The 72,089-nt window shown below is 41.3% G+C and overlaps 1 protein-coding gene across 1 annotated transcript; it reads right to left on the bottom strand.

The window, feature by feature from the left end:
- Positions 1–37,774: 37,774 nt before the first annotated feature.
- sys1 (SYS1 golgi trafficking protein) lies at positions 37,775–59,692 on the bottom strand. The gene is made up of 4 exons (XM_039735520.1): positions 59,511–59,692; positions 54,736–54,997; positions 41,133–41,200; positions 37,775–38,813 (listed from the first exon to the last, which is right to left on the bottom strand). Exons 2-4 carry the CDS (start codon positions 54,895–54,897, stop codon positions 38,573–38,575), a joined length of 471 nt encoding a protein of 156 aa, XP_039591454.1. The 5' UTR covers positions 54,898–54,997; positions 59,511–59,692; the 3' UTR covers positions 37,775–38,572.
- Between the last annotated feature and the right edge of the window lie 12,397 nt (positions 59,693–72,089).

The raw sequence follows: 72,089 nt of genomic DNA, 5'->3' as shown, positions 1-72,089 counted from the left end.
GAAGAGACTGGCTTCAATCTGGAATGAGAGATGCTGGGTGCCAGGAGGGATGGAATGGCAGTGGGCCTTGTTAAAGTCAACAGGACAAAGCGCACTGTGCAGTAGGACATGCCCTCACAGAAATAAAGTTCTGTTTAAGGCTTACTCATCTTGTTTCATTTCCCTCTAAGTTTGATCATACAGTCATATTAGGTGTAGAATGTTAAGCACGATCAGAAATCTATATGCCAATCTCTTGTTTGCAAGCATATTTAACAGTCCATGCTAGCAATGAGACTGTTTCCTAACTGGCGTAATGTACACTCAGTTTTACAGGTATAGCAAAGAAAGTTCTATTTCATGTTAACTTCCATGGGATAAAAGACTATACCATATTCTAAGTAACTATGAGAAACTGATATTCTATTGAAATTAAACAGGCACACTTATGTGAATTTAATATTAACATTAATTTTCTAAGATTGGCTTTTACTATGTATGTTAGATGGGCAATGCTGCCTCATGGTTCCTGCATGCCCCTTCTCCCTGTGTTTTTACTTTTCTCCAGGTACACAGATTACCCCCAGCCCCCATGGGTTGGTTCGCATCTAATGTCTAACACTGCAGGGATAACCAGCAGCTCCTTGTGGTGGAAGAAATGTTTTCAGAAAGCAATGGATGGATGGGTGGATATATTTTGAAATGTTTAAACACTCTCAACAAGTCCTTCTATCTATCTATCTATCTATCTATCTATCTATCTATCTATCTATCTATCTATCTATCTATCTATCTATCTATCTATCTATCTACATTCTCACTCAATACTGGATCACAGATAACTGATGCCTATCTCAGCAGAATTGGAGTTGTGGTTTGGGGACATCCACAGTTACTCATCCATCAATTTATGATACTCCATATAATGGAGTCACTGCAAAATGACAAGTGCTACACAGAGACATAGCGTAGGTGCACATGAATATTGAGAAATGGGCTGATTAATTATGCATGTGTGATTGAGGGGTAAGCACAACCATCCCTAATTGGCAGCTCTGTGTATTAAGTAACACAGCACCTACACTGAGGGCATAAATGTCTGAGTCATGGGAAAAAGTGGAAGATAGAAAGAGAAAGAGAAGGAAAAGCATCACAAACCAGTGAAAGAACCTGAGAATGAGAGTGGACCAGTCGAGTAAAAATCCCTGAGCAGCGAGCGATGAGGGTCCATTCTGGTGAGGCAGATCAAGCCTGCTGAGCAGCAGTTAGGAGCAGTGGGGTTAACGGTGGATGGGGTGGGAAGCGTCAAGGGCACAAGATGACTCACAGCACGTACTGACAGAGGTGGCAGGGAGAAGAACTGGGCTCTCGTTGACTCTTGGCAGGTACCAAAGGAGGAGCCTGGGAATCATACAGGGGTCAAATTAGAATAACCACTTAATCTAATATGCTAGTCTTTAGGATGCTGGAGAAAAATCTACACAGAAATGGGAAAATGGGCAAACTCTATACAGGCAGTGCCATGCCAGGGATGTAAAGAAAGGATGCTGGAGCTACAAGACAGTAGTGCTAGCCACTGCACCATACTGTCAACTCAGTGAAAGATGGTGCAAAAAATAAAAATAAAACCAATTACTGTAAGCAAATTAACAAAGCAAGTAAAGTGTATTGTGTAAAATTCTCATTGACTGGTACTGCCCGCAACTTTCCACACCTAAAGGGTTCTAGTATGACATCCCTGTACGTGGCCTAGTCTATCTTTGATAGGATGTGCTTACAAGCCTTCCAATCCTAAACTACATCCTTACTCACTCTCAGTCATCAGTGTCTGACACACCCACTAGCATCCCAAAGACATGAGGATGGAACATCATTCTATGTGAAGAATGGGATGGCAGACAAACTTGTTCAAGGCAATATATTTCAAGTGTATTTCTCTGCCTGGGTATTCTAATTTAAGTTTACAATGCATTTCCCACTTAAACCTTTGGGGCCTTTTTCCATCAGTGAATATTAAAATACATGAATTAAATGTTAGATTTAAGTGTCTCTATTATAAAAATAAATCCTGGAAAGCAAAAGCAAGGTGACGATACGTGATCTTCTCGGAAGTTCTCAGTAGACATTTAAGAGACCCGCAAGACAAAAAAGACTTGGCACGGAGCGTCTCGCGGGGACTGTAAACATGAGACTTGGTACCAAGAGATTGTCCCAGGGCTGTCTCGTGGGGACGTGGAACATGAGATTCTTGAAATACACTACTTACAAAAGATATCATATAAGAGCACACCCATCAAGAAACAGTCAGTCACAGTAAAAGCACGTAGTGCACACAGATCCTGTGCTCTCAACACATATAAAGCGTATAAGGACAATACGGAGAATAGAGACCCAAAGGCGTTGGAGAGAAAAAAAGGCAGATAAGAGATTATGGAAGCAGTGCAATTCGAAAGGCTCAAACAAACGATAGCGCAATACACATGCTGGGAAAGGTACAGAATATGAAAGCAGTAAAATTAGAAAGTATTGCAGCGTCCCAGCCAGCTTGAGGCCTTTTTGGTTTTAAGTGTCTGTTCAGTCCGATTGAGGGACAGTGGAGTACAGCACGGAAGACTGATAGTGGGGTATTGATTGATGCGGTAAGGGAGGGGGGGCGAGACGCGAGGGATGAGGGATTGGAGAGGGTGCTAGAAAGTTGTGTTTGGGGTTACAAAGTCAGCGATTGTTCATGTAAAACTTTTGTGACACTTTATCATGTCAAGTCGCTACAGTATCAAAGAAAAGACAGAAAAGATCTCATTACCGCAAAACAAAAGGAAATTAATCATCAGGACCAGGTGTAATTGAAAAAAGAGCAGGACAAATCGAGGCCAGAAATAAAAGACAAAGAGTAGACAACAAAGTCTTTTCGCATCATTCAATGCACAAAACGTAGATTTACACAATAATAGATTATACGGTATGAGAATCTGTGGTCCCGGAACAGTTAAAGCAACGACAAATTGAATTTCAAAGAAAACACAATTCCGTCAGGTGTATATTTATGATCACGGAGAAGCGATGCAAATTTTAACAGGCAAAAAGGAAGGTAATGCATATATTCCGCGAATAACATTACACACAAAGGAGATTGTGATATGCCATTCGTATTAAAATGTTTACAGTTTACAGTGAGAATGGCTTTTGATTTGACAATCAATAAATTACAGGGACAAACATTAGAAAAAGTCGGATTATTTATTAGAGAAACAGAAACAATATTCACTCACGGGCAGTTATACGTTGTTTTGTCACAATGTGTCTCCAAAAAATATTGTTTTTAATGAAGCTTTAAAGTAAAAGTGAAAATAATGAAATTGAAACAATTCCAAAGGAAAAAAAAAAAAAAAATTGTATATCCAATTAACCAAACACAGGGGTTGGTGAGCAAAGTGAGCAGGGGCGAACCCCTCTAGTAGTAAAAAAAAGAAAGCACAAAAAACTCTTACACTTTTTCCATTTTCCTTAGATTATGTTGGACTGTTAAAATGTACAGGTGTCTCAGATGCCTACAGAATACACCCCTTCCTGACTAAACCTTGATAGACCACTGTGCTTCACTGTCTATTCTCTGTCTTAGGCCACTATACTTTCCTGTCCCACCCACTGAAGGCCACATGATCTTTTTCCCTTTCTCCCACCACATATACTATGATGCTTCCATTTCTCTTCCATCATAAAACCATTTTTACTCACTGTTTTATCATGAAGGGATCTGGTGATGACTCCCTTCTTATTTTAGGACTCTTTCTTTCTGTAGACATGAATACCCCAAACTGTCTGATCCTAGTTTGTCCATAAACTTACCATCCTGTCGTGGAGATGGTGGTACAGTCTGCACCTCCTCATATGGTCACCGTCAGAGTGAATTAAACTTAACTGTACTGGTAACTTTTTCATTTAACACTCTAATTCCCAGGCAGAAAGATAGAGTACAAAGTAAGCAAAAGTATGGGTTCAAACCTTCACTTACTCATAACATTATATAGATTTTAATTTTAAATGTGTCCAGAGGAAAAGAGAAGTGAGAAGGCGATGACAAACCCCCATATGACCTGCATGGATTGTGGCTCTTCTTCCTAGAAGTCCAGACACAAAATATATGTAGATCTTAGGTGGCTCTGTTCAATCTTCTTTCAATTCCGAGGTGGCCAATCTTTGGTCCAGTGTATTCTCTAGGTGGTCTTAATGGATAGGACAGGGGCAGAGGTAGTGACCCCAAGGAGTTGGTGAATTGTATATTTATGTTGGCCTTGTTTGTGGTTACTATACTCCTTGTATCAATGGAGCATCATAGTTTAGGATCCAGCTTCCTGCCCATATTCATACTTAAAACATCTGAACCAATTCTCATCATGCAGAGCCTATGTTATCTAACATTCTAGAAATCAATGCTCTACTTATTTCTAGAAGCTAGAGAAAAATGTGCATTTTAGCCTTAGCAGACCCCTACTTGTGTTTAAGGTATATCAGGTATCAAGTTAGCCAATGTCAAAGTCCTCTTGTAACTGGTTCTGGATTGCCATGCAGTAAGCAAAGCAATTAGATTATCTATTAACTGAACAGGTACAGTGGAAACTTCCCCAGAATACAATAAAATTTTTATAACACGTTTTATCACTATAAAGATATATGAAAATTTCAAAAAGCATGTTAAACGCTTCTTCAGTCTGTTTCCATATCATTCACCACATGATCTGTTTGTTTCTCCGATTTCCTTTCACCATTACAGGGCACACAACTGCTGTCATTACCAGCCACAGAGCCCCTCAGTCTGTTCCCACTACATGCTTACTTGTAGCAGTCCAGTGCCACTCAGATTCACACCATCGATAGGACGGTGATTTATTTATTTTTTCGATGGGGGTTCCAGGAACACACCCAGCCTTGGCCTGACCTGCACACACTCACTGGCAGAGACAAGAATTGAAGAAATGTGTGAAATATATTAAATAAAAAATCAATTAATCTCGACAAAAATCAGACAACCCTCCCCTTTGATGATCCAAATATTAACACAACAATCAACCAAGACAATAAACACTCACAATGTCCTTATCACAGTTCCAATACGGCCCAAACGGATGAAATGGTATGGTGTAAAGATGATAATGATGAACAGCTTCCTTAATAAATTAATTAAACAGTCCTACCTGTAGTCCTGAGCAGCAAGGAGTGAAGATGCACTACAACTAATCCACCACTATTCACATGACAGGCAGGCATGAGACAGTCCATTCATACTTGCGAGAAACGATCCAGTGTACAAATGACTTCACAGTGCTTACGTTGGATAGGACACACGAGATACACAGAAACACAGACTTTTCTTTCTTGCTGCCTCGCCAGTTCCTATTTAAATTTCTCACTGGCCCATTTTGTCTCCAGCAGACCCTGCGCCCGTTTAAGACATCCAATGAGGACAATCCCCTATGGGGCTGCTGGGAAGTGGAATTCTTCCAGTGGGAGCACTGCTACATACGAGGTGTGATCAAAAAATACGGTGAATGTTTAAATTAAAAAAAAAATGATTACAGTAAACGATACATTGCCATTAATCCCCGTCAAAATACTCCCCCTCGCTTTGAACACTTATCCCATCATTCTTGCCATTTTCTGACGCAGTTCTAGATGTCCTCTTTTGTGAACGTCAGAAATTACTGTACCAGAAGCAATATTTGAAACAGAGCATTGTCACGATGGAGGATGAAACCGTTCACCCATTTCTCACATCATTTCCTAAACACTCTAATAAGACTTTATAATATTTAGAATTCACCTTAGTGTTCCTGGGTACAAACTCAGCTCAATCAATTCCATCAAAATCAAAAAACACCATCATCATCTTGATTGACGTCCAGGACATCAAGGCAGCCTCGAAAGCGGAACTAAAGACACTCAAGAAAGAGGACTTCAAGAACTGCTTCAGAAAGTGGCAAAACAATGGGATAAGCGTGTTTGAAGCAAGGGGGAGTATTTTGAGGAGGATTGATGGCAATGTGTCTTTTTTAATATAAACATTGTGAACTTGGCCCGGACACAGACAGGCGGACATGTTGTTGTCAAACCACCACACGCTTATTTACAGCATTTACAATAATAATGATGGTCACAAAGACCCCAGTCCATTGGTCACACAGACCTTAATCACGTGCACAAACCCCAAACAGTCACAATCCTGGCCACAATGCCTTGTCTTCGGGCCGCCTCCACAGCTCCTCTTGCCTCGTCCTCCTTCCACCCGACTCTAGCTTCGAATGAATGGAGACGGCCCCTTTTATAGAGGCCCGGATGAGCCCCAGGCGTTCCCGGCATTCCTCCTCTAGCCACGCCCCAGCGTGGCGGAAGTGCCGGCTGTCCTCCCGGCTGCTCATAAATCTTCCCCCCAGCACTTCCTGGTGTGGCGGAAGTGCTGGAGTAAAAGGTCCCCAAGGCACTGGGGCGCCTCCTGGCGGTGACCACGGGCCCCTACAGGGTAGGGCTTCCATGCCCTGTACCCGTGGCCCCCAAACCAACCCGGAAGGCAACCCCCACGTGATCCAGGATGGGTGCAGACCCACATCCGGTCCTTCCTGTCGTCCCGGCCGGGTCATGGCCCCTGGCATCCCTGACAACATTCACCATATTTTTTGATCACACCTCATACTTGTCAGTGGAAGACAAGTCTTTTCCACTAGGAGGTAACATCACTAATGAACATCCCTTTCACACCCACACATCAAACACAATGTATGTTATGATATTAGGGGTGAGTGTCTGAGTGTTTGGTGGAATTGCTTTCTTGAGTGTTAAACCTGAACAAGGGTGCTAAGTTAGCTTTCATCGCTGGATCGCTTTGCTATCTAACTTTGTTGCTTTGTTCTTCTTTGTGCATTTTGTCATTGGTGCTTCGACCAGATATAGTTGTCAGGTGGCTTGAAGCAAATAAGCATGTGTGCAGAATTAAAGCTGAAGTAAAAAGAGCTCTTTCTTGTTGTTTTGTGTGCTCCAATACATGATGCTTGCTTAAGCCATTTTCTTGGAAGCAACATGTGAGAGAATCCTCTTGTGGTTATATGATGTGGTTATTCAATTAACATGTGCTCCTTTTTTAAATAAAAATTACAATCTGTAATATATATTATTTATATGGGGCTTTATATTAGGATGTACCAGTATGTTTTTAAAGACTTTTTTTTGTCATATTTGTGACAAAAACGGGAGCAGGGATGTTCCTCTGCTGGCTTTACCAATGCTACTTGTCTGTTTTCCTTGACTCATCCCAGGCCACACTTCTTCAATCTGTCATTCTAGGGGACATAACCATCATGCTGTTCCCATTACATATCACATTGCTTCTCTCTCTTCACCATAGAGCTTTCACTTCTTTATTCACTTTCTCAACTCATATGGTCTGAATTATTTCCCTCTCTGTCTCTCCACTTCCCTACCATTCCCATGACAGCTGACATTGCTTCTTAATCTCAGCTATGCCAGACTGCATTGCCTTTCTCTCATTCATTCTCAAGCTCTAGCTTTCCCAGTTTTCACCAGATGCATTGCCCCCCCTACCCAGTCACACAAACCTATATTCCCAAAAATGGCAGTTTTCCATATACAGCAGCTTTTCCAGCATGCCTTCCTCCACTGGTCCTCCTCCTCCTGCCTCACTGCTCCATAGCATTGGCCCATAAGTAGGTCCCAAGTGTTTTAATAGCACAGAGACGCATTCAAGTCTTCAGAATTCATTAATTCAATCCCATCTGCTCCTGCCTCCCACCTCCTCAGAGCTGAGTAAATGGATTGGGGTGTTAGGGTTAGCTTCTTTTGTACTTCAAGTCTCACAGGAACTCATTCCATTTTGCCTTTGATTTAATTTTTATCGATTTTCTGAGCTCTAATATTGTATTTTTCCTTAACATCATTTGTTCTTCTAGCAGGACAAAATTGGATGTGTATTTCTGGTTTCACCTGTATTTTCGGAATAAAATGTTTTTTTCTTGTGGTTTTAGCACCTTTATTTGAACACATACACTGCTGTCCTGAGTTTAAATTTCAGCCTGGTCAGTATCTGTGTGGAGTCTGAATGCACTTCCATGTTCTTCTCTCAAAGATTCAGGTTGAATCCCAGTACAAATTATTATTAATTATTGTGGCAGTGATTATCACTACTTCATCACAGAACCAGTGTCTTGTGTTTAGTTCCTGTGCCCAGTTGCTGACTGTGTGGGCTGGTCACTGGGTACTCTAGACCTTCTCACATACTGTATTTTAAATGTGGGTGTTTGGTTTATTTGTGATTCGTTCTTTAATTGCACAGGTTTGTAAAGATTGTACAGATTTAGCTGGTTGTCCATGGGAGAGTCTTTGTTTGAATTAGAAGGTAAAACTGAGAACTCAATAACTGAGACCCCATCCATACTAATGCATTTTATTTTAAAAATAAATAAGTGTTTATATTTTCACCTTTCATGCACACTACTCCATCCTTTTTGACCCCTACAAACAAAAAAATTTTTAAAGCTCTTTCTGGGGATGGATTTTTCTGAAAGTAGCATTAGCGTTTCGGTGTGGATGAGCATAAACAAGTTTTTCCAAAAATAATACACCAACCGTGCTCTGATTGGTTCGAGCTTATTTTGTGGCCCTTCCCTGATTAGATCCTGCTCGTTACAGCGTCTAATAGGTCACTCTTTATAGAAGAAAAACATTTCCCAACACAGTGGGCATAACAGATTTGCTTTCCAAGATGATTGTTGTGCTGCTTAACTGTATGCATCTAAAGTTTTAATGTAATAAAATTTTAATTACTTGCCCACCAGTACAGTTTTGTAATTAATCCTACGGCTGGCGGTGTTACCGTTGTAATGAAAAATTCACACTCCTATCAGATTGTAAATAACTCAGTTAACAGCCTCCAATAAATGCTTATTACTTGAACATAATCTGTTTAGTATGGAGGAGCACATTCTGAAGCAATATTATTAACAAAGCATTTAATGAAGTGCTGGGGTATAGAATGTAGAAGAGCTCACAATGTTACAGGACAGAGAGACCTGAAAGCACAATGCAGTAAAGCAACCATTTAGATACACACATGTATTTATTTCCTGAACTGAGTTACTTTTATACATTGTCACACACATGCGCTTAGGAGGCAGTGGATCGTGGACTATCTTACAGACAGACCTCAATATGTGCGTCTTGGGAACTGCAGATCTGACATTGTGTGCAGCAACACAGGAGCGCCGCAGGGGACTGTACTTTCTCCGGTCCTGTTCAGCCTATATACATCAGACTTCCAATATGACTCGGAGTCCTGCCATGTGCAAAAGTTTGCTGATGACACTGCTATTGTGGGCTGCATCAGGAGTGGGCAGGAGGAGGAGTACAGAAAGTTAATCAAAGACTTTGTTAAATGGTGCGACTCAAACCACTTACACCTTAACACCAGCAAAACCAAGGAGCTGGTGGTGGATTTTAGGAGGCCTAGGCCCCTCATGGACCCTGTGATCATCAGAGGTGACTGTGTGCAGAGGGTGCAGACCTTTAAATATCTGGGAGTGCAGCTGGATGATAAATTGGACTGTACTGCCAATACTGATGCTCTATGTAAGAAAGCTCAGAGAAGACTATACTTTCTGAGAAGGTTGGCATCCTTCAACATCTGCAGTAAGATGCTGCAGATGTTCTACCAGACGGTTGTGGCGAGTGCCCTCTTCTACGCTATGGTGTGCTGGAGTGGCAGCATAAAGATGAAAGACGCCTCACGCCTTGACAAACTTGTTAAGAAGGCAGGCTCTATTGTAGGATTAAAGTTGGACAGTTTAACATCTGTAGCAGAGCGACAGGCACTAAGCAAACTCCTGTCAATCATGAAGAATCCACTGCATCCACTTAACAGGATCATCTCCAAGCAGAGGAGTAGCTTCAGTGACAGACTTTTGTCACTGTCCTGCTCCACTGACAGACTGAGGAGATCGTTCCTCCCCCACACTATGTGACTCTTCAATTCCACCCGGGGGAGTAAATGCGAACATTAATTTTATTTTAATTCTTTTCATTTTTATTACTATTTAATTTAATATTGTTTCTTTGTATCAGTATACTGCTGCTGGATTATGTGAATTTCCCCTTGGGATTAATAAAGTATCTATCTATCTATCTATCTATCTATCTATCTATCTATCTATCTATCTACAAGCCCTGAAGTGAGTGATATAACACAAGGGGTTGATTTGGTGTACTGATGCCTCTCTCTCTGTCTCTACAGAAAAGAAGACAAACCGTAAATACACACTTCCAGTCTCTGAAAATGGCTTCCTCCAGACAACTTTAGTGGATAATGCCACTTCTATTAAATCTGTGATGACGTTGCTTTCTGGTCCATCTGTGATGATATCACTTCCAGTCCATCTTTGATGGCATTACTTCCGGCTCCCCAAGATGATGTAACTTTTGGTCCATCTGTGACGACGTCACTTCCAGCTCCTCAGGATGATGACACTTCAGGCCCACCTATGATGACATCACTTCCGGTCCATCTGTGATGACCTCACTTCTGGTTTTATCATCATTTCCTCACAACTCATTTCCTGCAACCATCTCGGATATAAGCGATCATTCCACCTCTGCATTCTGTCAAATGCTTTGGTTTTCTTCATCAAATATTGACCGATTTTTCTGCTTTTTCAACAGATATTACATGGGGCAATACCTCAGCTCTTTTTGCAGTTTTCTGTGTGATTTATTCCTATTACAACATGTTGTTTGGTATAAGATTAGATTCAATTGTTGTGGACTGCTTTTAATCAATCATCATAATGCAAAGAAGATTTTGCTTGCAACTTGATCTATCTTTATTGTAATATTTGCCATAACTATACCCTCCGTTTCCCTTTTTGCCACTTTTTTTCAGTTACTAAATTGAAATTTAGTATATTAAATAATGTGTAAATTCTTATTTGGTGATGGTGATGGACAGGTTGACAGATGAGATTAGACAGGAGTCCCCGTGGACTATGATGTTTGCCAATGACATTGTGATCTGTAGTGATAGTAGGCAGCAGGTTGAGGAGACCCTGGCCAGGTGGAGATATGCTCTAGAGAGGAGAGGAATGAAGGTCAGTAGGAACAAGACAGAATACATGTGTGTAAATGAGAGGGAGGTCAGAGGAATGGTGAGGATTCAAGGAGTAGAGTTGGCGAAGGTGGATGAGTTTAAATACTTGACATCAACAGTACAGAGTAATGGGGATTGTGAAAGAGAGATGAAAAAGAGAGTGCAGGCAGGGTGGAATGGGTGGAGAAGAGTGTCAGGAGTAATTTGTGACAGACGGGTATCAGCAAGAGTGAAAGGGAAGGTCTACAGGATGGTAGAGAGACCAGCTATGTTATATGGGTTGGAGACAGTCGCACTGACCAGAAAGCAAGAGACAGAGCTGTAGGTGGCAGAGTTAAAGATGCTAAGATTTGCATTGGGTGTGATGAGGATGGATAGGATTATAAACGAGAACATCAGAAGGTCGGCTCAGGTTGGACGGTTGTGAGACAAAGTCAGAGAGGCGAGATTGCGTTGGTTTGGACATGTGCAGAGGAGAGATGCTGGGTACATTGGGAAAAGGATATTAAAGATAGAGCTGCCATTCAAGAGAAAAAAAGGAAGGCCTAAGAGGAGGTTTATGGATGTGGTGATTGAGGACATGCAGGTGAAGGGTGTAACAGAGCAAGATGTAGAACACAGGAAGATATGGAAAAAGGTGATCTACTATGGCGACCCCTAACGAAAGCAGCCGGAAGAAGAAGAAGAGATAAAGTGTAAATTTGGGTAATAATTAAGTAACTGAAAGTGTTATTAATTCCTCTTCATTTTTTTCTTTTTTCAAAGGACTGTTTAACACTGTATTATTGTGGAAATTTGCCTTAACAAAGCTGCTTTATAATGCCCCACGTGTACAGTCTTATCTGCATGTGGACAGCTACTTTAAGCAAAAAGACTTACTAGCCTGGCCTAAGCACACCAAATGGTTAAGCTACATCTGTGCTGCTACTATTCGAAAACATCTATTCTGCTGCTAACCCATGCTGGAATATGGCAACCACCTACACTGTAGTATTATATTATATTATATTATATTATATTATATTATATTATATTATATTATATTATAAGTTGTATAATTCCTCTATTTGTGGTGAACTGGGTTGAGGTAAAAGAGTGAAAATAAAAGACAATCCCAGTCAGCAGCCTACCATTAGAAATACCTACAGTTGAATATGCGGGGTACAGTACAGACAGTGAGACAGGTAAGAGGTTAAATGTAACAGGTAATATTTTCTTTTTGGTTTTTTTTGTGCTGCCTCCTCAGTGTTTGCCATTCCTCCAGTTTTTAAGTCATCTGCTAATTTCACAAGTTTTACTAACTATACAGGAACCAATGTCATTAATATAAACCGGAAAAAGTAACAGTCCAAAGACTGACATCTGAGGGACTCCACTGATAACCTCACTCCATGTAGAGCATTCTCCTTTTATCTTGTATTTTCTGATTCCCGTTGGTTAACCAAATAAAGATCCAGTTTTGTAAGTTACCTCTGATAAGAGTGTTCAAGACGAACATTAGTCCTACAGTACATTAAAACTAACAGTTAATTAAACTATTCTAACTATAAATATTGAGCTTATACTCTGGGTAACCATGCCAGATTTTCCTCTTAAAGGAATCAACAAGGCTGTGAATTGTGTTCTGCTGAAGTCTTCTGGAGTGGCTTTCACAGTGAAATATGCAGTCGAAAATAACACACAATGTTTTCCAATAAAGAAGAAATAAAAACAGAGCAAACCAATGAATTTAGTCATAAACGCAGTAGCACATTCATACTATAGTGACTGGTGTGATAAGAATGAGTCGGAGACATCATAAAGATTTGGGGCAGCCTTCCATATAATTGAATCGGCTGCGAAAGTAGTTGTAAATAGCACAATGTGCTTAGTTCAGAGTCCAGAACAGAACTGCCTGTACTGAGGCAAGATGACAGTTTTAAAGGGCTGGAAGGGAAGTGACGTCATCTATGCCGGAACTGGGAGTTGTGTCCTTGTGCCCGGAAGTGACATCATCCTTGGGGCCGGCGACAGGCGGGATTTCCCGGGAAAGGTCTGCAAGGGACTGAGAGAGAAAGTCAGTACACTCCGCCCCTCCCTGGCCTGGCGTAGAATTACTAGTGTTTAGGCCCTTCAGCTGGTTCCCATGCACATGTGTGTGACACTGGGTTTAGACGAATTTAAAAGCTCAAAGTCACAAAAGTATTGCTGGTGTAGAAATCACTTCCTTTATTGTGTATTCTTAAATAATGCCTAAAACAGATGAACCGTATGAGAAAAGAGTTCTTCCCTTATTTGTTCATATTTCACCACCATAGTAATTGCATCAAGTGTCCTCTTGCTAAAGACGTGTTTTTCAAAAGGTGCCTGGAGTGTCTCATCTATGTGTTGTCACACACGTGTGCATGGGAGGCAGCTTAAGGGTTCAAAAGAAGGTAATTCCCAGTGAGACCAGTGGGTGGCAGAGTGAACTAATCCTTTCTCTTATCTCCCCGCAGACCAAATACAGGAAATAAGGCCTGGCTCCCATGATGTCACTTCCAGACCAGCAGAAGAGTCCACCTCCTAATGAGGTCATTTTGTAGCCCGATGACCTAATTTCCAGTTCCAGTCCCAAGATCCCTCCTCTTTCTGTTTTTCAACTATATATCCGCCATGTTTCCTAACCTGTTTAGTTCTGTTTTGGACTCTTGTCTGTAAAGACCATTTCCTCAAACTTTTTGCGTCTGCAGCCAACTTTCAAATAACCGGGAGACTGACCCAAACCTTTTTGTTGTGTCAAGGCTTGATTATTTACTACAGTGTGCTCAGCCTTGCAAGTGCAGCATCCACCATTTGGTCAGCAGATTGCGGCACAGAAGGAGTGGGATTTTTTTGTCAGCATCTTGGTTTTGCTTTTGTGTGGTAGGAGGCATAATGACTGCTTATTTCAAAATGGTCATTGAGAGTAGCTTAATACATCCAAAGGATTTTTTAGTTGCTAAGGAACGATGTAGCACCTTGAAGAATCACTTTTGTGTCAATGTTGTATTCCTGGAAACACACCACAACTAAGGCCACAGAGTAAGATTCTAAAACACATTCTTTCAGACAAGAATGACATAGAGACAAAAACAGTGTACTTTTTTTAAGAAGTCTGTAGTACTTTTTGCAACATTCCCATTCTGCTCTTGAGCTGTAAATGTCCGTGTCTTCTGAATGATTCTGTTTTTAATGATCAGGTCGAAGAGCATTTCCCTTGATGTGAATGACACTGGTAAGTTTTAGTGCAGATGACATTATAATGGACTTGGTTCTTCACAAACAGAGTAAAGCTAGGCCATGTTCTTCTTGAAATGAATTAGCATTAGCATCTTTTTGAGCAGCAATATTAGCTCATTTACTGTTACTACACTCTAGACTTAAAGGTACGAGGAAAAGAAATGTAGCTTTTAATAAGTTTGCTATAGAGCTGTGCCTGGGTTGCTAATTATGAAATGTTAAAGATATTGGATTAATGTTTATTTTTTTTTATTTGATATACTTTGTTAAATCTTATCTTTTTACAAGACCTTTAGGAGTCTGAGTGCAGGGTCAGCCATTGTACAGTGTCCCGGGGTAATTTTCAGGTTAAGGATCTTGCTTAATGGCCCAACAGTGTAGGATCTCTTTTGGCAGTTAGAGGATTTGAAACGACAATTTCGTATAGCATTAAGTTCAGCCTCACTAAAAGCAAGCAGTCAACTTGTTTCTCCATGTTCTACCATTGATTTAGTATCTAAATGAAATTTCTGCTGTGAGGGGAGATGTCTGAGCAAGAAGAAGCTGTCTGGGGCAGGGATATCAAATTGTTATGTAATTGCCCGGCATTATCCATCTAGATAACAGGATTTGATTATGTAGCCTGGTTATATGAGAATGGGTCTGAACATCTAAAATAAGAATTTGACTGTTTATTCTGTGCCTCTAGTGAGACATGACTAAGTTAACTTAACTCATGTTATTGCTGGTGTGGTGGACAGCGGGGCCCTTACCCAGCTGGAATGCCTCTACATTGGAAGGACCTGGGAAAAGGAGTGTTTCCGGAGCATTGCCTCCACCAAAGCGCTACAGGGCAGCCCCCCTGAAGTGTGGTGGTACCACTGATTTAGAACATGGAAGCTGAACCCTGTTGAGGCCCGTGGCCACCACCAGGGGTGCCTGGAGAACTGTTGAGCCCTTTGATGCTGCAACATCCAGAATTGCTGCCGGAAGTAGGTTAACAAACACCTGAAGCACTTCCGGGTGCCTTACAAAAAAGGAGCAAGCAGCCAGGAGGTGAAGGACAAAGCTTGCTGGGAGAGGAGTGGAGGCGGCAGAGAAAGAAGAAAAAGAGAGAAGAAAGGACTGAGCATTACTGCTGGTGCGTTTGTACTATGCTCTGTAGAGGGGAGCGGGGAAAAGTGCTGCTCCACAAAAAAGAGGCGTGTGTTGCCTTGGACTTGTGTCTCTGTGCCTGTCTGTGTCTGGGTTTGGGGAGCTGTACACCCCCTGGTATTCCACACTGGTTACTTTCTTTCCAAATTAATACACAAATCTACAATAAGCATCTAGGAAAAGGGAATACCAAAACTGGAAAAATGAGATGGCAGTATAGTGGAGCAAGTGGCAGATCCTGTGTAGGTAATAATACAGATATTCAGCACGTCACTGTGGTTTGTATATATTATAAGCTTTGATTTAAAAACCTGCTTATTAAATACTATTCATATATGTATATATATTCATACATATATATATATATATATATATATATAGTCATACACATGAACATGGCAGGCAGCTAAAGGGCTGGAATAAGGGCAACTCCGAATCAGACTGGGATGTGGCAGAGTGCACTGATTCTTTTCTCACTTTCCTGTAGACTATTAATGGGAAAATCTACCTGGCCCAGTTGACGTCACTTCCGGGTCAGAACCAATGGATGAAGACCTTTCTGGTTTCGCCCCCTTTGATGACATGTCCAGGCCCGAGCCCATGGCTGAAGACCCTTCCGGTCCCGACCCCTTTGAAGTCAATTCCTATACTGACCTTTAAAAACCTCCACCTTTTCCTTATTCCATCAGTTCTGTTTTGGACTCCAATCTGTGCACACCAAAATCTGAGCTGTTGTGCGACTTTGCTGAGATCTCTGCTGAACCTCGGGGGGAGATACTGGTGAGAAAACTGGGGTATTATTTCCCAGAAGAAAACAAAAGAATATATCTCCATTTTATGTCTTTCTGATCTCATTGACGCCTAGGAGAAACCAAAAAGATATTAAGGAGATATTTTTATTGATTTTCCATGCATAGGGGTATTTTTTTTTTCTTTTCTGTGGCCCTAACATGCTTCAGTACATTTCAGAATATCCTGATTCAGTATATTGTTTGTAACAATTTGCACCCTCTGTCTTTTTTATCTACTCTCTATATATAAAATCCTAAGCCTAAAAGTGCAACCATTTTATATGACGTTTTGATGCCACACTTTAAATCAGGCTTATTTTAAAACCTACATATATATATATCTTTTATCATTCTTTTCAGAATTTATAGAACTTTAATGTGATGTTGTTAGATTTTCAGATTCTTATATCATTTTTAAATTATAAACTAAAAAATATCAAGAACTCACGTCCCGCGAGACGAGACTTTGTACCAAAAGATTTAACCACACCTGGGGCCGGAAATAAAAGACAAGGAGCAGGACAGCTGCTGTACAGGCTTTTAAATGTTCGAAGCAATGGGGAAGATACAGATCACGTGGCACGGCAGCAGCAGCAAGCCAGCAGCTGATCGAGCAAAGAGGAGGTAAAAAAAAAACAAAAACTGCATTTGTTTCCCATTGTATTACCATTTAAGAGGGGGTTTTGCATCTCCTTGGGGTACGTTCAGCCCTCCTCTTCACAACGCGGGTGGCAGAGATGCGAAGTGGCTGGCGCATGGCGCAGACACTTGGTTGGCGAGTGAAGCAAGCAGGGGGTGAACCCCCCTAGTAGATATATAATATCGATCCATTTTCCAACCCGCTGAATCCAAACACAGGGTCACAGGGGTCTGCTGGAGCCAATCCCAGCCAACACAGGGTACAAGGCAGGAACCAATCCTGGGCAGGGTGCCAACCCACCGCAGATATATATACTTTCTTATCATTATCTTTCATTGGAACCATTAACTAAATGCAATGTTTTATATATACCTTATTACTTTACTTGAGTATGTTTTGAGAATATTTGTGGCTTTGTTTGATTAGAAAATTCTTTTATCTACAATACTTTCATTTGTATTTCATTACAGTTTCAACTGCAGCTGGCTATTTTTACTGCTATGCTTATCTAAAGCTGCTAGACGCATTCATTACTGCAATATTAAACAAGAAAACAAAAGTGCTACACAAATACACACAAAGCTTTACTCAGTCAGTCATCTGAGATCCGCTGTGTGCTCCTCACTAAATCCAAAAATTACCGAGGTGTCCACTTGTGCTTGCATGCGACTACTTCAAGCTGCAGTTACTTTAATGATTATAGTATGACACATAAAGTTACACTGTCCTGTGTACAATACCTCACTTAGTATCTGCAAGTGAATCTGACACAACCCAGCTTTCTCTAAACTCAGTTGCAGATGACAAATAAAATTCCATCCATCCATCCATCCATTTCCTAACCCGCTGAATCCGAATAGGGTCACGGGGGTCTGCTGGAGCCAATCCCAGCCAACACAGGGCACAAGGCAGGAACCAATCCCGGGCAGGGTGCCAACCCACCGCAGGACACACACAAACACACCAAGCACACACTAGGGCCAATTTAGAATAACCAATCCACCTAACCTTCATGTCTTTGGATTGTGGGAGGAAACCGGAGCGCCCGGAGGAAACCCACGCAGACACGGGGAGAACATGCAAACTCCACGCAGGGAGGACCCGGGAAGTGAACCCGAGTCTCCTAACTGCGAGGCAGCAGCGCTACCACTGCGCCACCGTGCCGCCCTACAAATAAAATTTCCTTGGAAAAAAGAAACCATTGGCCATATTTAAAAGACCTGCTTAGTTTTCAACAAAATGTGTTTTGTCACATGAAATACTTTATTTTCAGGACTCTTCATCAAAAACGCCAAGATTGCTTTTGGAAGCTTTATGACACTGTTGAAAAATGTGTTTATTACTGTAAACGTGTTGTTTTCAGTTTTGCTGATTAAAAGTCAAATAGTTTGTCCATAATAAAAAAAGATAAATAACATGTTTTTCTGGTTTTCAATAACGTATCAAAAATTAAAATGAAAGAAGGCCTGTCCCCGTTTTTCAAGTGCAGACACAGACTTCTATAGTACTGTAAAGGTCACCAACAGGAATTAGTATTTTAGGACTGATATGCACAAACACATTAATGTTAAGAATTTTTTCTAATTACTACAATTTAGTAGTATACAGCTACATGTCCACTACCACATTTCAGTGTCCTGCTGTATGCACTCTTACTCAGCGATTGATGAGATCCTCTTCTGCGCGTTAATTGTTAAGTTGAGTCTCATTTACACCATCAGAGACTTAGCAAATCTGGGCTGGAACTTGGACTCGACAAAGGTGGACTTGACTACAACTCTACTCATCTGTGAGGTAAATTTATAGCAAGTTCATATAAGATGAGGTGCACTGGTGATCCTAAATAATCCCTAGTGTGTGCTTGATGTGTGGGTGTGTGTGCCCTGCAGTGGGCTGGCATCCTGCCTGGGGGTTTGTTCCTGCTTTGTGCCCTGTGTTGGCTGGAATCGGCTCCAGCAGACCCCCGTGACCCTGTGTTCGGATAAAGCAGGTTGGAAGATGACTGACATATAAGATGTGAAAATCTCCTACTTTGTTAGTGAAGTTCAGTATTGACCCGAGGATGAATTTATCACTTTAGGTGACACTGCAATTAAAGAAACATAGGATTTATAGATTTTGACATTTGGATGGACTTCTGTATATGTGATGACTTCCACGATGAGAGAATTCTGACATGTTGTAAAGTGTAACACGATTCACCTCAGAAGCAAAACAGTCTGCTTTCATCGCAAGGACAAAAACAATGGATAACTGTTTGAATCCTTGGCAATCATACTTGTCACTGAATCATATGAATTAAACTATTTGCAATATGTAAAAAAAAAAAATGAGAGTGAGAAAATGAGAAATGTGATTCTGTTGTGCACAAGTAACTTCATGTTACAGCGAAACTCATGTTGTTTTAAAGAGTCGTTAGAGAATTGGTCCGCTGCAATTCAGAAAAACTCTAAAATAGTCAATACTGTATTCCAGGAGAGAGATCCTGCTTCCTTAGCCACATGTTCCCATCTGTTCTACTCAGGGCCAGTTTACTGCCACCTACTTCGACGGCGTGACTTTACCAGCCTTCACCTGATCTTCTCTGAAGTTCCCCAAACAAAATGTATTATGATTATTATTATTATTATGATTATTATTATTATTACAGTCCATCTCTGTTTGAGAGCATTCATTGCCCTCTACTGGCCAGAATTTTCTTCGTTGGCCCTTCTGATTTCTTTAGTGAGAGGGTCTGGAATTCTCAGCTAAAGATATCACTGATTTCTTGCTTTCCATATTCTGTCTCTTGTCTCCTATCAGGAATCACTTTTTGGGATGCTCTGCACATCTACAGGGCCTTGGAGATGAGCAGCTTTCCATACTGATAAAAATTATCATTCTTCAGCCCTTCCTCATTTGGTGCCATCCTGGAGAGAATGGCTCCTCTGTCCATGCCTAACATACTGAATAACTCATCAGTCAAACAAAAACATCCTTTACTACCAACTGTTTACTTCAGCCCATTTAACCTCTAGCTCCGTGACTGGGTGGGGTTTTAAGACCTACACCGCATGTGCAATAATACATTTCTTTCTAAAAAACTTTGCATTGCATATTAAAACACGTTACATTAGTTATCTACAACTACCTTACTCTTTTTTTATCCATTTTTTCTCCTTTAAAGACCTGGTTAGTCAAAGTTAAGCCAACATAATGACCATAAAAATTACTTATCAATGCCTACTAATTGGCTCCGGCAGACCCCCGTGACCCTGTATTCGGATTCAGTGGGTTAGAAAATGGATGGATGGATGGATGCCTACTAATTTCAAGCACCGTCCGACTCACCAGTATGAGAAAACTCTAACATGTAATATACCATTTGATGTATCATTATGTCTAGTGTCACACCAACAAAGACAAGCAGAAGTTAAAAAAAGGTTTGGGGTAGCCACCTTGTATACTGTCACAGCAAAGAAAAACAAATCTTTTTGGAGTTCAAAACGGAACTGTCTTTCATAAGGCAAAAAGGCAGTTTTATGGAGAGGCAGAGGACGTGACATCATCGGGGCCCCAGAATTTCCTGTAATTGGTCTGCAGAGTAAAGAGGAAAAGGGCAATTACCGTCCTTCGGGCCCTTTCGCTGCCTCCCATGTGTTACACTAGTTATGCAAGATGTTTAGCTTTATGGGGTTCTCTCACAATTGTTGGCCCCAAGATTCTTAGGCCTTTCTTTGGCCATATTTTAAGCAGGGCCCTTATGAAAAAGAGTAAAGCAACAGGTGTCTTCAGCAAAAATGAACAGAACTGAAAAGTTGTGCATGCCAGCCACATCAGACAACCCCAGGGTTAATCCCCCCCAAATTGATATGAGGGGTCAAAGTGATTTATTTTAACAAAACTTTGAAAAAATTGGGGATTGCTAATAGAGGCGTTTGAAGTGTTGTTTTATGCTATTTTGTGCTTGCTGACCAGAAATAAGATCATGTTTTGGACACTTGATTCTTTATGAGTGAGTGGTCTTAGCTGTTTAAAATCCTCGCCTAGAAGATTATAAATGATAACTTTCAAACATAGGCATGTGGGGTAGTGCTTTAGACTATTTTGAGGTTATTGATTATGAATATGATGCTATCTTTGGTTCTTTAGTAGGGATCTAGTCCTCTATGGACCATTACCAGAGGGTGAAACAAATTCTATTAAAATTGAAACTAAACTGCTCAAAAAAATTAAAGGAACACTTTGAAAACACCTCAGATCTCAATGGGAAAAAGAAATCCTCCTGGATATCTATACTGATATAGACTGGGTAATGTGTTAGGAACGAAAGGATGCCACATCGTTTGATGGAAATGAAAATGATCAACCTACAGAGCCCTGAATTCAAAGACGCCCCAAAATCAGAGTGAAAAAATTATGTGGCAGGCTAGTCCATTTTGCCAAAATTTAATTGCAGCAACTCAAAATTGTACGCAGCACTTTGTATGGCCCCTGTGTTCTTGTATACATGCCTGACAACATCGGTGCATGCTTCTAATGAGATGACAGATGGTGTTGTGGGGGATCTCCTCCCAGATCTCGACCAGGGCATCACTGAGCTCCTGGACAGTCTGAGGTGCAACCTGGTGGCATTGGATGGACCAAAATATAATGTCCCAGAGGTGTTCTATTGGATTTAGGTCAGGAAAGTGTGGTGGCCAGTCAATGGTATCAATTCCTTCATCCTCCAGGAACTGCCTGCATACTCTCACCACATGAGGCCAGGAATTGTCGTGCACCAGGAGCCACTGTACCAGCATAGGGTCTGACAATGGGTCTAAGGATTTCATCCTGATACCTAATGGCAGCCAAGGTGCCTTTGTCAAGCCTGTAGAGGTCTGTGTGACCCTCCATGGATATGCCTCCCCAGACAATCATTAACCCACCACCAAACTGCTCATGCTGATTGATGTTACAGGCAGCATAATGTTCTCCATGGCTTCTCCAGACCCTTTCACTTCTGTCACGTGCTCAGGGTGAACCTGCTCTCATCTGTAAACAGCACAGGGCACCAGTGGTGCATCTGCCAATTCTGGTATTCTATGGTGAATGCCAATCGAGCTGCATGCTGCTGGGCAGTGAGCTCAGGGCCCATTAGAGGACATGGGGCCCTTGGGTCACCCTCATGAAGTCTTTCTGGTTGTTTGGTCAGAGACATTCACACCAGTGGCCTGCTGGAGGTCATTTTGTAGGGCTCTGGCAGTGCTCATCCTGTTCCTGCTTGCCCAAAGGAGCAGATACTGGTCCTGCTGATGGGTTATGGACCTTCTATGGCCCTCTCCAGCTCTCCTAGAGTAACTGCTTGTCTTCTAGAATCTCCTCCATGCCCTTGAGACTGTGCAGGGAGACACAGCAAACCTTCTGGAAATGACACGTATTGATGTGCCATCCTGGAGGAGTTGGACTACCTGTGCAACCTCTGTAGGGTCCAGGTATCGCCTCATGCTACCAGTAGTGACACTGACTGTAGCCAAATGCAAAACTAGTGAAGAAACAGTCAGAAAAGATGAGAAGGGAAAAATGTCAGTGGCCTCCACCTGTTAAACCATTCCTGTTTTGGGGGTCATCTCATTGTTGCCCCTCTAGTGCATCTGTTGTTAATTTCATGAACACCACAGCAGCTGAAACTGATTAACAACCCCCTCTGCTACTTAACTGACCAGATTAATATCCCATAAGTTTCATTGACTTTATGCTATACTCTGATTAAAAAGTGTTCCTTTAATTCTTTTGAGCAGCATATTTTGATTTAACATTAAAATGGAAGCCCACACATTTTAATATTTTGAATATCTACTACAACTGTTCTAGTTTATTATGCACTTCTACCTCATGAAGTAAAGCATTACTTCTTATGAACACCTCGAATTAGGGCAGCTGTCACTAATTCAGACTTTTTCTCTAATGAACTTACTAAGCCTTAGGGTTTTGGCTCCTCTTGACAGAAAAATCTTTCCACGGTTTTTGCAACGCATGAGTTTGCTGCCATCTTCTGTTTATTTAATATAATTATAGACATCTTTTTACATGCTTATCAACCTTTTAGCTAATTTCATTGTTAAACATTATATTTTCCCTTTAAAAATATTCTAGAATAAGCAATGATTTAAAAAATTTCATCCATTAATGGTTTTAACATTTTAAACGTTGTTTAGTATAATAAAATAAATATTTCCATTATAGGATTTTCTACACAAACAGTAATGAAATTAATTTTCCTAGTCAGCCTTCGATGGTATAAAAAATCAATCTTTAGTTCCACTCTCACTGCCCACCTGTAAGCAGTGTCATTGATGAAGTGGCCCTCACTTGATTTCTTCGCCTTGACATTGTTGGCTCTCTTACTTGCTGCTTAAATGTTTGCTTTTTGCATCCTACTAGCTACTTACATTTCCGGTGGTTAAAGCATTTGAGCTGTTTGCATCCAATTTTTTATGTACTGTATCTTTGTTTGTGGTTGTGGTTGCTGCTGCCCTTTAATTAACAAGTGTTTGATAGATATGATCTCACTGGCACTTTGCCACATTCACAGACAACCCCCCCAAATTAGATGTGAGGGGCAAAGTAATTTCTTTTAACAAAACATTCACATACTGAAATTGGGCGGCAGGGTGCCACAGTGGTAGTGTTGCTGCTGTCTTGCAGTAAGGAGACCTGTGTTTGCTTCCCGGGTCCTACCTGCGTGGAGTTTGCATGTTCTCCCCATGTCTGTGTGGGTTTCCTCCGGGTGCTCTGGTTTCCTCCCACAGACCAAAGACATGCAGGTTAGGTGCAATGGCGATCCTAAATTGTGCGTGGTGTGTGTTGTACCCTGTGGTGGATTGGCCCACCTGCCCAGGGTTTGTTCCTACCTTGCACCATGTGCTGGCTGGGATTGGCTCCAGCAGACCCCCGTGACCCTATGTTAGGATATAGCGGGTTGGACGATGACTGATTGACATAGTGAAATTATTTCCACAATGAAACTTAATAGTGAAATTATGCTCAATTTCTATCAGATTGGCACTGAAAGGTTCTTTAATTGCCCTTCCAGTTCAAGTTTTATGTTTTGATTTGCACTTAGGAAAAACTTATTTTCTAAACTCATACAATGCTCTTTCCAGGGCCTCATCTGAGAATTACAAGAACCACGCTGAGCCCTGTATACTTTCTGGTTTGTAGCAGTAGAGGAAGAATGGTCTCATAGAGTACAGTAATTTTCCTTAAGCAACCGTAACTTGACTTTTAAATACACAAGTAGTTGGTTTAACTAGGCAAGTTTGTTGTCCCTTGTTTGGATTTTATGAGGGGGAGTCAAGGTAAAGTTAGAAAATGGGACTTATCAGAAAATGCAACAAAGCGGATAATGTCATTTCTCAGTGCGGTCTCCACCCTTCTCAATGCACTTGCACCACCTACCTGGAAATGCCTGGATTCCAGCAGAATAGAAGGTTTTGTCTTGTCCTCTTCATGAGGGCGACCTGAGGGCCCAACCTCCTCTAGTGCACCCTGTGCTCACTGCCTGGCACCATGAAGCTTGATTGGTATTTGCCATAGAATACAAGAATTGGCAGGTACACCACTGACACCCTGTGCTTTTCACAGATGAGAGCAGGTTCACACTGAGTACATGTGACAGATGTGAAAGGGTCTGGAGAACCATGGAGAATGTTATACTACCTGTAACATCATTCAGCATGACCGGTTTGGTGGTGGGTCAGTGATGGTCTGGGAAGGCATATCCATGGAGGCACACACAGACCTCAACAGGCTAGACAACGGCACCTTGACTGCCATTAGGTATCGGGATGATATCCTTGGACCATTGTCAGACCCTATGCTGGTGCAGTGGGTCCTGGGTTCCTCCTGGTGCACGACAATGCCCGACCTCATGTGGCAAAAGTATGCAGGCAGTTCCTGGCAGATGAAGGAATTGATTCCACTGACTGGATCCCACGCTCGCCTGACCTAAATCCAAGAGAACACCTGTGGGACATTATGTTTCGGTCCATCTGGCGCTGCCAGGTTGCACCTCAGACTATCCAGGAGCTCAGTGATGCCCTGGTCTAGATCTTGGAGGAGATCCCACAGGACACCATCTGTTGTCTCATTAGGAGCATGACCTGACGTTGTCAAGAATGCATACAAACACGTGGGGGCCCTGCAAACTACTGAATACGATTTAGAGTTGCTGCAATGAAATTTCAGCAACATGGACTAGGCTGCTGCATCATTTTCTCACTTTGATTTTCAGGGTGTCTGAATCCAGCCCTCTGTAGGTCAATGTGGCATCCTTTCATTCCTAACACATTACCCAGTCCATATCAGTATAAATATCCAGCAGGATTTTTTTCCCATTGAGATCTGAGGTGTTTTCAAAGTGCTCCTTTAATTTTTTTAGACTTGGTTGATTGCATTTTGGGACGCTCTTCGGCATGTTGTCCCATTGGGGGGAGCCTCCTAAGCACACGTGTGTGAGAATATAAATCTCTCTATTATAAAAAAAAAAAAAATTAGGAAGGCTTGGAAGAAGATGATATGTGATTTTCACGGAGACACATTAACGTCCTGTGAGAAAAGACAGTGAGACAAAAGGACAGCTGCTGCTGTACAGGCTTTTAAATTATCGATGCGCAGCGCGACAAGATGAACACGCAGCTCAGTAGCAGCAAGCCTGCAGCTGATCCGACTGCTTCTCCTTAGCATGCGTTCGGCCCCATCCCCCCCACCAAAACCCCCCAGACCCACCTTCACAACGTGAGTGGCAGAGATGCAAAGTGGCTGGCTCGTAGCGTGCCCGGGAGGGGATGGGCGAGCAAAGCAAGCGGGGGCACAGCGCCCTAGTAAATATATAATGTATCTATACTAATAAAAGGCAAAGCCCTCACTGACTGACTGACTGACTGACTGACTCACTCATCACTAATTCTCCAACTTCTCATGTAGGTAGAAGGCCGAAATTTGGCAGGCTCATTCCTTACAGGTTATTTACAAAAGTTAAGCAGGTTTCATTTCGAAATTCTACGCATAACGGTCATAACGGTCGACAACGTCCACCATGTTAAACTTTCTTATTTATGGCCCCATCTTCACAAAATTTGGTAGGTGGCTTCCCTGTGCTAACCGAAACCGATGTACGTACTTATTTCGGTGGTACCGCCATATTGAACTTTCCAACGGTCTTTGTTACTTATGGGCCATCTTCAAGAAATTTGGTATGCGGGATCTCAACGCTAACTGAATCCTACTTACGTACATATATACGTCCATAGCCTACAGCTCGGTCACTGTGTGAGGCGGCGTTGGCTCCCCCATCCCAACGCCTCAAACGTTGTTGGCTGCCTGCCTATATAAGGCTGTCCGTCGCTCCGGTCTCTTCATTCCCTTCCTTGCTTCGCCACGGTATTCACGTCTCCCTGCTGATAACTGCAGCCTATTTATTTAATCCATGGCTTCTCCGCTGTTTTATTGTTCGTTTGTTACGATTATAGTTATTGTATAGATATTTTAGACCTACTTTACATTGTTCAGGTACCCTTTTCCTTTATCGTTCCAACTGTACCCCCATTAACATGTCTATCGAGGTGATCACCATCAATTAAAGAACTGTCACTTACCGAGTGGTTTCCATGCCCGGAGATGGCACCTGCCTTTTCCATTCTCTTTGTTACATATTGCACGGCCATATCACGCTCACTCTTGATAGCCGGAGGAACATTCTGTCTTATGTATTGAATGACTGGGACAGGTTCAAGGTGTGGACTGATGACGGTACAGGAGATAATTATACTACACAGGAGCACTATAAGAGTGAAATGCTTAACCCTTCACGTATGGTTCTGCATATGAGTTGATGGCTGCCGCTGAATTGTTCGGTTGTCGCTTTCAAGTGTACCGAAATGGCCAAACATTTTACACCTTTGGACAACCGCCAATGCCTCTTAAACATCTTAGATTCACAGGTGATGATTTGAGTAGTGGACACTTTGATGTTTATGAATGTTTAAACTCTCAAAAGCTGGATGCGAAGTTATTGATGAAACCGGTTTGTATGCTTACAACACTTGACAGATGCCAAATGTCTCTTCAACACAAGTCCTGCAAATACTGTCGCAATTGAAACAAACCATGAAACTCAAACCGATTATGACAGCAGCAATCCAAGCTGTGAGATTTGAGGCAAGATTGCTTTTCACATGGCCAAATGTACGTTGCATGCTCAAGAGTGAGCTCAGCGCACAGCTTGGTCATATTACGACCAGAGGGCGGAACTGATAACTTGGCATACAAAAAGATCCTTAACAAATAATTATTGGTAAATTTTCCCTCAGTTTAAAAAGGTTTACTTTTCTTCTTAATAAAAATTTTAAGGCAGTTCTTTGCCTCTGTGAAGCACGGGTATTTTGCTAGTATATAATATATAATGTATATATCTCTCTATTATACAAAAAAATCTTGGGAGGGAGAATAGACGTGATCTTCTCGGAAGACACTTTGATGTCATGTTAGACCTGGCAGGGAGACAAAAGGACAGCTGCTGTACAGGCTTTTAAATGATTGACGCGCAGCGTGACAAGCAGAACATGCAGCTCGTTAGCAGCAGCAGCAAGCCAGCAGATGATCCAACCGCATCTCCTTAGCTTGTGACAACATTGCGTTGTCACGATGTAAGTTCAAACACAGGATCAAAATTCAATGCGATCTTGAAGAAAAGTTAATTCTAAATATTTTTTTACAAAAGTTAAAAGTAAAAGTGTAAATAATGCACATGTAACAATTCCCATGAAAATAACAATCTTCTTAAATTGTATATCAGGTAAACCAAACCTGGGGGTGGGCAAGCAAAGCAAGTAGAGGACAGAGCCCCCAGTAATATATATATATATATATATATATATATATATATATATATATATATATATATATATATAGTGAGCACGGGTCCAAACACCACCAGACAAACACCACTTCTTTATAAAACAAACGTTTATTCTCAGAATAAAGTCCTCACAACACACAGTGCTCCCAGCACCAATCAACCTCACCACGGGCCTTTCTCTCAATGTCCGTGGGCCGCCTTTCTTCCTCCTGTCCCTGAAGCTTTGTCCTGCTCCAGCTCCCGACTCTAGCTGTCTAACTGTAAGAAGGCGGCCCCTTTTATTTCCACCCGGATATGCTCCAGGTCTTGATGTCATTTTTCCTCCAGCACTTCCTGGTGTGGCGGAAGTGCTGTCCTTGCACCTGGAAGCACTCCGAGCATGCCTGGAAGGTCCTTCCTCCACCTTCCGGGCTCCACGACGCTCGGGGCGCCCCCTGGCGATGGCCACAGGCCGCAGTGGGTTTGAGCTTCCTTGCTCCATCCCCATGGTCCCCTTATCACCCAGGGTGGTTGCCCCCTCATGGCCCAGGGGTCATATAGAACACCTCCCAGTCCTTCCAGGTGTCCCAGCTGGGTCTAACCCCCAGCCTCCTGCGACAGTGACCCATCGCCTGCGGAGACCCGTTGGGCGCAGTGGCCCATCCCGTGAGGGCAGGTCTCCCACAAAGCAGGTTCAAATCGCGCTTGTCCAGGGCCCGGTCCTGTAAAACATAAAGCGGAAACAGGGGCAGAGACGCTACCCTGACGCCACTCCCTAGCGTCTTCCGCTAGGCTAAAGGGCCAACACTTCCCCCTTTGACCGGCACCCTGGCAGTCGAAACATCGGCACACGCTCTGTGGCTTTCGTGTCCACGTCTTCGGGTTGTCTGATGGGACCGCTCGCACTTCCGTCTTCCTTGCTGACCTTAGGGCTCCCCTCTGCCACCACAGAGGGCAGTCCATCTCCGTATGTGAGCACACGGGCTCACGTCTCTGTTTGTGGGCAGATCCAGCCTCACAGCTCAGGTTCCTCCCTTTCCTCTGGAGCGCCCTGATGGTTTGAGTCTCCCTATGAGAAAGGAAGAGACCCCTGGCCGTCTGCACCCGTGGAGTGAATGGAGACTGACGGTGGCCTCCTTTGGCAGTAGGGCACTAGGACCCGCGACACTCATCAGCCGGCATCTCAACTCCACTCCCACCACGCGATCAGCTCTTTGCATCGCACTCACTATCGGAGATGCGACTACTTGGTCACCGGAATCTCACAATACTAGGACATATTCGCTCGCGTCTCCATTTCTTTTTACAGTACAGGCCTCACTTACCCGTACCACCACGATCCTCTGGCCAGAGATTCCAGCGCAGCTCCGCTCTGCCTACTGTCGCAGCGTCTTTCATGGCGCAATCGCCTTCCCCTCCAACTCGACTATCCAGTCTCAAAGGCCATGTAGCACCTGTGAAAGCGACTCGGGGGAACCAAAGGGAAACCTCCAGGTCGCGCCGAGCCGCAAGGACAAACAGAGCATCAGTCGGCGGAGGACTTACCTGTTGATCAGTCATACACGCCGGCTGTGCACCATGGAGCTTCCTTGCGCCCGGAAGCACTCCGGACATCCCTGGAAGGTCCTTCTTCCACCTTCCCAGGTGTGGCGGAAGTGTCGATCTCCAGGGCTCCACGATGCTTGGGGCACAACCCTGGCGGTTGCCACCGGCACCAGTGGGTTTGAGCCTCCTTGCTCCGTCGCCATGGTCCCCTCATCACCCAGGGCGGTTGCCCCCTCGTGGCCTGGGGGACATATACACCACCTCCCGGTCCTTCCAGGAGTCCCAGTTGGGTCTGACTACCAGCCTCCTGTAACAATATATATACATTGTGTGTGCATATATATCGGATGACAATATGAAAACGTCTATCGCTGCACATTACGCTATCGTTTGTTTCGTGGTGTCGCAAAATAAACTGTTTACGGCAATATTTTTTTCATTGTTTTGATGGCCACCACGTGGATGCAGACACACTAGCATGGCTGATGAAGACGAGGCAACACCAGGTAGCTCCACACAGAAGGACCTTGTTCCTAAACGAGGGGCTACCTCTGTAGTATGGAGATGGTTTGGATTTGAAGTGTCTGACATGGACCAGAAAACGGTACTGTGCAAATTATGCTGCAAACCGATCGCTACCACAGACTCCAACATGACAAACCTCTTCTACCACCTTCGCAAAAAGCACGTGAGCGAGCATGCAGAGAGTTTACAACTGAGAGGCAGGCCACGTAGGATATTACAGTTGTAAAGGTACTATTTAAACGAGCATGTTAAAAGCTTGGAAGATTAATTGCTACCAAAACAATTTGCTTAAGGCATAATTTTCCCTGCAGCGTTTGCTGTCAGCGTTAATCTTATTAAAATTACTGTAGCGTCTTCCAGACGTAATGACGATCCAAGACGGTCACTTGGTTAGTTCCCTCTTTATTAAACACAAACAAAAAATGGTTGCTGTTGGCCACAACCACCACGAACAGACAGCAATCCAAAAACAAACTCTCTTAGCTAGGGGCGACAAGATCGTCGTCCACTCCTCCTTTTTCACAGCGCCCCCATCCCTCCGAACCTCCTTTACCTTCCACTCTATTACAGTCCATCAGAAATAACAGGGACAACAGAATAAATAACTGAGAGGGATGTAAATCACAGAACACAAACTGCAGAACAGAACTCTACAATAAAGAACAGAACGCTACATTACGCTTACGCCACAACTGCATTAACACGGCAAATCTCCGTTAACGAGTTACCGCGGATCGCCCCGTGCTTGGGGCTGGACGGCATCAACACGTTAGCGCCGTCCAGTCCCGCGACGGGCGATCAGCTGTAACTCATTAACGGAGATTTGCCACACTACGATGTGCAAATTAACATTTTACTAGAATGTAGCCTAAAAATATTATATTTAATATTATATATTTAATATATTTTTGTCGTAAGCCTTATTGCTGCTACAGTTTGAAGTACAATGTTTACATTTGGTTTTGACAGTTAATGTTAGACTTGTATTTATTTTGTTTAAAGGGTTTATTGGCCTTATATAGTTTAGTTGTTAGTGCTTTGATCCTTTTATATTTAATATATGTTGTGAGAGTTATTGCTGCTACAGTTCACATTTTGTTTATGTCAGGCATTTTATATAGCAGTATTTTATATTGGGCCTTTAGTAATTTGTTTTTGAAAAGTGTTTTATATTTGATACATTAACATTTTATGTTTACATTCTAAGTCAAACATTTGCTCAAATGTTCTAAATAAAAGAACAGAAATAATTACAAGTTGAGTACTTCTCATTTTTGATTTTTTTAATTTAAATGAAAAAAAAAGGAGTGGTGATTATATAAACTATTCACTGAATACAAAGAAAATGTACTATATTGTGATATCGGGATATGAAATGAAATATCGGGATATAAGATTTTGGTCATATCGCACAGCCCTACTCCGCATGGGGCCGCGGATGGCAGCAGGAGTCAGGATTTGGGAAGTGGTGTCCTCCACGTGAGAGCCTTGGCCGTGAGAGGAATTCCCAAGTCGCGGTCTGGAGGGAGCGGAACGGAAGCCAGGGATCGGGACGACTCCAGATCGAAAGTGGAGAGAAGGGCAGCTGCAGAGAGAGTGGCTCCCCTGTTGTGAAGCCTCGACAGGGAGAAGCCGGGGAGTCACCAGTTAAAAGAAGGACCGAGCTTGGCATTGTTGTTGTTTTTAAAAAGTGCTTCCTAAGGAACGTTTTAACCTTGGGTTTTTTTAAAGGATTGTTTTTTTTTGTTTGCTATTTTTAACCTCCACGTGTTTGAATGGGTTATTTATTTAATGAAGAATTTTGAACTGCACAATTTATTATGAACACTGTATTGCTTTGATTGTTTCTTTAAAATAAAAGCACTATGCACCTTTTTATACCATCCCCTTGCTATGTTGCGGCCTTCACTGATTAGCTCACTCGGTAACATTATCGATGGTGTTGGGTTTAAGGGCTCCCAAATAGCGATGGGAGCGTGGAGCCTGAACTCGCATCGTCACATCAGAGGTCCCTAAAATGTCGAGATCCATCGAAAACCAGAGATGGCAATTTTGATGAATCTAAACTTTTTGCTCTTCCCCACATAGACGATAAGTTATGGTGGGGGAAGGTGCAAAGCAAAAATACTTCCAAAGTTAAGTCCTTGCCTTTAAGAATTTTGACATCACGTATGGAGGAAAAAAGATGTTTTCTTCTAAAGGATCTGACTGATATCCATTAAACACCACAAAGATAAAAATGTGAAGATTAAAAAGGAAATGTGCAATGGGTTTTTCATTATTATATCACACAATTTTCAAAGACCAGCTGTATTTGCTAGAAAAGAAATCTCTCAATTATTCCTCCACCATAAAAATTATGTACTGTACATCTATATATATATATATATATAATTCACTAGGGCAAGACACCCATGGAAAGCACGCCGGAAGGGGCGTGGATTCACTAAGCCGCCGACAAGTAAGACACCTATGGCGCACACAGGGAGGAGCCACGCCCACCAACTCCAAGACCACAGTATACAAAGACAACTCGCAGAGCCACGCCCATCAACTCGGGCACGATGACACAGAAAGAGCAGCGTCATTTATATTCGTCTGTCGTAGAGGCCTCATGTACCTCCGAGCCACCTTGACTGGTCATTGAGGCATGTGTCTCGTGGCGGTGAGTCGCCATATGCAGCGTGTAAAACAGTTTGCGAGGAGTATCCCATGGGATCTTTAATCCTTTACAACTGAGGTTAAAACACAATGAAGTAAGCAGTCTTTAAAAACCGAGTTATCGGTTACGACGCACGAACGTGTGCACCATAGCAAACTGTTTTACATGCTACACACAGCAATTCGCATCCGCAACAAACATGCGTCTTCTTTACTCACGGACAATTATATGTTGCTCTCTCCAGAGTTCCATCTTTTCATTCACTTTCTGTTGTATCCTCAAACCCTCCCTTTTTAGACAACTGGGTCTTTCCAGAAGTGTTCAACCATCAATAAATAATTATGCGGTGTTTGTTATGCCGCGGGTTCACTATTGTGTTGTATTTTGCTCTCTCCAGAGTTCCATCTTTTCATTCACTTACTGTTGTATTCTAACACAACAACCCGTTTTAGACAACAGTGTCTTTCCAGAAGTGTTTAGCATTCAATAAATAATTATGCATGAGATTGAGCGTGTGTCTACCCGGCACAGAGAGGCGTGGGTAAGCCGTTGAATCCCATTCGGTCTGCAAACCATGAAATTCCCACTAAGTGCGACTCATACCCTTTGTGCACACCCCCCTCTCACCTCACTACTACCGTGGATGGGTGTCTTGGTGGATTATATTTAGAAAAGCAGCCAACGACTCAAGTGACGAGTTGGAGGTGGGCACATAAGCGGGCAGTGCATACTGAACGAGAATTCAGCAGACTAGCATGACGGAGGGAGCTGAATGGACGTCATTCTCCTTTCCTCCTGTTCCACACTCCATGCCGTTCACCCCCATCCCTCCGTCTGGCAAGAGAAGGCACGATTGCGGTCCGCCAGTTTTCAGTCACGGACGATTGTGTGTTGGTTCGTTCCATGCATTGTTACAATGTTGCTTTTCTTGCTGATTTATTACATTACCGATTTTGCAAATGTTAATTTTCTCCCCGTGCTTAAAAATCATTAAAAACCGACCTGATTATGCGGCGTATGGTACGCCGCGGGTTGGCTAGTAATACTTTACATGTGCAATGTTTTTCTAGCATGTGCCATCCAAACTTCTTAACATCACTGCATTTTTTTTTTATTTTGCAAGAATTCAAATTACTAATCACAATTAATTCTTATTGGTGTTAAATATGCAAGAAAGAAATTCTAATGATTATCTTTACTTAAAATCAAAAAATTCTTAAGGGCTTAAAATGAATCCACAAATTGTAAAAATACATGACCATATTTATGGTCAGGTCCGGTTGGGTAACATGTACTGGTACAGTATGTTGCCACACCCACCACATGACGAACCAGCTCAGGATCTTGGTTGGCAGCCCCCCGGCACAGAGTCCCAGCCTCCGGAAATGTTCCTCCATCTGCTGCAGCCAAGTGTTACACGGGCATCCCCGTGACCTGGTCAGACCATTAGGGTCCTCAACAATGTGGATCCTGTTAGCCGGATCACCTTCGGGGAATTGTGCCATATAGCCACAGTGCCTTAACTTATGTTCCCTCAGAATGCAGTTAATGTGCCTCATGTGGGTGTCCGTGAGCAGCCTCTCATTTGTCACAAAGTCAAACAAGAGGTACCCAAGGATTCACCAAAGAAACACAGTATCGATGGAGTCCAGTCTTCACCTCAGGTCACTGGATAGCATCTATGTCTCACAACCATGTAGCAAGACAGGAAGCACCAGGACTCTAAAGACTTGGACCTTGTTATTTTGCATATTGGGAGCACCACACTCCCATTCCCAGCAACTTCATGACTCCCCCATGCTCTCCTAATGCATTTACTGACTTCATAAGATGAGTCACCAGAGACATGAATATCATTCCCGAGGTAAGTAAACCTCTCGACAAGGTCGACACTTTCACTGCAGACAGACATACTGCCGATTGCTGCGCCCAAGAGGTCATTAAAGGCCTGGATCTTGGTTTTTATCCAGGACACTCACAAGCCCAGACACTCAGCGACTCCTCACTCAGTCTCTTGAGAGGCCCAATCAGGGCCTCTATTGACTCTTGTTTCTAAAACCAATAATGATATCAAAGAAATGATGTCAGTTCAAAACAACTATTTCATAATAAACTGTAAATAGTAAGAGCACTAATCTGTATATAGAGTAGGAAAATATAAAACACAAAAAAATTAAAAGCAACCTATACATATGTTTGCAGATGGAACAAAACATAAAAATCAGATCATTTAAAGCTATACAAAATACTGAGTTGAGCAGGTATTGTTGCTAAAATTCTTCCAGGAAAGGCAATATTCCAGAAAGCCAGAATTAAAAGAAAGCATATTATCACATGTTTAAAACTGCATAAGGCTCAATACCCACTTTTACTACCAAATAATTTTTTTTTTCTTGAAGACAAAATTCAACTGTTTTCAAGTACTAAATGACCTACAAGTAAGTCATCCATTCACTCATCTACAAACCTGCTTTCAAGGTTGAGGGTGCAAGTTGTTATCTTAGCAACATCAAGTATAAGGCAAGTTTCAATAATGTGTCATTTATTGCTTGGCAGCCAAATTTGGCCAAACTAGAACTGCCAGTTCAGATGTGGGATGAAAACCTCCACAGACATACACTCACCAGACAGGTTATTAGGCACACCTGTTCAGCTGCTTCTTAATGCAAAAATCTAATCAGCCAACAACAACTCAATACAACTCAACACTGTCAAGACATCCTCCTGAATCCAAATCAAGCATCAAAATGAGGCGAAAAGGTGATTTAAGTGACTCTGGATGTGGCATGGTTGTTATAGTCTGAAAAAGGGAAAACATCCAGTGAGTGTCAGTTGCCTGGGTGAAAAAGCCTGGTTGATGTCAGAGGGTGAATGACCAGACTGGTTCGAGCCGATAGAAAGGCAACAGTAACTCAAATAACCACTCATTATATATTAAGTATGCAAAAGAGCATCTCTGAGTGCACAACATGTTGAACCTTGAAGCAGAGGAGGCTACAGCAGCAGAAACCACACCAAGTGCCACTCCTTTCAGCTAAGAACATGCAACTGAGGCTACAATTCACACAGGCTCAGCAAAGTTGGACAACAAAAGATTGGAAAAAAGCTGCCTGGTTTGAGGAGTCTCAATTTTTGCGGTGACATTTGAATGGTAGGGTCAGAATGTGACATCAACAACATGAAATCATGGATCCATCCTGTCTTATATAGATGGCTCAGGGTGGTGGTGTAATGGTGTGGGGGATATTTTCCTGTAGTACCAAATGGCATTGTTTAAATGCCACAGCATATCTGAGTGTTGTTGCAGACCATGTTCATCCCTTGATGACCACTGTGTACCCAACTTCTAAAGGCTACTTCCAGCAGGATAACGCACCATGTTACAAAGCTCAAATCTCAAACTGGTTTCTTGAACGTGATGATGAGTACTGTACTCAAATGGCCTTTACAGTCAACAGATCTCAATCCAACAGAGCAAATTTGGGATGTGGTGGAATGGGAGATTCACATCATGGATGTGCAGCTGACAAATCTGCATCAACTGTGTGATGCTATCATAGCAATATGGACGAAAATCACTGAGGAATATTTCCAGCACCTTGCTGAATTTATGCAATGAAGAATTAAGACTGTTCTGAAGGCAAAAGGGGAACCAACTTGGTACTAGCAAGATGTACTTAATAAAGAGGCCGATAAGTGTAGGTAAACTGTGCAAACTTCATAAATACTGCATTTTGTTACTCAACTGGCTTAGAATTTGAACCCAGGATCTTTTGTAAACCTTCACTGACAGTTTTACCAGCATAAAATATGAGTATTAAGGCTGAACATTAAACACATTTAAAAGATAAATACACAATCAATGACTAAAATTGTAATTATACACAAAGATTGTGCAACTTCAGAAAGAATTACAGTAAACTGCCTGTTAACATCCAAGCACTAATTGAGTTTACAGTCAAGTCTTTGGCCGTTTAATATTGATCGACCAGAAAACAATACAGGTACATAAAATAAGCTCAGTTAATCATTTGCTTTCTTTTTACCATTAGTTGCCCCATTGTGCATGGTTCATGCTTATTAATAATGTGTTTCTTGATTTTTCAGGAGCTTAGAGTATGGGAGGTATTTTCTGCAAAAAAGAAAATGAAAATTATGAGATAAAAATTGCAATCTCTTTTTTGCAAATTTATTTTCAAAGTCTACACGAGGAATGCTGCAAAAATAAAAAATATTAAATATTTGCAATTCTGTTTTTAGCTTGAACCGCAGTAAAGCTACACAAATGGAAAATAAAACACAGATAAGCACTGGCGCGCACTGAATTTTCATTTTCAAGTTTTCAGCATGCAAATAGTGAGGATCAATGGGCGGGCTTTGTACCTCAATTTCCCACAATTTTCTGAAATACATTGAGGGAGCCAGCAGTACAGATGGTAACTTATTCCACCAAATAGGAACTACACATGGAAAGAGTCAGGATTGAGACTTGACACCACACAGAGGTGGGATCACCAAGCGCTATTCACTTGGCAGTCTTAAGTGTGCGAGGAGTATAGGGCTTCACCAGTGTCTCCGTATACTCTGAAGCTGACCCACGGACAACTCTGTAGGCAAGCATCAAGGATTGGGAGCCAACAGAGATCTCCAGGTACTCCTGCCAGATGTGAGTTGCAGTGGTCCAGACGTGACAAGACCAAAGCCTGTGCCAGACGTTTTGCTGCATACTCTGTCAGATAAGGTCTCAATTTCATTTTCAAAGTCTACATACGAAATAATGCAAATATTAAAAAAAAAAAATGAAATGTCATTTGCAATTTCATTTTCAGCTTCAACCGCAACAAAGCTACAAAAATGGAAAAGAGAGCACTGTTAGAAAATGTGCAACATTCAGGAATTACCTGGACAGTCTAAAACAGCTCTTTGACTTTTTCTGCATGTGCTGTAAAACTAAAGTATGTATTTGTCAACAATTACTGGCTCCTTCTGGAATCAAAGGTAGAGACTTCTGAACTCCAGCCTCAACCTCACTTCTAACAATGAATCTTTGCTCAGTTGTTTGCATAATCTTCTAAATTTGAATGATTAAATCCCAAAGCTGTCCAAATATTACAAATTTCAGTCCCATGCATAATATAAAACCTATAAATGCCTAACTTGTAAAATGCACCAATATAAGCACATTACTCAACAACCAGATAATTTTAGAAATTAGATGATGGCCTGCGTACCTCAGAAATTACAAGCAAGTCAAAGTGAATCATAATGTTAAAGTTTGCTTTAATTAGATCTTCAGTTGGGCACATAGAAAACATACAATGTTTATTATAAAGTGTTTGAGGTAACTAATGTGTTCTTCCAATTCTTCTCTGAAAGTTACATAAGTAAAAAGAATATTTTGAATTATACCAAAACAAAACTTAATGCCAGAATAGAGATTTTCACTTACTGATGGTATGAAACACTTCTGTTCCCAAACGTTTAATAATAAAAGAATCAGTTTCCACCTCCTTATTTTTAGTGAACCGCACTCATTAAAGATTGGCTGCCAAGTTGTATAAGGTCACAGTAACTAGGAATATCCCCTTGTTCTTAGTAAACCAAGTGAAAGAAGCAGGGGACTGTTAGGTACACCAGTTCAGTACTAAACCATGGCAGCTAAACTGATAACCTGGTTCTTTTCATTTACTTTAATCATCAGTGCTCTCTCTTTCTCTCTCTTCAAGGGTATTCAAGAACAAATACAAGTTATATTTCAAAAGCTTCCATACTGATTGAAAACTTTCTTTGCAGATGTTGATTCCACTAGAGGTCAAATGTTTCTACTTTAGTTAAAATAAAAACAGCTTCTTGTCAAGTAAGCATGCCCTGGTCATCCAGGGATAAGAACACCATCGTCAGAAATTCAATGAATCCAACTGCACTGTAAACTTCAGAAAACACATTCATTAGAATACTAATGGATTAAACCATTTAAAATAGTTTCAGGAAATGCAGTAATAAATAAGAGTACTCTGTTGTATAAAAGGTGCATGAGGCCACAAATCCATCGAAGAACTCAGAGGTTGGACTTTGGCCCACTGTTAACAGGAATGGCCCGCAGCTCTGTTCGCATGCATAAGTACTCCCCAATAACTGCCATTAGTGCTATGCATACAACATTGACGAGCCACCAAGACAGGACCCAAGGGAGATGAGAGTTGTAGATCCAGCAGCCAATGAAGTGAAAGAAGTGGACAGTCACAGTGAAATCCAGACACTGCTTTCCTCGACGAATAAAAAACCACAATCCCAGTGCACTGAAACATAAGAAGGGGTGGAAGGAAACACTAAATTACCAATTTCATTACAAGCAGTGGAAAGAGGGAATTTTAACTTTAATCTGAACTGAAACTTTCAATAAATATTTTTTTTTAAGGAACAAAATTGCAAACCTTGAGAAATTAATCTTAAAACCACTACCTTAAAAATAAACTATTTTAGAATAAAAGAATAACAGCACATAGGTAAATTAGTTCAATGCACGTTGCCGCACCCACCAAATGAAAAACCACCCTGATTGAGAACCGAGTACAGCCGTGCAATGGGTGACACTTTAGCACCAGACTGGTTTTCTGTACAGTGGCTGGAGTGTCAATCCTGCCACCAACCCCCAAGTTTTTCCTTTAGGGAGACTATAAACAAATGTTTCTTGAAAAAAACAACCTGAAACTATATTATTTAATTACTTCATTCGCAGTGCTCAACATAGGTTTCTGTTACAAATAAAAAACAATATTTATTTAACTCAACTTCTCTCTGATTAAAATTTATATTCACTGATTGTATACTTAAAACTGCCATTGCAATGAAACACAAATACACATTTTAAAATGCCATAACCAATTTTCAGGTCTGGGGAAAAATAATAAAAAGTTTAATAGTGGAGCAAATCGGAATTTCAGCTTCTTTACATTGATTGTTTTAGGCTAATTTAGAGATTGCTATTGATATGACAGAAATGTATAAAAATGACTCCTGAAATCGCCACACAGTATCTTTAGAAATGCACAGCATTCAATGTGTTTGCATATCAGCAAAACAAAAATACAAAAAATGCACAAACACAGAAGAGGATATCCTACAATACAGTATTTTAGAGTTTTGAAGCAGGAATGTGAAGGATTTTAATCAGAAAATGTATGACTTCAAGGTTTGGATATCATTTGTGGAAAATGAGGGGGGACCCTCCCTGCTGCCTCCCCTCCAAAAATAGATGGGTGCTTTATTTGCCTTTCTTATAGGGTTAATAAAGAATGATACAACTCCCATTAATGACTATTTATCTTGTCATGTATCTAGTAAATACTGATTTAAATCAATAAGTGCTGCGGAGAGAGTGGAAGAGGTTAAAATTACCGGCACATATCTTGACAGAGCCCGTAAGGAGATCCAGACCAGCTAGGCCCTAGTTAGGAAAGTGCGTCTAGCCATGAAGTCCTGGGCCTGGAAGAGAGCACTGGGATGGAGGCTCTCCCGTCTGTACAGCACCATGAACTTGTAGGATTGGAGGCTCAGAAACCAGCTTGTGACTCTAGGATTCAAGTCCCTCTGGGAGCAGAGTCACTGGAGGGAGGCATCGTCCATACCCAGAGTGACCCCTCTTTCCAAAAAGAAATACTGTAGCTGAGTGACATCCCACATTATGGCGAGGGCCTTTCATTCGCCGCATAGTACATCACCTACTCCAGTAGTTTTTTACTGAGATACATGAATAGGGGTTCTGGCTCCACTGATGACATGACTAAGCACTGCACCAAGGCCAGTATCTGAGGCGTTGGTCTGGAGATTGATATCATACATGTATTTTGTCTCCTACAGGGAGTTACCATCAATGGAGCTATCACAGTATTAGAAAGGGGAAAAGGCAGATTTCCAAAACTGGCAGAGTTAGCTTTGCCTTATATTTAATTTTCCAGTCCTCTCAGTTGACACAGAGAGTTTCAATAAGTACAAAACACTGCTTGCTGAAAACATAAGTCCCTCACTTAAGAAATCAAAGTACTTGACTCTCATGTATTTCAATGAAGTTGTGTCTCTAAGATGGAAAAAACAGGAAAAGTAAGCAGTTTTATGTTCATGCAGATTCAATTCAAATAAGGTCTATTAGAAAAGCACAAAAGGTATATATTTGTTTAGTTTTCCAAGTATAGCTTAACTACTTTTAATTAATGTCCAACATTTACAGTATGTTAATTTAGGTTTGGTGACACCAGGAGGCACCAGATGGAGTTTACGCTTGGTGTTTCACATGTACAAGAAGGGCCACCCTAATCTCAGACATCACCCTATGAGGGTGTTTAAAGATTTATCACTGTAAGAGGCCTTGGTAGTGCTTAAATAATTAGGGAACAGAGTGGGTGTTGTGGTAGCCAATATTGAGGGATGGACATACTGGAAACAAAAGGTGTTTGATATGGAACTCAGAGGTACGCAACAAGATAAGGATCAAAAATATAAAATACTGCTTAACTGAAAATCAGAGTAGAAGAGAGTATTCATAAAAAAGTTAAGACACGAAGGTCACTAAAATGTTAACTAAAGGAAAAGGATGCATAACTTTACAGATTTCAACTTACCACGTGAGAGAGTTCAGAATAAAGGCCATCATAGACAGTCTGCCTTGGGGTGTGGAGAAACCTAGAACCTGAAAAGCAGTAAACATGCATAAGTTTTATCAGCATGGAAGTACTATAAATGTCAGAGTAACAACCAATAGCAAACCCAGTGTGCAAACTGCAAACATTCTTGTCCTCACTTTCCTCACCACACACACGGTATGAAAACATACAGTATTCCAAAAAGTCTTAGGCACATTAGATAATTCGCAAAAACAGTTCAAAGAAGAGATTATTTTTTACGTCTTCTGGATTAGCGTGTCCATATAAGGGAATATTTTAAAGTTCTAAGACTTCTTTTTGCAAAATGTGACACAGTACATTAATACATTTGAAGGTTCTTAAAGAAATCAAACTAAATAGTGGATCACCTTTCAATGAAAATATATGAGATCTTTGTAGTCATATAGAGCGGGTTCTGATTAACAAACAGGGGATAATGATCAAGTGATATAATGTGTAAGTTGAACCAAATGGATTAAATGAAACAGAAACCTGTGTAGAGGAAATAAAACTAGGCAGGGACAACCACACTAAAAAGCTGAGGTTGCAGTTGATGTGGCAGTTTAACCTGCACGTCTTACGCGATGCCAAAAGTGAACATAGCTACAAGAGGTTAGGTGGTCATCCTGCATTATCAAGGCCTCTCCCAAGCAGAAATTTAATGGCACACAGGTGTTTCCAGATATTGTTTCCAAGTTCTTTTCAAGAAGCAAAAACGGTCAAAGTTGAAGACTACAAATCCTGATACTCTGTATGTTTAATTCATCACAATAACTATTCATGGTGGCTCTAAAATCCTTACTTATCCCTACTCTCTCTTCTGTTTCTTTTTCCGGTTTCTTTGTGGTGGCAGCCTGTGCCACCACCACCTACTCAAAGCATCATGATGCTCCAACATTGATGGACTAAAAGCCAGAAGTTTATGTGACCATCATCATCAAGTCCTTCCGTGAGAACCCTAAATACAAACAGGACTGTTTCATTTATGTGAGGTAGAATGCCCAGAGGGGACTGGTCGGTCTCTTTGTCTGGAATCCCTGCAGATTTTATTTTTTTCTCCAGCTGTCTGGAGTGTTTTTTTTTTTGTTTTTTCTGTCCACCCTGGCCATCGGACCTTATTCTTATTCTATGTTAATTAATGTGGACTTATTTTATTTTCTTACTGTGTCTTTTATTTTTCTATTGTTCATTATGTAAAGCACTTTGAGCTACATTTTGTTGTATGAAAATGTGCTATATAAATAAATGTTGTTGTTGTTACAAATGGAGCTGATGACCAATGAAACTGAATAATATATATAAGAAATGCTCAAAGCTTATTTTCCTTTAAAATCAGAATATGTCCAGCACTGCTGTCAGCTCAGAAATGATGTGAAACAGAACATAAATCAATGGGACCCTGGTATACCAATCTACAGTCTGGAGAAGTCTCATCAGAAGTTGTTTTAATGAAGGAGTTGTGACCAAAAAATGTGGTCAGAGAAGACAATACAGCCATATAACATATATATATATATATATATATATATATATATATATATATATATATATATATATATATATATATATATATATATATATTGTCACGCACGCCAGTAGGAGGCATGGATTGATTCGATAGCACCTGGGAAACCATTAGCGCCAGGGAATGGCGGGTATTAACTTTCTCCCTCTGCTTCCTCATAGAAAGAAAGACCTTCCTGCACCATAGGCCTGGATTGACCGCAGTGCGTACTTCCGCCCTTCCTCCGCCATCTTGCCCTGACGTCATCCTTCCCATCCTCCCTTGCGGTCCTTCCCGGCATCCCTCCACTTCCGGCTCCTCCCCAATAAAATGGCCGCGCGCCAGGAGTCGGCGCGCGTATGAACTGTTTGTTTATATTTTGACCACTTTTTTTGTACAAGTTTCTGTACAATATACGGGGCCGGAAACCCCAACCCTTATTGCTGTCTCCTCGGTCCTTTACAAGTGGCGTAGTCGGCAGGATACAGAGATCCCGGAATGACGGAGGGACAGGACCTCAACACGGTGCTGCAGGCCATGAACGACCAGCTCCAGGCGCTGCAGCTTGCGCAAGCCGCCACCACCCGGGAGCTGGAGGCCACGAAGGCCAGGTTAGTGGAAGCCCAACGGGCGAGACCAGACCCGCCCAGGCAGCCGCCTCCTCCTTTAGTCCCGATGGGCCCTTCGGAGGACGTCGACGCGTACCTGGGCATGTTTGAGAGGACGGCCACCCGGAACGAGTGGCAGCGGTCCGTGGGCGTCCATCCTGGCGCCATACCTGAAGGACCAGCTGCGGCCTATTATGACCTCCCTGAGGAGGAGGCCGCTAACTACGACCTCCTCAAGCCCGAAATACTGGCCCGCTACGGCATTAGCCCGGGCCAGCAGGCGGCCGAATGGCGGAACTGGGTCTTTGACCCTGAAAAGCCCGCTCGCGCCCAGGCGTTCGAGTTCTGGGGCAAGATGGGCGGCTGGCTACGGCCAGAGGGACCCGACGGGCGGAAAGTGGTCGAGCGGGTGGCCTGTGAAGGCCTGGTCAATGCATGCCCAGTTCCCTCGCCCAGCAGGTCGGGGACCCGCCTACCAGAACATGTCGGGCCTCCTCGGCGTCCTGGAGCGTCAGTTGGCGGTCCTCCGACTTGGGGGTCAGAAAGCCTGCTCGGGAACCGGCAGGGACGGGCGGCCACCCCCGAGCCCCCTCGACGCGCTGCAGAAGCGCCAGCCAGAGCCAGAGAGAGGCGGGACCGCCGCGCTGTTTCAAGTGTGGCGAGACCGGTCACCTGCTACCAAACTGCCCGCATCACATCGCCCCGGAGCCTATGGACTGCAGCTGGACGCGCGGAGAGGTATTGTACCCGCCGCATCCCTTGGCGAGTCCGAACACGGGAGTGGTGTTGCTAAATGGGCACGCCGTGGTGGCTTTGTTTGATTCCGGCAGCAACATTACCATTGTTGCTCGCCGCTTTGTCTTACCGCAACAGTGGTTAAAACAGCATTTGTTGGTCACCTGTGTGCATGGGGGGACTAGGTCATATCGTTCCGCTCACTGTTATGTCACCTGGAAGGGGGAACCAATCCAAATGACGGTCGCTGTGTTACCTGACCCCCTTCCCAGTGATTTTGGGACAAGACTGGTCTAAAAGAATCAGCGGTAAGCCATTCGCGCCCCGGGCCTCGTTGGATCTTGTTATGAGGGGAAAAGGCACCCCTCCAGCGGCCTCCACGCCGTGCACAAGGGCAGGCCCTATGGGCTGGTGTCTCGGGGACCTTTCGTGGCTACGGACCTTGACCCGGAAGATTCCGCCGGAGAAGGGACTAGCCAGGGAACTCTTCCCGGGCCCAGGCCCCAAGACCCTCTCGGCGCCTGGACCATCAATTTCGGTCCACGCCGCCTCCTTTAAGAGGGAGCAGTGGAATGATGACTCCCGCGCTTTGCCGGAATGCGTCGTTCTGCCTAACAGCTCAACAGCGGACGGATCCACACCGGGAACCCTTCTTTGTCCTTGAGAATGATCTGTTGTACCGAAAGTGGCTACCCATGAGGGCAGGTGCGGAAGTTGTTGCTAATTCCGCGTACCTTCCGGCGGGAGATATGCGAGTTGGCACATGCTCACCTCCTAGGCGCCCACCTCGGGCCGAAAAAACACTGGAGAGGATTAAGCTCCGCTTTTACTGGCCTGGGATCAATGAGGAGGTCCGGCGGTTCTGTCAATCCTGTCCGGAGTGCCAGACCCGCCAGATTCCTAGGAGGGACCGTGCTCCTCTAGTCCCTATTCCCTCGTGGACATCCCCTTTGAAAGGATAGGGGTCGATTTGGTGGGACCCTGGAGCCCTCAACCCGTGGCCACAAGTATATCCTAGTCATGGTGGACTATGCCACCCGGTACCCAGAGGCGGTTCCCCTGCGCCCGCTAATACTAAAAGCATCGCACGGGAACTGGTTAATTTGTTTTCACGCGTGGGCATACCCAAGGAGGTCCTCACGGACCAGGGTACGCCCTTCACTTCGGATACGTTCAAGGAGGTAGCCAAATTACTGCAGATAAAGCACCTGAAAGCGTCAGTCTATCACCCGCAAACTGGCGGGTTGGTGAGCGTTTAATCAGACGCTTAAGCAGATGCTCCGCAAGGTAGTCAGCGCGACGGCAGGAACTGGGACCAGCTCCTCCCGCCGTGCTTTTGCCTACCGGGAGGTACCCCAGGCCTCTACAGGCTTCTCCCCATTTGAATTGCTATACGGGCGACAACCCCGGGGAATCCTCGACATCCTAAAAGAAGGCTGGGAGGCCGAGGCTCTTCCCTCCTCTAACATTTTGAGCGTGGCGCAACTGCGCGACCGACTCACAAAGATCAGGCCCCTCCTAAAAGAGCACGCGTGACTCGTGCGCAAGCAGCGCAGGCCGGTGTTACAACCGCAACTCCGTCCTCAGGGAGTTCCGCCCGGGACCGAGTTATGGTGCTCGTCCCGACCTCCCACTCGAAGCTGCTCGCTCACTGGCAAGGGCCTTACGAGGTTAAGGAGAGAAAAGGACTCGTCGACTATTTGGTGAAACAGCCCAATCGTCGACCGAGTGAGAGGATCTATCATGTCAACCTGTTAAAGCCCTGGAGAGAGAGAGGAGCTCCCAGCTCCCATAGGTCACTCTCCCTTTCGCAAGCACAACTGCCCTTAACCTCGGCGAAGAGCTGACCCCAAGCAGCGGCAGGAGTTAGCCCAAACACTCCGAGCCATCCCGAGGTAGTGGCGAGTCACCCGGCGGACCGCTGATTGCCGCGATATAGTCACGGAGCCCGGTGTAATCGTCCGGGAGAGGCCCTACCGACTCCGGAGGCAAAACGCCGCAGAGGTCGAGCTGGAGGTGAAACGTATGTTGGACATGGACATAATTGAAGAGAGCCATAGTCCCTGGTCCAGCCCTATTGTCCTCGTCTCCAAGCCAGGCGGCTCCTGGAGGTTCTGTAATGACTTTAGGCGTCTGAATCAGATCTCCAAGTTCGATGCCTACCCCATGCCCGCATTGACGACCTCCTTGGCGGCTGGAGTACGGCTCGGTATCTGACTACCCTTGACATGACAAAGGGTATTGGCAAATTCCTTTAACGGCATCCGCAAAGGAAAAAACGGCCTTTAGCACCCCTAGCGGGCACTGGCAGTACAAGGTCCTCCCATTTGGGCTGCACGGGGCCCCGGCGACCTTCCAACGTCTGGTAGACAGAGTGCTGAAGCCCCACCAGTCCTATAGTGCCGCCTACCTGGATGACGTTGTCATCTATTCCGGCACCTGGGAGGAGCATCTACTGCAGGTCGCAGCTGTCCTCCGAACACTGGCTAAAGCCGGCCTCCGCATAAACCCCCGGAAGTGTTTTTTTGGATTAAAGGAGGCCAAATATTTAGGCTACCTCGTGGGACAAGGACAGGTGCGCCACAGAGCTCCAAAGTTAAAGACATCTTAGAATGGCCCGTCCGAATACCAAGAAACAGGTGCAGGCTTTCTTGGGGCTTGCGGGTTACTACCGCCGGTTTGTTCCCCGTTTCTCCGAAAGAGCAGCACCCTTGACTGACCTGACAAAAAAGGGCGCTCCCCTATACGTGGTGTGGACCGACAAAGCAGAACACGCGTTCAGTGACCTAAAGAAGGCCCTAACGTCGGCACCTGTGTTACGGACGCCCGATTTTGGGCTCCCGTTTATTCTCCAGACCGACGCTTCGGACACAGGCCTGGGCGCCGTGCTGAGCCAAAGCGTCGATGGTGTCGAGCACCCTGTGATGTACCTTAGCCGGAAACTGATGGACCGGGGACCCGCACGCGGCAGTGGAGAGGGAGGCCTTGGCCATTAAGTGGGCAGTGACCCACCTCCGTTACTACCTGCTGGGTCGCGAATTCGCTCTGGCGACTGATCACGCTGCACTTCAGTGGATGTCCCTACATAAAGAGTCGAATCCGCGGGTCACCAGGTGGTTCCTGGACTTACAGCCGTATAAGTTCACTGTCACTTATCGGCGGGCACCCTTCAGGCCAATGCCGATGCCCTCTCTCGTATTCACGACCTCTCGGTTAGGTCCGCCCGACCTGACGGTCCTGGGCTAAGGGGGGGATCGTGTCACGCACGCGCGAGTAGGAGGCCGCGGATTGATTCGATAGCACCTGGGAAACCATTCGCCCAGGGAATGGCGGGGTATTAACTTTCTCCCTCTGCTTCCTCATAGAAAGAAAGACCTTCCTGCACCATAGGCCTGGATTGACCGCAGTGCGGTACTTCCGCCCTTCCTCCGCCATCTTGCCCTGACGTCATCCTTCCCATCCTCCCTTGCGGTCCTTCCCGGCGTCCCTCCACTTCCGGCTCCACCCCAATAAAATGGCCGCGACGCCAGGAGTCGGCGTCGCGTTATGAACTCTTTGGTTTATACTTTTGACCACTTTAATTTCTGTACAAGTTTCTGTACAATATACGGGGCCGGAAACCCCAACCCTTATTGCTGTCTCCTCGGTCCTTTCACAATATATATAGACAAAAATGAATGCACTAAGGTGTTACAAAATAGACTAACAAGTCAAAATGTGAAGTTTTTCACTCTACCAAAATGCAATGGGTACTTACTTAGATCAGATTCTTAACCTTTTTTGAGTCATGGACCCCTTTAAGAATCCGGTGAAAGCTATGGACCCCCTTCTACAGAAATATACACATAAACATAACTTTGCATGCAATGAATATAATGTACTTTATTTATTGAGATTTGATTGTCCCATACATATTTGACATACCCAAAGTATTATTAAACTTTAAAGTAAACAATCAAAAAAAAACACTCCTTTTTTATGCAAAAAAGTAATTGCCACTCATCTATACTAATAAAAGGCAAAGCCCTCACTCACTCACTGACTCACTGACTCACTGACTCATCACTAATTCTCCAACTTCCCGTGTGGGTGGAAGGCTGAAATTTGGCAGGTTCATTCCTTAAAGCTTTCTACAAAAGTTGGGCAGGTTTTATATCGAAATTCTACGCGTAATGGTCATAACTGGAAGCAGTTTTTCTCCATTTACTGTAATGGAGATGAGCTTGAACGCCGTGGGGGCGGAGTTTCGTGTGACATCATCACGCCTCCCACGTAATCACGCAGTACATAGAAAACCAGGAAGACCTAAAAAAGCGCTCAAGAAAACATGCATTATATAATTGAGAAGGCAGCGAAACAATAAGAAGCGAGCGAGTGACATATACAACCATATTCATGAGTTCTGCTACTTCGGAAACAAAGCACGATGTAAACCTACACTTTAAATTAAGTTCATAGACAGGCTGCCGCTGGCGTTTGTAATTTAGTGCCTGCCCATATAAGGCCGTCCGTCAGCGGCAATCCAATAGCAAACTGCCACGGGTAAATATTCACGGGTGAAGGACTGTGCTTATGGAGAGGAAGATGAGATGGTCAGGGTGGTGTTTGACACAAACTCAGCGAAACTGCGAGAGAAAGTTTTAAGTGCCAGGACTAAGGTAACATTAAATACAGCCATGGACATAGCACGAGATGGCACCAGCACAGCTGGGAACCTTCGATGCATGTACACCGAGTGGCTCACGTGAACTGACGCAGTGCACAGATTAAAGGCAACAGTTCCAAAGAGCGCTGAACAAAAACCGAATTACACAATTGAAAAGGCAGCAAAAAATATGAAGCGTCTGATACATACAAGCATATTCATAAATCCAACTACTGCGGAAACAAAGCACACGTTGGAAAAAGTCTATGTCCCGCTAAAGGAAGACAGTGTAAAAAAAACCCGTGCATGCAGTGTGTCAGGTCTCAGATAAAGAAGAAGACGAGCTGTTTATTGATGCAGTAAGAAACGAATCGATGAATGAAACCTGTCATCTTTACAACGATTGACAAACACGGAATGTAACTTGAACACAACACATCCTACAAATACTAACCTGATTGAAAGAAATAATGATAATCAAATCATTGATGACAGCAACACTCAGTAACACTCACAAAACAATTACTGTATATTGACAGTCATGTTACGTTATTTTTAAAATGTTCCCTTTTCTTTTTCTAGCTTTTTTAACACACTACTTCTCCGCTGCGATACGCGGGTATATATATATGTATACTGTATATATATATCCCGATCTACATACTCGAATAATGGATACTTTATTCGCCATCAATGATTGTTTTGGTAAAGCCATACTCAGTGTATTCATTAGATGAACGGTAAAAAAGTAAGAGCGAGGGGAGGATGACTTATTGAGGCATGCAGGCTGTAGTGCGTTTCAACTCTATCTGAATTGCGCGATCACATTTGAAAAAATATATCTTTTCAAGTTCTATTTAGTCCATATGTGTCAAACTCAAGGGCGCGGGCCACATCCGCCCGGTGTAATTATATCCGGCCCGCAAGATCATTTTATATACTGTATTATTGTTATTAATGGCCCGGGTATATGAAGTGCTGGTAACACAATAAACTGCAGATCCCATAATGCAGCGCTTCAGCTACCTTGCCGAACACTTACCGCGTTAATCAAGTGTAGCTTATGATGCTGCAAGTTATTGCGAAGTTAGCTCACACGATGCTGAAGAGAAAAGTTGATTCTGAAAATAGAGCCTTTAAAAACCGATGGGAGGCTGAGTATATGTTTACTGAACCCGTGTGTCTCATTTGTGGAGCTAATGTGGCTGTAATTACAGAATTTAATCTAAGATGGCACTATGAGACAAAACATCAGGGTAACCTGAATGCAATGCAGAAGATACAGAAAGCAGAATAATTAAATAAGAACCTGACACTTCAGCGGACGTTTTTACCGTGCACAATCACAAAGTGATTTCAAGTGAAGCTGCTTTTATGGGAGACACAAATGCACCAGTGCAATTTGCCCCACTTTCCCTGTTGCCAAGTAATGTTAAACCAAGTCGTCACTACGGTGTTCCCAAATCCGCACTTTGCTGATAAACTGAGCGCACTGAGTTTGCACGGCGCTTTGGTGACTTTGAAGAACAAAAAGTCCGTCTACATGCGGCTCGAACCTTGTGCATGTTTGGTAGCACATATCTGTGTGAGAAGCTCTTCTCAGTGATAAAGACTAACAAAACAGCACACAGGAGTCGCCTCACTGATGAGCACCTGCAATCAATCCTGAGAATCTCCACAACACAGAACCTCACACCAAACAGAAACGAACTTGTTGCCAAAAAAAGATGCCAGGCGTCCAGCTCTAAAATGACATATGAGCAAAGACAACTGAATGATATGATTTGTTATTGCTGAAAGGAACACATTTTATTTATATTTCTAGGTTTTGTTATGCAGCATGTTCATATTTGAATTTGTATAATTTTGACAGGATATATTTTTATGGAGAGCAAAATCTTTTGGGATATTTAAAATCTAAGTTTATTTTTATATAAAATTACATAAGAGTAAAGAAATTTGAATGTTTGTTCTTTTAACGTTTACTTTATTTCTAACTTGTATAATTTAGACAGGATATATTTTTATGGAGAGCAAAATATTATAAGTTGTTTAAGGTTTGAGTTGATTTATTCACGAATAATATTCCTGTCTGTTTTTACCATTCCTACCAAAGATATTTCTGTCGACTAAATAAAAATTCCTTCTATTTAAAATTTAAATAGAACTTGAACAAATATGATAGTTCATAATATCCACGCAGACTTGCACGTAAGAGCGAGAGTTATCCGTTTTAACAAGCAGCGTATTGCACTGATACGAAATAGCTGTGTGTGTATATATGTAGATATGTATGTATATGTATATATGTTTATATATGTGTGTGTGTGTGTATGTATATGTATATATATATATATATATATATATATATATATATATATATATATATATATATATATATATATATATATATATATATATATATATATATATATATATACTCATCACTCACAACAGTGACAAAACAATTACATTGACAATCATGTTACGTTATTTTCAAAATGTTTTCTTTTCTTTTTCATTGCTTCTTTAACACACTACTTCTCCGCTGCGAAGCGCGGGTATTTTGCTAGTCTATACTAATAAAAGGCAAAGCCCTCACTGACCCACTCACTCACTTATCACTAATTCTCAAACTTCCCATGTAGGTAGATCCTTACAGCTTACTTAAAAAAGTTAAGCAGGTTTTATTTCAAAATTCTACATGTAACGGTCATAACGGTCGATAACGGTCCACAATGTCCGCCATGTTGAACTTTCTTATTTATAGCCCCATCTTCACAAAATGTGGTAGGCGGCTTCCCTGCGCTAACCAAAACCAATGTACGTACTTATTTCAGTGGTATGATGCCACTGTCGGCTGCCATATTAAACTTTCCAACGTCACTAATTCTCCAACTTCCCGTGTAGGTAAAGGGCTGAAATGTGGCAGGCTCGTTCCTTACAGCTTACTTACAAAAGTTAAGCAGGTTTCATTTCAAAATTCTACGCGTAATGGTCATAACGGTCAACAACGTCCGCCATGTTGAACTTTCTTATTTATGGCCCCATCTTCACTAAATTTGGTAGGCGGCTTCCCTGCGCTAACCGACACCAATGTACGTACTTATTTTGGTGGCATGACGCCACTGTCAGCCGACATATTGAACTTTCCAACGTCACTAATTCTCCAACTTCCCATGTAGGTAGAAGGCTGAAATTTGGCAGGCTCATTCCTTACAGCTTACTTACAAGGGTTAAGCAGGTTTCATTACGAAATTCTACGCGTAACGGTCATAACGGTCGACAACGTCCGCCATGTTGAACATTCTTATTTATGGCCCCATCTTCACGAAATTTGGTAAGCGCCTTCCCTGCGCTAATCGAAACCAATGTACGTACTTCTTTCGGTGGTATGATGCCACTGTCGGCCGCCATACTGAACTTTTCAACGGTCTTTGTTACTTATGGGCCCATCTTCAAGAAATTTGGTACGCGGGTTCCCAACACTAACCGAGTCCTACTTACGTACATATATACGTCCATAGCCTGCAGCTCGGTCACCGTGTGAGGCGGTGTTGGGTCCCCCATCCCAACGCCTCCCACATTGTTGGCTGCCTGCCTATATAAGGCCGTCTGTCGCTCCAGTCTCTACATTCCCTTCCTTGCTTCACCACAGGATTCATGTCTCCCTGCTGATAACTACAGCCTTTTTATTTAATCCACGGCTTCTCTGCTGTTTTATTGTTCATTTATTACTATTATAGTTATTGTGTAGGTATTTTAGACTTACTTTACATTGTTCAGGTACCCATTTCCTTTATCATTCCAACCGTACCCCCATTAACATGTCTATCGAGGTGGTCACCATCGATCAAAGAACTGTCACTTACCGAGTGGTTTCCATGCCCGGAGATGGCACCTATCTTTTCCATTCTCTTTGTTACATATTGCACGGCCATATCCGGAGGAACATTGGGTCTTATGTATTGAATGACTGGGACAGGTTCAAGGTGTGGACTGATGACGGTACAGGAGATAATTATACTACACAGGAGCACTATATAAGAGTGAAATGCTTAAGCCCTTCACCTATGGATCTGCATGTGAGTTGATGGCTGCCGCTGAATTGTTCGGTTGTCACTTGTAAGTGTACCGAAATGGCCAAATATTTTACACCTTTCGACAACTGCCAATGCCTCTTAAACATCTTAGATTCACTTTGATGTTTATGAATGTTTAAACTCTCAAAAGCTGGATGTGAAGTTATCGATGAAACCGGTTGTATACTTACAATGCTTGACAGATGCAGAATGTCTCTTCAACACAAGTCCTACAAATACTGTCGTTAATTGAAACAAACCATGAAACTCAAACCGATTATGACAGCAGCAATCCAAGCTGTGAGATTTGAAACAAGATTACTGTTCACATGGCCAACTGTATGTTGCATGCTCAAGAGTAAGCTCAGGGCACAGCTTGGTCATATTACAACCGGAGGGCCGAACTCACAATGTGACATAGAAAGAGATCCTTAACAAATAATTATTGGTACATTTTCCAACAGTTTAAAAAAGGTTTAATTTTCTTCTTAATAAAAATTTGAAGGCAGTACTTCGCCGCTGCGAAGCGCTGGTATTTTGCTAGTTATAATTATAAAATGCAATCCCACAAAACCAAAGAAAGAAGGAAACTAATTTATAAGGACAGCCGTAACTAGAAAACACAAATTAATAAGCATGACAGAATGGCTGACAAAAAGACAGACAGACCAACCGCTGAACAAACTTTCAGAGACAGCCAGACAAGCAGATACACACAGAGTCTGACTATTTTTTCACAACACTTGCACATACATTTTTCCATACTGCACCCTCATGCACACTGCACACACATCACTTTTCAGCCAGCCACATTTGTGGTCAATTAATCTTCACCAGTATATGAGAAGATAAACAAGCTGCGATAAACCGTGAAAAATGAGAATTAGCACTTGATCTTATAGAGTGGCACAAGATGGCAGTCGTGCACAGAATGATGAAAACCCTCTAAATGGTAAACATGGGCCAACAACAAGTCAAGAGACACTTAGTGGTCGGCGCTGTGAGCAGTGGCGGGTAGCGTTTTCTTTAATTTCTTTCAATGGGAAACCGATGATTGAGACAAAGGAGATGGCTATATGGTGACCGCTACTTTTCTCGCGTGACATTTTACTTGCCGTTATTTTTCTCATTAGTATGTAATTCACGCATTAGGATTAGGTGAAAAAAATAAGGTTGAGAGACGTAACGCATGTGAAAAATCATGTGAGAAAGTTTACGTGAGACAAATTAACATTACCGGGCCATATAGTGAATATAAATGTTAATTTTTATCTGACCCTCATGGACCCCCTGAAACCCTTATGGGTCCACGGACTTCAGGTTAAGAACACCTGCTCTAGATGAACTAATCATTTTGGTTGACATTTTGCTTGATGATTCCTTTTAAAACAAATGCTTGCTTACATATACAAAATATGCACCAGAATATCCTGCACTGGTTGCTCTGGGCACCTTATCAGCAGTGTCAGCACTTCTTGAATTTACTAAACTGCGTAGATTTCTAAAAAAAAAAAAAACTTGTTAAAACACTGTATGCCACCTCAGGTATCCTTTTATAACTGTAATGAATGCTGTGAGCTTGTGACAATGGTCAAGTCAGCATTTCATGAAGCACTTACCAATTTATTTTTGTATTTGAGAACACTTCACAATACCACATGCCAACAAATGAACTTTGCATAACTGATACATATGCTTAAAACCTTAACTTACACATACTTTTAAGCAGAACCACTACCCATTTTGCTTTCTTTCTGAGCATATTTACTCAGCTTTATTAAATATACATAATTACAGTTAAACTTCAGTACTAGTGTGTTTAACGGACAACCTTTGAAAGCATTTACAGATATTGTAATCAGTGTGATATCTAGAAGGCTACTGATTTCACCTTTAAAACAGTGGTGGACTCAGTAACCTATTTCAAAATGCATCATTATGATTAACACAAAACAAATTATTTTCAAGGTAAACAAACTCTCCATACCTCATAACTAAAGATTTGATCCAGGGATCGACTGTTCTGTACTAAACCGTCCACTCCTGCCATCCAAAGGCCCAAAAAGCTGTAGTATATACACTGCATCAGTACAATCTGAGATATAATCAAGACAGGATCCCAGATATAACTCCGGAAGTGACCTGCCATTTTCTGATATAATGCAGATAACACAAATGTAACTAAGTTAATACATTAGCATTAAATAAAGGAAGCAGCCTGTGTGTTCCCAGGTGTAGCAGAAGTAGTCCTGAAAATAAGAAAAAGAAAAAAAAAAAAAGTAAAACAAAATTAGTTAATCTTTTCTAAAGATTTTCAGGCTACATAAATGTCCATAAGTAGTCCTCTGCTAAATTTAAAATGCATTTGCAATGGGGCCCAATTCATATATATATAAATCCAACCACGTAAAAAATACTTTAGAAGGAAACTCATTCCTTCATTTCACTTGTAGTACTAGGGTGTTGTGCCATGTTAACCATTATGAATGTAGTGAGAAGTCGAGCAAAATGACACCATTTATTGGCTAACTAAAAAGATTACAATATACAAGCTTTCGAGGCAACTCAGGCCCCTTCTTCAGGCAAGATGTATCTTTTTAGTTAGCCAATAAATGGTGTCATTTTGCTTGACTTCTCACTACATTCATTTGACTTGTAAAACTGTCACATCTTTAATAATTTCTTAATCTTTACACCTTCTTTTACATTATCTGGCTGTGTTTACGTCACTGGATGTGCAAGAAGGTGCTCTATGTAACATTCTTGGACATTCTGAAAGCTACAGTTTTAGCTCAGTGCTCACTTAAACTACTGTAGTTTTACTGAAACCAATTAAACTATTCAAGGAAAAGTTAAATTAATTATTTATACAGTATACAATATTATCTGAATATTACTAATATCAAATGTTTTCTCATATTTTTACATTAGTAAAGAGCTAGTCAATGTATATAATGGTGAAAGCAATTACCCATATGGTCAGGGTACTCATTACTGTGCTCTCTGTTATAATACAGACACCTAACTGTTCTCAGGGTTTAAATCCTGGTTTAACTATTTTAGTACACAAAAATAACAGTATTATATATATAAAAAAAACACAAAAAACAGTAACAAGGTATTATCACTTTCTAATGCCTAAATGTTAGTTTTGCTGATACACTATGTTTTGTCTGCGATACCTTTGACTCTAAAGATTATAATCTTGTCTTTACCAGCCACATCACTGCACTAACCTAAAAGTGTTCTGTCCAGTTAAAAGACATAAAAATAGGGAGTATATATATATATTTTGACCACTACAAATCTTTGTTCAGAGAGTACTTAATTGATTTTATTCACATTTTTCAATTAACTCAAAATGATACTGGAAAGATCATCATCAGTTGTAGGAAATATCACCGTATTGCTCCAATTTTGAAGTCTATACATTGTCTCTCGTTTAAGAGTAAGGCTGATTTATCAAAATCTCACCTTCTAAAATATGTTTTATAGGGCTTTATCCTAATTTACTTAAAATGCAAACCTTCCATAGCACATATTGTGATTGCAAGATGTTAATCTTAAAAAAAAAAAAAAATCCCAAAGCATAAATGATAGTATATTAGGAGGTTGAGCTTTCAGCTACAAGGGGCCCCAAATTGTGGAATGATGTGTCTGCTAGTGTAAGGATTGCCTAAACAGTCTCACAGTTTAAATTCAAGACTCTTCAAAGAGTAATTTTATGAATTTTATTTTAAAATTCTGTACATTCCAATTTAATAAAGTAGGAAAATTCCAATTCTCTTTAAAAACAAAAATGTAAAGCAATGTATACTGCTATTGCTAATTTTATCCAATTACAGAATGAGCTGAAAAATAATGAGGTTGCCAGTCAATCAGATGTGAATGCTACCTATTTTCAGTTTAAGTGTTTTGCAAGTAGGATTAGGAAGGAATTAATAATGGTAGTGAGATGGATCACTTACTCATACTGGGGTGAAAAAAAATATACAATAAGAGTACCGTCCTTGATAATAACAATTCAATACATTTACTGTATATGGTGGTTTTCTCACTACTCAAAGTGCCCAAAGTGAGTGGGGAGCCAGTTCAGCCACCACTAATGTGCAGTAATGTGCAGCATCCACCACGTTTTGCGCCAGTACGCTCACCACACATTAGCTGTTATGCCATAAAGGAGTGAAAGATAGCGATTAAGAGGCAGTAGATTATTAGGGGACCACACTTACTAGGCCGTTGTGGGAAATTTAGCCAGGACATCAGGATATATAGTAGGGCCCAGGGATCTTTTATGACCACAGAGAGTCAAGACGTCAGTTTTACGTCTCATCTGAACGACGGCGCCCATATTTACAGCACAGTATTTCCATCAGTACACTGGAGCATTGGGTTCAACATTCAGCATTCCCCGTTAGCTTCACCAGCACCTCTTGCATTCATTACCTGAACAAGCAAACTAAACAAGTAAACTAGTATAAGCAATATACTATGGCAAAGAGATAGTTTAAAATAAAATTTACATTTGCACAATTTGGTGCTCTTCAGTTTAGTGTCCATCCATTTTCTAACCCGCTGAATCCGAATACAGGGTCACGGGGATCTGCTGGAGCCAATCCCAGCCAACACAGGGCACAAGGCAGGAAGCAATCCTGGGCAGGGTGCCAACCCACCGCAGGACACACACAAACACACCCACACGCCAAGCACACACTAGGGCCAATCTAGAATCACCAATCCACCTAACCTGCATGTCTTTGGATTGTGGGAGGAAACCCACGCAGACACAGGGAGAACATGCAGACTCCACGCAGGGAGGACCCGGGAAGCGAACCCGGATCTCCTAACTGCGAGGCAGCAGCGCTACCACTGCGCCACCGTGCCGCCCTCAGTTTAGTGTAGGAGGCCGTTAATATTGACATTTTTACTGAGACCAAAGACTCTCTTCAAAACTGAAACAGCACTACTGTTGCCATTCACTGCAGCTAACCCCACTAACAGGTGCTAGAGCTTTCAGTATTGCCAGATGTTTAAAGGTTGGGAATGTTCTAGTGAAAAGCTTACCCAAAAGGCTAACAAACACTATATTCTATATTTTCAATACATTTCACCTCATTATCTCCATTAACAAGGTTTGGTAAGATTGTTCATGGACTGGAATTCACATTTTAAAACCATATACAAACGTTTTGCAAAATATGTAAGAAAAACAACATTTTACTGTATCAGAATACTGAATTTGACTATTTAGTTTTATCAAATGCAAATTAAAATGACATTATTGTATAAATTCAGTTTCTTTTTTAAAACATGAGCAATAAGTAATATATTGCGTTGATAAAAGGAAAGGAAATAGAAGGTTCTTAAATGTTTCACACCGAAGATGAATTAGCTAAATTTAATACAACCACCTTTAGCCATCAGTCACTTTTTAAGCTAACTCCATGCTGTAACATACACATTTATTTTATTAGCTATAGTTACTGCATTTGCCAGAATATATCCCACATACGAATACAACCTGCACCCTTGTATAACCCACATAATTTATCTCTTTCAGTGGAAAAAAAAAAAATTATGATCCAAAATCTTGTGTAGAAAAATAATCCACGTAGTCATTAAGACTGCGTTAATGAATGCATCCGTAGCCTGCATGCACAAATTACTGCACCATTTGTAACTGTTGGAATGTGCAAAACATATTTTTGTTTGAAAATACATAGATGGAGCACTCCATCTAAATGATATTTTGTTATGTAGTGTTTGTGGTTCATCTCTGCTGTGCTTCCAGATACACCAAAGCACAGGCCTCCACTCTTTCACACTTTCTACTGTTGCACTATTATTACACACACCCGTAAAGTAAAATGACCTTTTATTGGCCAACTAAAAAAGATTACAATATGCAAGCTTTCGAGGCAACTCAGGCCCTTTCTTCAGGCAAGATGTACGTACCTGAGTTGCCTCGAAAGCTTGCATATTGTAATCTTTTTTAGTTGGCCAATAAAAGGTCATTTTACTTGACTTGTCACTACATTCATAATGGCTAACACGGCAATGAAGAATGTTTCATTCCAGATTTCTTCCTGTTACATATGAAGCCTAACCTTTCCCTTAATATTGGAGTATGACATGTATCTGATAAACAAATCTGAATAAGTTTTCTACAGAATGGTAGGGGGAAGTTTAGATTTAGTACTTGACAATAATAAGCGTAGAAGTTAGGACGTTGAAGTGATTGAAATGCTAGGGTCAAGTGAGCATAATATACAATTCAGTGTTTTGGCAGAGTGCAGATGAAAAGATTAAAACTGTTAAGCTTAACCTATTGTTTTTCACAAAACACATCGAAATGTACAAAATAACACCGTCGTTGTCTTGACAATTCATGAACGTCAGCAATTCTCTAATACTAACTATATTATGGACAGAATTATGGAAAAGCATCTATGAGGCCAGATGAATCCGGGCGTTCGACTACATTTCTTCGCTGTATAATTATCTCTGGATCTAGCCTTGGTAACTTTAAAGTCTTCATTATTAACATATCAGCATGGTACTTTTAAATCATTACGCAGAAAAGGTTCTAGAATTGGGGGGTTGTTTAACCAAAATCGGTACACGTTTAACTGATGACATCCACTTTAACTGCGCCACTCATCGCTCCCAGAACCAGAACCGTGGCGGATCACACTAAGGCCATCAGTACATATGCCGTCTACAGAAAGCAGGGGTAAGGGACAGAAGAAACCATTTCCTTACTTTGGTAACGTAACAGCGCGTTGAAAGACGTTCACTATGTCGTTTGTCATCAAACTTGACAGAGTCCCAGTCGTAACTGCTGCCGTACCATATAGCGAAACTTAGATTCTGTGCTGTTTACTCCGTAAAACTGTACTGCGAGTAACACGATAGGAAACTGACGTCTTGTCCACCGGAAATGGGCGTTGTAAAGACCTCGTGACTCAATACTTCTTACACATAATTGGTTTCCTGGAGGGAAAGCTTGGCTGGCTATTGGTCAGAAATATACACTTCCGTGTGTCGGAAGTGTTTATTTTACTTTATGCCATGTGTCGAGATTTTAATAGTTTCTCCGTAGTCTCTGTTTCGGGCATTTGTAGAAAACCAAGGAAATGCGTTGTCTTTTATGGATGATTTATCTAACTGGATACGTTTCAGGATACATTATTGGTGAAATCTTAAGTTACAGCCATATATTACCAAGGAGACGCATTTTGTCATCTTAAGCCTGTTGTTCCACTTGTTTGCAAAAATTACGTGGTTGCCCCACTGCTTGGCATAGTCTTTTTAAATACCAACTTCGGAATCCCCTACATGACTAAATCTGCTGTTGTCATTTTCTTTACATGTTGTACCCGTCGTTTATCTTACCTTTATATTTGATCTTTACTGTTTTAAGAGTAGCCCATTGCTGCACTTCTTGTGTGATTTTGGTCTATACAAAAATAAGTTGTATTGTATTATACTGAGTTCCAAATGGGACAATGTGTGACTGGTAGTGCGGGCAATGTATTGTATGACGTAGGTGGAAATTCAGGGTATTTTCCCTTCATTAGGATGAAAGCAAAGCACCAGGGGAAACATTCACACAGACACAAGAAGAATTTGCAAACTACACACAGAGAGTTGGGTAGAACACAGACTTTTTGTGCTGTGAGGCAGAAGTTGTAACCACTCCATTACTCTGCCAAGTAATTCAGATAACTTTATGTTTCATCATTCATTGATGCAACATTTTTACTCATATATGTTTGACTTTTATATAGTCTTTTTTGAATTTTTTTTCTTTTTTTGCCAAAAGGATATTAAATCTGTTGGTTGTGGATTTAAAGTTAAATGTTGATTTAAATCTAAATCTTTTGAAGATATATGCATTAAAGACAAAAATTGTAATAAGTATCTTTGAAAAAGTTGTCAGAAATATGCAATCCCTTCAGCAAAAACATCAAAAAGAATTCTGGCTTCCTTGCTTTGAATATATTATTTAATGGAAGCTTCTAATATCACAAGAAAGCACTGTATTATCAATAAAATCAGAGAGGTTTCATTGAAAATTATTCATTGTATTTACACTGTAAACCAAGTGCTAGTAAGAGGTAAAAAGGATATTGATTTAACCTAGGTATTTTGTAACTTTGAGGAGAAAAGTATTGTTCATTTATTTTTTGGATGATATTTACACAAAATTCATTTGGTGCAATCTTGTATTTTTCTTTAAGATTACTACTAGTGTTAATATTTTGTGAAAGGATCTGGATGTTTTGTTCTTATAGAAAGGGAACGTGCTGTGTTACCTACCACCTTAATATTCAGCATAGACCTTAGCATTAATGTTTGTAGTGCACCATCTGTTGGAATGTCATTTTTAATGTATGTAGTTTTATAATGCCTTCCATTTTTCATTCCAATAGATGTCGCATCAAATGCATAACTACAAATTCTTGTGATGCTCGATCTGTTGGCATGACAAATGAAATGCATTTTTTTGTTAAAAATGTTTGTGATGGAACACAGGTAGCATGGATTGGGATGGGTGTGTTCAAACAATGGGCTCCTCCCTTTTAGGACAATCTTGTTTGCATCAAATCAAAGCACCAAAACAAAGAAAGGAGCTCCTTGAGTTGATAAAATTAGATTGCGCAGAAGAGAGAGTGGACAGGATTTGATTTGTCAGAATTGTCAGAATATGGACAACCAACAACGAAAGGCCATTATTTTCAGTTTTTCTATCATTTACTTTGCTGTTTATTTATTTATGTTGTCATGTTGAAACAAATTAAATAAAACAAATGGCAGGACTAGATAGTGTTTTGATAACTTTTTGAATCTATTATTTCAATGGAAGGTACAACAAAATTCCAGTAGTTTCATTTTATTACCATTTACTTTGTTGTTTATTTGCTTAATTTAAGCTGTTAGTGGAATTAAATTAATGAAACAGAACAATATAATTGGATACTTTTTCGTTAATTGTCTTAATCCATTATTTCAATGGAAGGGTAATGAAAATTGTACTTTTAGTTTTGCTAATATTTACTTTACTGTTTTATTTATTTGATTTTTGTCACTATAAATTAAAGAAACAGAAAATATACAGTTCTTTAGCTTCTTGTCTGGATAGTTTTTTTGTGTATTCTGTTTACTTTTATTATTTCAATATAGGTTTAAAGATAAATTAAGTTGTCTAATGAACAGTTTAACTTGTGTTATATCATATGTGTTGTTTTGTTTTTTTTTACCCTGAACATCCATTTGACTGTTTTCTTTTCAGAAAGTATCAGTGCTGTTTATGCCACTATACTTCTGTACAGGTAAGCATGGTGGTTTACCATGTGCAGAATCGCGCAACAAATCTCAAGGTATGAATAAGTGAAAAAAATTAGAAATAAAGTAAAACATAACTTGCCACTTTATGCTTCATGCACATGAAGTTCAGTATTTATGAATTTAGTAATATAACTAAATCTCTCTATTATAATAAAAAATCTTAGGAAGAGAGACGACACGTGACTTTCTCAAAGAGACATTTTCACATCCCGCGAGACGAGACTTTTTGCCAAGAGATTTAACCACAACTGGGGACAGAAATAAAATACAAAGAATAGATGACAAAGTAGAACATTGTGAAGAATTCAGAAACGTCGGCGTTACAGATAATGGAAGTACAAAAATTCAAAAGTGTCAAAAAAATGATAATAAAGATTGCATTAGCGCAAGCAAATAGAAATTTTTACTCGGTGAAATAACAGAACAGTGAAAAGAGATGGAATATATTGTTCGGATTTAAACTTTAAGTCGGAGACTTGTAGATCGTCTAATTTGTGTTGCCATCAGGGAAAAGTACTGTTTCTTCCCAATGAAGAGGCGTATCCGTGAGAATTAAAAGATTTCTTATTTGGTGAAATTGAAATTCCTCGAGAGAAAATTTCAAGCCCTCAAGACAAGACTTTATACAAAGAAATTTAAAAAAAAGTCCTGCCCACATCTAAAACATTTACATCCACGCACACAGTTTAATCATTTCTCAATTGTGTCAATACTATTGTCAGACACTGTTCGTGTAGAGAGAAAGAAATGATATTCACTCATGGGCAGTTATACGTTGCATTGTCATGATGTAAGTCCAAACACGGAATCAAAATTCAATGTGATATTGGCGAAAAGGTAAAAGCAAAATGAGATTGAATATATGAATATAGATGATATGACAGAAGTATGTAGATATTATTTGGCTTTAAACTTTAAGTTGGAGACTTGTATCGTCTAATTTGTTTTGCCATCAGGGAAAAGTAGTGTTTTTCTGCGAGTGGCAGATAATGAACATGTGCCATTTCTTTCTCATTAACTATTTGTACAAAGTAGTATTGCTAAACAGCAGTCTGTCTCAAACTCCTTTATATCCTTCTCTGTTTAGAGTTCACCATTTTGCGATGTGGGTTACAGTGCTGTAAAAGCACACATTATCACTGTCTGTTTTTTACATCATCACTAATTAGAAGAGACAGTGTGTTACAACATTTTTCTAGCAATACGTCAGCAGCCTCACCTGCCAACCAGCCTGTAACCTTACCTGCCAGTCAGCCTGCAGCCCTACCAGCAAGCCCGCCGTGAGCCCCACTTGCCAGCCTGCAGCCCCATACCTGTTAAACAGTGAACAGCCACGGTCACATGTGAATATTGTAGTTTGCAGCTGCAAAACAGGAATTTGGAAAACCACATCAGGAAGAAGCACACAGACAAGGTTGAGATGATGTCAAAGGAAAGGTACATCAGCTGTCAGTGCATGGATATTAAACAAGGTGTGTTTGCTGTCAATGTTGTGGGAAAAAAATGTTCCTCTGTTTTCAAAGAAGTCATTCACAGAGACCAGACGAAAAGGCCAAACAATTCTTTATTTGCACATAGATATGTTCAAATATGTCAGTCCATGGAGTGAGCAATCAGTAAATCAGTTCATCTGCTTTTATGCTTTTCTGTTACTTTACCTCATTAATACACCATGTCGTCTGACCTCATAATTTGCAGAGCTTCATCCAATCAATGAGTGGCACCAGTATTTTCTGACTCCTTTTGACTCTCTCATTAATCTGAATATTCCCATGTAAATAAATCTGATCTGCGGACTTTGATTGATTTTAACATCCGTGATAGACAGAGGGCGCTATCGTCCTCTTGAACCCTAGGACAATACATCAGACACCAGATAAAAGTCCAATAATTGACTTTATTAATTAACAACAGTCCACAAAGCACCCTCCTCTCCACAATACTCATTAATAAACACAATACAATCAATAATCAATCCTCCACGCTCCCAGACGTGTTGCCACCCTTCCACCCAGCTCAACTCGTTGTGTGAGGATTTCCCACAATTCTTTATAGTCCCTGACCCGGAAGTGTTTCACTCTGTCTGTCCACATGACTAGGAACACTTCCGGGTCAGATAAAAAGTCCTTCTTCTTCAACCCAGAAGCACGTCATTCCTCTTGTCCATGTGACTCGGACGTACTTCCGGGGTGTAGGGCAAATGGTCGCTGTTCCTCCCTGCTGCACCTTCAAATGGCCCCCATGGTACCCAGCAGGGCTGTAGAGGAAAACTCCAATGTCCATAATTCCCTGCTGGCATTCGGGGCACCTCCATGCTGACCAGGATGAACAGCCGGCCATACATCACACACCATTTCACAGAAGTGGTGTTTGGGGTTTCCCATTAATTTATTCCCACATTCTAGAGGGGTGCTTGTTACTCACCTACTTCATTTTACCGTTAGCAACTATCTTGGTGGCTCCTCTAAGATGAGGCAAAAGCCTCATGTGCCTAAGCTTAAACCAACATTTTTTAAGTTAATTCTTTAGTTACACTCAATTCTTATTCTTATGTTTAATATTTCATTGTTATAACTTAATATAAGTATATACTTGTGTTAAATTGTAAAATTATATTATGTATTGATTAAAAATATTGATTAAAATTCTATATAGATAAATCATTTTATGGTCCATCCACTCCTGTGCATGTAATACAAAACACTTGGGCTGCAACTCATAGGTCTGAGTGTGAACACGACAAGTGAACCATAAATGCTGATTTTGCCACAAATCTTCCCAGACTAACCATGTTGTATTTTACACGATTATTGAAACACAACATGTCATCTAAAAAACTTTCAAAGGGATACAGATATTTTTATAAAAATATTTTTCAACTGTGAAGGTAAGTACTCTCTTCTTAATGCAATGTTGCTAGATATGCAAGACTAATTTATGAATAAAGCAATTTTCCCTTTCATTTTTTTTTTGTTCTTTGTACATGATTAGTATCAAATGTGTTGAACTTGGAGGTGGTAAGTTTCAGGTATCACAAACCAATGAGGAAAAGAGGTGAACCACATTCCCTGCAGGTTTTGTGTAGCAGTTTCCTAAACAGTCAAACCCCATAGGTAAATGAACCATTTCCAAATATTAACCCACATGTCTTCTCTCGGGTGGCGCAGTGGGTAATGCTGCTGCCTCGCAGTTAGGAGACCTAGGTTTGCTTCCCGAGTTCTCCCTGCCCCTGTGTCTGCGTGGGTTTCCTTCCAAAGACATGCAGGTTAGGTGCATTGGCGATCTAAATTTCACCAGCAGGATAAGATGATTTAGTCCTATTTGTCTTTAGGTTCTCTTCACATTCTGTCCTTTTTAACAGATAATGTTCACCTTTACACACCAGTGCTGAAACCCACTGACAAATGAACCATTTTGTAGTGTTGACCAAAATGTCTCCTCTCAAATAATTACTGTGTTTTAATTGTACAGATGAATGCAGGAGAGCAATGCTACATATGTTAAGTTTATCTTTAAACTTATTTAAATTTGATTTGATTTTGAAGCCAGTCGTGCTACATTAAAGTGAAACTGGAGAAAGTTGTCTGGCTGTTTCACTACACAAGCAGAAGAAGACGATTTAGGGCTATGTGCCTCCTTTAAAAGGTAACTATAGAAAATTGTTTCACTTTTTCATTGATCCAGCAGGAGCAGAAGATTCAGGGCCAGGTTGCTTAGGGTCTTTTCACATAATGTCCTGTTTAACAGTTACTGTTCGTGTTTACTCAAGTTGGATAACACCAGGAACTAAATGAAGTGTTTCCAACTGTTGACCAAAATGTCTCCTCTTAGTTAAGTCCTGAATTATGTTAGTCAAAGCCATTACCAAAGCAAAACGTTGCTAGAAAAGTTAGGAGAATTGTGTTACAAGACTTGAAACGTGCATCTCAATTGTCTTTATTGCGGACTCTGATATGGTAGAAATCTAACATCTTATTAAAGAAAGAAACATCCCCTAACAGGACAAATCAGTTATCAGGCAGGATAAGAGCTGTTCATTGTATATTTTAATTACTTCTCAGCAAAATGCCTTAGAGGGAGCATTCTTCAAAAGCAGTCTGTTACAGCTTGGTCAGAATGGTCAGAGAAATAAAAAATAGACGTTCATTTCATACGCTATTGAATTTACATACAGTGTCAATCAATACATACATTTTACTCTGGTTTGTTCATTGGTTTACGCCCAAATAACTTATATAAATTAAAGTCTATTATATTCTGGTTCTTCTTATACCTTTCAGTTGCACCACCACCCTTTACATTTCTGTGCATATAACAATTGTCCATTCTCGTTTATAGGACATCTGCTGATTTCTTAGTCATGTCTTAGTCATCCTTCAGTGCATTTTGTGTATTACATCAACCTTCTTTATTTACTTGACCATCTCAGTATTTTTCCTAAACCAAATCTTATATTTCAGTGTACATTTTGTTGTTCACTTGACCTTTATCTGGTTTCCTGCTGTGCCTGAACAGGTTTCTGACACCAATGAACCCTTTATGCCATTTCTTTAAGATGAATGCTATGTTACTCTAAAATTATTCTTCCACACTGGAAGTGCCTACAAAACTCTGGGGATGACAATAGGACTTTACGTTGAAGCCAGTCATGCCTCCTTTAAATGGTAACTACAAAAAATTGTTGCACTGTTTAATTGAACAAGCAAAAGCAGACAATTCAGGGCTATGTGGCTTGGCCGTCTCTTCACAAGCTGTCCTGTCTAACAGTTATTGTTTGCGTTTACTCAAAATGGATTAAACTTGGAGCTAAATGAAGTATTTCTTACTGTTGACCAAAGTGTCTCTTCTCAATTAAGTGCTGAATTTAGACAGTCAAGGCCCTTACCGAAGCAGGGTGTTGCTAGACATGTTAGTAGATAGGTGCTGCGAGACTTGAAACGCGCATCTCAATGGTTTTGCAGAAGTGCTTACGAAACTCCAAGGATGATAACTGGGACTTTACGTTGAAGCCAGTCATACCTCCTTCAAAATGAAACTATAGAAAATTGTCCTGCTGTTTCATGGAACCAGCATAAGTAGACAATTCAGGGCTTATGTGGCTTGGCCGTCTCTTCACATGCTGTCTTGACTAACAGTTATTTTTCATGTTTAGATTAGATTAGATTAGATTCAACTTTATTGTCATTACACATGTACAAGTACAAGGCAATGTAATGCAGTTTAGGTCTAACCAGAAGTGCAATTAGCAGAAAGTGCAGGATAAAGGTATAAGTTCTAAGTGCACCTAAAAGGGATATGTGCAGGGAGCGCAGTCCATATTAAATAGTGTAGTGGTAATGGGAAGAGTATAGGGGTGTGTAAGGTATGGGCAGGTGTCAGTGGGGGGCAGAGTTCAATAAGGAGACAGCTCTGGGAAAGAAGCTGTTCCTCAGTCTGCTAGTTCTTGACCTTAGACACCTGAAGCGCCTACCAGAAGGCAGGAGAGAAAACAGTTTGTGGGCAGGGTGAGAGTAAGAATACTCAAAGTGGATTAAACCAGGAGCTAAATAAAGTGTTTTCTACTGTCAGGGCTGTTCTTAGGTTTTTGGGGGCCCTAGGCTAAGATACCTGTTGGGGCCCTGCTGTTTCTGTCCACATGAATGTATGATAATTATTTTATCCATATAAATGCGTAATAATTAGTGATGTATAGCTTATCATTTTATGAGATTATATACATCATTGTGAAGATATTATATCTTCATCGTGAGTTGATAAATTATGCATGTTCATCTTTACCGCGTTGATCTTTCAGCTCACTCAGTTGTTCATAGAGAATGACAGCTAATCGCTCACCATCAACATCATTTACTACCATTATTGCATTTGTGGAGGTATTAGCAGGAGTACTACTACTAGTGTTATGTCTAGAACCTTCATCTTTTCTAGCAACAGCAAGAAAAGCCTGTTCAGTGGCTTTTTTCTTACGTTTAGCAGCACTAGACTAATAAACCCATTTCATTTTCAAACAGGGAGGACAAAATCAAAATCGAGTTGTGTTAGCTAATGACTAATCACTTGTGGTGCAGTATGCATACTAAAGTACTGATGCTACAGTAGACCGTAGACCAGTGGTCTTGATTATATTAGTGGCAGATGAAACTCAAATGAACATATAAACAGACTAATGATGAATATGTGTAAGTTAGGGAGGACACAGGCTGGTTTCAGTGATTTCTTTAATTATCGATAGCATCTGATAACCCTGATGCAGTGTCTTAGCAGTATTTCTGAATGGATGAGTAGTAGCTTTCTCAAACTAAAAAAGAAAAAACAGAAATTTTATTGGTTGGTAAATATAGAAATAGCAAGGGTATTAGAAAAAAGCTTGATCCCTTAAGCTTAAAACTCAAGATGGAGGTAAACAATTCAGCGATAATCATTGACTCTGACCTAAACTTTAAATTTCATATTAACAAGATTACCAGGATTGCATTTTTTCACTTAAGGAACCAAAAAAGGCGCTAAATTTAGACCTCTTATAATAATATATGATGGGAAGAAATTACTTCACACTTTTGTTTTAAGAAAGACATCGATTGGCTGAAATGAGTGCAGAATGTAGCAACGAGAATCTTAAATAGAAAGAGAAAATCTTAGCATTTAGAACTGACTTTAAAATATTACTAATGGTGTATAGAGCCTTAAATAATCTGCACCCTCCTCTATTTTGGAGTTCCTGTCCCCCTACTTTACTTGGAATACTTTATAATAGACATTCACCAAGCTAATACTGTGAAACATTAACAACCTGCAAAAATCCCAGTTTTTTAATTTGGCTTTTTCATAGTTACATTTTAGTTGTGGTCTTAGTAGACTAAATACAGTAGACACAGAATTACCAAACTGTACAGGGATTTGCAGTCTTTACTAAGCTCTACTTTTCTCTTCACCACCACTTGAGCAAAGTTCTGTGTAGCCACCTGTGACACTCGAATGAAGGTGGGTGACCCAGCTGTCCATGAAAGCCAATGTATCGAGTCCTTTCAGACAAAGCCTGGAAACAATGAGGAACGACTTAAGAACATTTATGTTAGCTAGAATGTACAATGAAGTTTGGCAGATGTTTTGGCCTTGGAACCCCTGCAGACTTCTTTTTCCTCCAGCAAGACTGGAGTTTTTGTTTTGTTTTGTTTGTTTTTCTATCCTCCCAGCCATGTGGCCTTATCACCAGACCCAATGTTTAGAGGCTTGCATCATGATACCATATGTAAGGATGCTACTCTTCTACTAGTTGTATATCTGTTTCATAAGATCACATAGATTTTTCTTTTTGTTACTTATTCATTAATATTCTTGCTTAATCTTATTTGTCTTTCTTTTCTTGTAGCATTCCCTTTGTAATCTTGTAAAGCACTTTGAGCTACATTCTTTGTATGAAAATGTGCCATAGAAATAAATGTGGTGGTGTTTGTTGTAAGGACTGACTGCTGCAAACACCTTGTACTCAAACTATGACATCTTTTTTTAATTTGTGCATTTATTCAGGAGTTGAATAAACCATTCTGGAGCCTGATAGTTCATGGCTTATATCCACAATCCCATCCTGCCTAACAAGTTCACATTCAAGAAGTACAAAAAACAAGTTAGAAACATGTAATCGCCCTTTGTGCTGTTGAGAATCATATGGATGGTACTTACCTGTTAATGGTCATGAGCAACTGACTTGGCCATTGTACGTCTGAGTCACTCAATGCAAAGCTGGACAAAATCTCATAAAATCATAAAAGGTCACTCACCAGTGTGGTCTTCTCTTCTGTGTCTCCCACAGCTCACAGTCCTCATTCTACATTTGTCACTAAATGGGACTTCTTGCCATTCTGAGCCTGTAGGGAGGGAGCAAGCAGTACAAAGTTAAATGAAAGGCTCTCGTCCACCAGAACATTTGCACCATTTTAAAAATCAGAGCTTGGTAGTAATAAGCATTATCCTGTGTGAGGAACTGCTGAGCAAAACATAACAACCACAGGTCAGCAGCTGTTCAAAACCTTCAAAACCTTCCAATGTTTAACAAATGTCTAGTCTGTTAAATCCAAGTCACAGGAGCAGAAAGCAACATCTCAAGCTTGAGTGCTTGCAACTTTAAGCATGAAGCTGATGGGGTGTATGGTGTGTTACTGGACAACATGGAAAAGTTTAGAGTTTATAGGACTGTCAGACAGTGGCGTCTTCTCAACAACTGATCAAGATGTGAGGTTTGATCTTTAATGGCAAAAAAAGAAAGCAGGAGAGGCGGCTCAGTAGTCAATAGCAGACTAATGTCATAGTACATTATGACTTCACATTGATGAAAATAAGACTTTTAATGTAATGAAATCACAAACATCTGACAGAAAATCATCAAGACAAGTGCCTGAACAGACTTAGTAGGCTTTAGAAGTGTTTCTATTTTAAAAAACGATCCTCAGAACATTTTGTGTTTTTAACATTTTACTACTAGTAAAATACTATTAATAAAGTAGAGGTCTAATATCTAACTATGGAAGTGTGCAACTGAAGCTGTTTAACACGCTACTCTACAGTATATCATGATGCAATACACATTCACCTATTATCAGGACATGTCTTACCTTAGAAATGACAAGCAGTTTTTTTTTCTATGAATTGTTTTTTTTCTTTGGTTGGTTGGTTTTCTTCTTAGAGTGACGTGCAGGTCATTCTTCTGTCCGACCTTTGAAGTGTCCGGCCTTTCAGATTTCCAAAGAGCAGAGCTTTGGCTTTCTAAGACATGGAGATTTGCCTCCATAAATGGAAGTGATCAATCGATCGCTAGACATTTTGTCACTAAATGCATGCCACCCTGCTGTATGTCACTGTCCTCAACTCAGTATCTAAGTTCCTTCTTCCAAAATGAAGTGGCACGTATTACTTTGGAGTGAATTGCCCTTTGTATGCAAATCAGTTTCCCAAAATGCTTACTTGGACTTGATGAATGGCCTTCTCTTCATGTGCGTCAGAGAAACCTTCAAGTGCTGGACATCATAGCAATGCAGCGATGTCCAATTTTACACAGAGATGGAATGGAAAAAAAAGTCTTGTAGTTTATTGTGTTTTTTTTAAGTTAGACCGCTGGTTTGTTGCATGGTTCTTAATAAACCTTGAGAAACCTTAAAGAAGAATTGTGCCTAAAATATAGCTGATTAACAACTACAAATAAAATATGTTAATTTAAGCTTTTGAAAGACTGGCTTATGTGTTTGATTAAATTAAGTCATTTGTTTCAGCTCGAGTCAAAGACGATCTGCTGGCTCCTCAACAGCTTTTTATTTAGCACATGCACTGTTAGAAATGTCAATAAAAGTTTTTAGTATTCTGACTTCTGATTGGTGCTCTTGTGTTAAACACACTCAAACACTACGAGTTCTGCAATGGTCACAGGATTGTGACCTCTGCGGGACCACGAACCATTCTCTCCAGCACACTGTCAAGGTTGCAAGATCATACTGACACAGGGATGGTTTAGGTAGTGACATGAGCAAGTACTCAGGAATCTGGCAGAGGTGGAGAGGACCCCGGAAGGGAACCACCAAAGAATCCAGTTCCTCAGGCAGGAGCCATACACATCATGTAAAAGAAATTGTGATTCATCAGACCAAGCCACCTTCTTTCACTGCTTGATGGTCTACCTTTGACACTCACATGCCCATTGGTGGTGGACAGTAGTCAGCATGGCCACTTTAATCGTTGTGATGCACTGTGTGTTCTGACACCTCTAAGTCATGGCCAGCATTAAGTCTGACAAACTTTACCCAAGACAAGCTTCCTTGGGCCCACAATGAAATGGTCAAGCCAAATGCTCCTGATCACTCTCTCAGCCCTCACGTTCTTCAGTCAGCCAACTATTAATTTGTCAACAGCAGCCCAGAAATCTCCCCTCAAAGGATCCCTTGAATCGAGGTGGCACCTGGATCTGGCTGACATTGCAGCCTGGAATCACATCCATGATTAACA

Source organism: Polypterus senegalus, chromosome 14 (genome assembly GCF_016835505.1).
Source record: "Polypterus senegalus isolate Bchr_013 chromosome 14, ASM1683550v1, whole genome shotgun sequence".
In the NCBI taxonomy this organism is placed as follows: Eukaryota; Metazoa; Chordata; class Cladistia; order Polypteriformes; family Polypteridae; genus Polypterus; species Polypterus senegalus.
The sequence above is the reverse complement of the archived record's forward strand: the minus strand, read 5'-3'. Positions and strand labels throughout refer to the sequence as shown.

Coding starts and splice junctions, on each gene's coding strand:
- sys1 (XM_039735520.1), bottom strand. CDS start 54,897: ATGGCAGGTCACTTCCGGAGTTATATCTGGGATCCTGTCTTGATTATA. Junction 41,201..54,735: donor ATCAAATCTTTAGTTATGAG/GTATGGAGAGTT, acceptor ACTGCTTTTCAG/GTTCTAGGTTTCTCCACACC. Junction 38,814..41,132: donor ATTCTGAACTCTCTCACGTG/GTAAGTTGAAAT, acceptor CTTATGTTTCAG/TGCACTGGGATTGTGGTTTT.